The sequence below is a fragment of the Schistocerca nitens genome, chromosome 3, assembly GCF_023898315.1.
Source record: "Schistocerca nitens isolate TAMUIC-IGC-003100 chromosome 3, iqSchNite1.1, whole genome shotgun sequence".
NCBI classification, from domain to species: Eukaryota; Metazoa; Arthropoda; class Insecta; order Orthoptera; family Acrididae; genus Schistocerca; species Schistocerca nitens.
Window position 1 is genome coordinate 183486371 of NC_064616.1, and position 72089 is coordinate 183558459.

Consider the following 72089-nt stretch of genomic DNA (forward strand, 5'->3'; position numbering starts at 1 on the left):
CACTCAGTGTGGTGCAATCAAAGCTATGGGCATACGACTACCATGAGGTACCACTATTAGATCATGTACAACCATTGCTCACTTTCAGTCAGGTACCTTGAATTTTGCCATATTTGGTTGCGGCCGATCTCTTTGTCAAGAATATTTTTGGCTTTGATATGTATTGTGACTTTGGATTTTCATTACATAGTGAAGTGCACTCCTATGTCTCATGTGTACCCTATTCTGCCATTGATACACTTCATATGCAAACTGTGCCACTGATTGAACCTAGTTTGGTGAAAACGATGGGCTTTCAGGTTCATATTAATAGCCAATCAAAGATTTTGTAAAGCTCCCCCAATTACATTGGTCATCAAGGATAATGTCCCCCGTTTCTCACAGTCAGTGGGCTTCACCAGTAGTGGTTGTTAGGAAGCATGGGGGTTCTCTCCAGTTGTGTAGAGATTTTAAGCAAAGCATTAACGCTCAAGCAGACATTGATTCTTATCCCTTGCTTTCTCTGGCTGATCTTTTTATGACTGACATATATTTTCAGTTGCTTCTTGATGAAGACTCAAGGAAGATTTCAGTTTTGAACACACCATTCAGACTGCAAAGAGATAATAGGTTGTTTTATGGAGTGGCTAATGCACCTGCCATATTTTCTAGGAAAATTGAATTACTATGCACAATTTATTCCCAATGCAGCCTCCTCAGGCATACCTTTAAATCATCTTTGTAAAACTGGAGCTCCGTTTCAATAGTCTGAAGAGTTAGATTGGGCTTTTCAGAAGTTAAAACTTGTTCTCTGATCAGCACTCTGCTTGTGACTTACCAGTCCCTCAGTCAGCAACAGATGCATCCCTACGCAGCATCAGGAATGCTCTCTCTCATATGTTGGAGGAGGGTATGGAGAACCCTGTTGTATTATTGTGAAAAATGCTTACCGCAGTTTGAGAACATTATTCATAGAGAAGATGTTGGCCATCATTTATGATGTCCATAAATTTTGCATTTTGTTTATGTGGTCACAAATTTAATTTTATTTCTGACCACTAACTACTCTTGTCACTTTTTTGATTTTAGAAAAAAATTCTGTAGGGTACAGCACAATCCTCTGTTTGCCAAATTTTCAGTACTCCATTCGTGACCCCCCCCCCCCCCCTTCCCCCTACTTATCATTCTAATCTTTAATGCAGATGTACTTTCTTACTTGCCAGCAGGTACAGATCCTGAATTCGAGTTCTGGGAGACAGTTTGTTTTCAGTTAGACAGCGAACTGGAACAATCACTAGGTGAATTCCATTTAAATTTCTGAGAAACGTCCAATCAATTTTGCTACCAAGCTCTCATATGCAGGTCTTTTACTGTTTTTTTTTTCTTTCTTTCCTTTTTTTAGGCAAGAGCTTCAGGTTCCTCAAGGTGTGGTGCTCCTTATGGAAGATGATGAATAGTGCCTGATGGTGGTAACACCATCCATGCCATATCAAGTGTGGTGTCACCGCCAGACACCACACTTGCTAGGTGGTAGCCTTTAAATCGGCCGCGGTCCGTTAGTATACGTCAGACCCGCGTATCACCACTATCAGTGATTGCAGACTGAGTGCCGCCACATGGCAGATCTAGTCTAGAGAGACTCCCTAGCACTCGCCCCAGTCGTACAGCCGACTTTGCTAGCGATGGTTCACTGCCTACATACGCTCTAATTTGCAGACACAATAGTTTAGCATAGCCTTCAGCTACATCATTTGCTACGACCTAGCAAGGCGCCATATTCAGTAATTAGAATGAATTCTGAACAGACAATATTGTGAATCATGTACCGTCAAGAGCGATGTTCATCATTAATGGATTAATGTTAAGTATCAAACTAATTACGTCCGCTTTCTGAATTCTAATTCCTTGTCATGTTCCAGACCTCACGTCAGTATAGTCTTTCCTCCTCACACCAGCCTGCATGAGCTAAAACGCCTGCATTTCAGCCTCAAATAGTAACACGGTGTTGACTCTTCTGCCAACACAACATAAAGTGCTCCACCAACTGCATCAATATCACTGAAGGGTGTCTAGAACAGTGTCTGGCACACTGCTACATCTATTGACATTTAATGGATGATGATGTTGTGTGGGTGGTTTGACAGTGTGGCATTTTGTGGGCACACCAGCTGGCCCCCTACCACAAGGGTCCTCTCTCTGGTCAATCTGACACAGTCATGAAACCAAGTTCACACCAACTTCATTCGACCTTTATTGAGGTTCTGTGGTTTATCATCATAGACACCTTTTCTTACTTTTTGTATGTCATCTGTCTCTGGTGGACAACAGCAGCAGCCATTGTGGGAGCCTTGGAGCAGATCTTCACAATACAGGGTGCACCTCGCACACTGACGACCAACAACAGTCCCAAAATCGTAGCATCAGATTCCCAAAGTGTATGCACTCACAACAGAATTAAACATTTTACCAAACCCACTTTCCATTCAGCTTCTAATGGGCTGGAGTAATGGTCTGCACACACTAAATCTTTAGGGCAGGGGCTACCAAGATTTTGGCTCACGGGCCGTGCTTCACATTTCCCCCACCACCACACCATGCTGCCTGAATGTGAGGACAACGAAGAGGGGAAAACTTTACATTTCTTATGCTATATGTACTTGTACATATATGCTAGATCTCTTTTTGATATAGTAACTGCATTGCAATTTGTCTTAAACTGCAGTGCACATTAAATCACTTATACTATAGTAACAGTTTTCTATCAGAAAATTTTTGAGATTTTTGAAAAATTTATCTCATTTACTATTTCTCTCAAGTTTGAAGGGCATTTTTCTGGGAATTTTGGTGTTGTGTATGATAGCTTTAATTTGTATTTCATGGTATCACATATTGGCTCATGGAAGAGTTTCTATTTCCTTATGTCATAGTTGTGTTGTGCCTTGTCATCTTGAGTATTAGCAGCACACTGAATTCTGCTGGGAGTTTTCTGCTGTGCATTCATTTATGCAAAAGTTGATATTTTCATTGCAAAGGTTTTTAGTTTGAAATTTAGACAAACTGAGTAATATTTCTAGGTTTCCCCACTGATGTAAATCAATGCTCACAAGCAGCTGCATATCATTATTGCTTTGTGTCTTTGTTTTAGTAATGCTGTTATGCAAATTTGTTTCAGTAACTCTTTGTATAACACTATTTACTTCCAAGTCGGCTTTTATTTCTTGATTTTCTGTGTCTTTATCCTTGAACAGTAGAGTTGTGTCAGCTACATAGGTAGCTATATTTCCATAATTAATAATGCTGGGGATGTGATTTGTGTATTAAATTAAAAGCAAAGGGGCAAAAGTGGATCCCTAAGGGACAAAGAATATAGAATTCTCGCTTCAGATCTTATTTTCTCTTCTGTCATCTTTGCGATTTCTGTGTGTTGTCTCCTGTTGATCAGGAATGATAGGATACAATCTAATATGTTCCCTCTTATACCATATAACATTATCACTAAAGTTACTGGCTTGCTACAGATACAAATATTGGTTGTCTCCCTGAAATACCCACACAATACGAAATTAGCAATTATTAAATTTCAGAGGGTCCACATGAATAGTTCTTACTCACAGCAAGAAGATCATGAACTTCATCTTGACTCACTCATTTTGTTTTAAATTCTGTAAGTCAGTGGATAAATGGCTTGAAACTGAATGCAGCTAATTTTTTGCATATGTCAGCTATATTTCCCATTTTATGTGAAACTGTTTATGTTTTGTCTTACATTCAGTTTGAGGAGTTTACTAATGTAATATTTGATGCCAATTCCTATAAAGTTTGAGGAGTTTACTAATGTAATATTTGATGCCAATTCCTATAACTGTGTTTATCTTTTTCCATATTAGGCTACTAGTGCAATAAATAAATAGTACATAATTTCTTTTATTCTTTGAGAGTCGTTACTGTAATACATCAACATGGATAACTCTCAGTCAAGTGTTATTTATCTTCACTGCTACAGATGACAATAGATAGGCTCACTGATTCTAAATTACTTAAAATGAGTTAATTATACACCAGTTTTCATTAAACATGCACTTCATAGTAGTTTTAAACTTTCTAGCTAATTAAATCTTTGGGGCAGACTGGGACTCAAATCTAGATGCTTTGCCTTTTGCCAGAAACTGCTCTATTGACTGAGCTACCCAGGCATGACTCATGATCTTCCCTCACAGATTTACTTTTGTCAATGTCTGTAATTAATTTAATTAAGCTCTCAGAGTTAATAATACTGCATTTGAATACTTTTGTACCCTTAAATGTGTACATAGCAGAAAAAAAGATTTTACATTATTGCTTATATTTGTACATATTTCCTTGTACTTGCAAAATAGACTACATCATAGTAATACATTTCCTCCATAAATACATGTAGTTCACAACAGAAAAGGCAAGAAACAGGCATCAACCTAGTAATTACTATCTACAACATTTTATACCTCGTGAACACTGTACGATGATATGCAGATTAGCTACTAGCACAATACATTTTGGATCCTACAGATGAATTATTATATTTAAAAAAAGTCACCATTTGTATGCACAATATGCAATTCACTACTACATTACAAATTGATGCCAATACAATATGTCTGTAGCTCTGTGTATCTATCATGTGACTATTCTTAAAGTTACAATTATATATACTATGTCATGTTGGACACTACAGTGATTACAGCCATTATACTACTTTATCCAGTCTAATAACATACCAACAATTTAAATTTACTTATAAACAAAGTGCTATAACCATATAATATTGTAAGTTGACTGCAGGCGCATATACATTATCACAGGAAATTAACATTGTGGTAACAGATCATAGCAGCAGTCAGATCCATTACATCACTGGTGACACCAGACTCCCAGTCATTGGTTGTATTATTTTTGTCTCCTCGGTGAGTGAATCTCAGGGAATGCCATGAAGCTCCCATATATCTTCCCATTGGCAGTTTTATTTTTGCATAATTTTAATGCCATCAGATACTTATTCTACTGACTTGTTAAGTATACTTCATTCATGTATTTCTCAGACTATTCCTCTCATATATGTGAATGACTTTCTTCCTGTATATCTCATCTGCAGATATACTGTCCACTAATATATTACATTATGTTGCATGTGTCCAGGATATGGGTGTGTGTGCGAGTGTATACCTGTCCTTTTTTCCCCCTAAGGTAAGTCTTTCCACTCCCGGGATTGGAATGACTCCTTACCCTCTCCCTTAAAACCCACATCCTTTCGTCTTTCCCTCTCCTTCCCCTCTTTCCTGATGAGGCAACAGTTTGTTGCGAAAGCTTGAATTTTGTGTGTATGTTTGTGTGTCTATCTCTGCCATGTGTGTTTTATAGTACTCTTAATTTACTGCTTGCTGAAAGTTAGTTGACTATCTAACTAACTTTGTTAAGGTTTCCCTTTTCTTAATCAATAATATGCAGCTTCTTATGAATTATCAAGTTCAATGAGCAAACCCTTCGTGTTACTAGTAGTGCCAGCAGTGGGGAGATCCGAATACCTCTGAGAATAATCTCTCATGTTACTTTTCTATCGCAACCCATTTGAAAAGGTCAGATGTGCGGGCTCATACATTTTTGCCAATACCACTACTGAAGCAAGGAAACTATTATGATAAATTTTTAGGTTAAGCACCAATATGTTCATTGAACAACAACATAATTGACTGGTTTATTTGTTCAATGTTAGGTGAAATACAATTTTTCCTTCCAACAAATCCCAAGGTAACTAGCTTAAGACCAACTTTGCACAGACGAGCCTTGTATTCTGATGCCTGGGTTACACTAAACGTCCTTTTAGCATTATGTAAATTGATCGCTTTGGTAACAATAAAAGGTTTTGTGCTTTTATACCACTGTGCTACCACCAAACAACTGTTAAGTCTTTGGTATGAAATAATTCTCCAAGGGGAAGCATTCTCATTTTCTAGTTTACAACAGTGGTTTCATAATGATGTTAAAAAGATGAGCTCCACATACGTGCATACATACATATACACACCTGTGGACAAACCTTCCTTAATACTTTGGTAATAAACTTCTTTCAAAATGACACTCACCATGCAATTATTGCAATAGTCTTTGAAACAATAATAGAAATCCTCACACACTATGTCTCCCATAACAAAAAGAACATACGAAACAACCATAGCTTGTCAAAAGTACTAGAAATATCTGGCATATTTCCTACTATAAACGGTGGTCAGAAACAGTCTGAAAAGCTTGTAAGTGTGTTGCAGGGAAGATTGTGCTGAGAAATAACTTAAGAAAAAAATTGTTGTGTGAGCAAATTCAAGGGACCTACCAGATGCAATTAGTGTCAGTTCTCATATTGTAGATAATAGAGCATGGAACTGTTCAGCCTTTGGCTTGGGTTCGATCCTTATTACTGTCCCATGTCCAATTTTTGTATTGCTTTCTTATTTGATTTTAGGAAACTGGACAAAGATCACATTTGGCGACACTGCCTCTGGCGGGGAGCTCAAATTGGCACATGCAACAGCCAGATTGGCTAACTTCAATGCAAATTAACTCAGAAATGGCACAACATATTGAATTTTTTTCTTTACAGCTATCTCTCAGTGCAACCTACACTGCAACACCCTTACGAGGTTTTCAGATTGTTTGTAACCACTTTTTATATTAATATTTGATATAAGTTTTAATACGTCTGCTTGGTTTATTGCTTCCTCTGTCGACACACATAATCAAAATCCTAACTGCCACTGGTTAATTACATGTATTTCATTACATGAGATTCTGCCATATTAAATTTCTCTTCTCTTTCACCCATCACACTGAATACAAATATAGGGTGAGAGGACTTTGGGTCCACTAAATCATTATCTGTTATTTTTCTACGAACAACATGTACTCACCTTCAGACCTGAGTTAGACATACATTATAAAATTCAGTCTTTACAGGAGCTATTTTATGCATTAGCTTTTGAATTCTGTCTAGCCCAGAGGCTTTACCTGTGTATCATATCAATCATACATTCTATAAAGGAAGGTAATACTTTTAGATTGTTTCCATAGATTTATATCTTGTATTTGTCTTTTCACTATGGACATCCCATCATAGTCACATCTCTCACAACTGTCTTTACAAACATTTTGATCATGCTTTGCTTTTGTTTCTGAGTAAAGCTATGACTACAAGTGAATTTGATGTAGTTCTCCCTGCCTCCTCACAATCTTTAACACACAGTTGTTAAAACATAACACAAATGAGTTGGAACGCAAGATTCTTCCTCGCAACCTGATGTTTGCTACTGTCTACACAAGTAATTAGTCTTATTATAGTAAGGCAAATTTCAGGATGTATACATCTAGTTGTACCACACTTTTCTTCTCCTGTCACTCCCTTCTGAATGAGCAACTAGTCAGTCAGTTTTGTTGCAGTCCTGAGTGTGAGTGTTCCAGTGTCTGTGTGTGTGTTTGCATTACAAAGAAAGATATCTAAGTATATCGAGTTCTCAGCTGCATGTTTTTAAGCACCTTGTGTTGGTCTGCTACATGTAATTTGTTGCATTTTCTCATTTTTGTTTACAGAATCAGTGACTTGTTTACAGTTGCAACTGCTGAACAAAACATTTTCCAACCTTTCTTAACATTCCTTTCACTTTCCTCTCAGGAACTCAAGAAAACAATAGACAAATACATACAAGAGAATGTTGTGGTCTAAATACCAGTGAAAGGCATACGTGCAAGACAGGGAGATCTGACTATTGAAAGGCCACACAATTGTTATTTCATTGCTGAAAGTGGACTAGCATGTAGACTATAGTTGTGTTTTGGAGAAAGGATATATGGAGGAGAAAGTATCCTAATGTCTTGTTTTGTACCCAACTGAAATAATCTCATTGCTTTCAGATACTTCATGAAAATAAAATTCAGTGGTAAGCAAGAAATGATATGAAATTCTCATGACAGAGAGTGAACATATTTTATGCACAACAACTTGCAATTTGATGGTAAATTCTCATGGTTGATATGCTATGGGTGTAACCTTAACACTGAGGCAGCAAGTAGAGCTGGTTTTCAAAACACCTGAACCAGCCTATTACCCTCAAGGTGCTTAGGATCTATTTTGTGACCTGTACATCCTTTTGAACCATACAATGTGCATTGACAGTTACACTAATTTACAATAAGGATTTGAGCACATGTAGGATTTGGGCAGATGTGATCTGTTTTCCCCTCAGACTAGGGCACTATAGGGTATTACATGTCTGGAAACTTTTGGTATTTAATTGCTTTAGGTGTGGCATTCATACCATTTCATCAGAAGTGGTGTGAAAGACAAAAACAGCTGTTATCTGCATAAAATGTTCTTGTTTGCATATTAGTCTGGCTAGTACATCACATGTAAAAGCAGCTTTAGTGACAAGGCGACATAATCACTCATTAGTAATGATCTGAAACATTCGCAATTTGCAGTAAATGCCAATTCTTCCTCAAAAATGTGAAAACATGAAATGTCCTAATAAAAGCTTTTTCATGAGAATTTTATCCAAATTAACTATTTTATTATAGTTTAATAATATGCACAATAACGTGTTTGCAAATTAAGAATTACATGAACAAAATGATGAATCGGTTCAGTCAGTGCTCTGGTGCAGCATCTATATTGTGGGTGGGTGGTTGAATGGTCTCTATACGTCCTGTAATACGAGGCGTGGCTAGAAAAAAAAAAAAAAAACGGACTAGTACTGGTGAAACAATAAAACGAATGCAATAAGGCTGAAAGTCGCGTGGCCTGTCACGTGACTCTCGCTCTGCCTACTGCTCGAGTTTCATCTGCCTCCTGCACTCAGTCTGCCCGTGGCGTCTGTTTTAAGTAGTTGACGTTTTGTCTGTGCGTCGGAAAATGTTGAGTGTACAGAAAGAACAGCGTGTTAACATCAAATTTTGTTTCAAACTAGGAAAATCTGCAAGTGAAACGTTTGTAATGTTACAACAAGTGTACGGCGATATTGTTTATCGCGAACACAATTGTTTGAGTGGTTTAAACGATTTAAAGATGGCCGCGAAGACACCAGTGATGACACTCGCACTGGCAGACCATTGTCAGCAAAAACTGATGCAAACATTGAAAAAAAATCGGTAAACTTGTTCGACAAGATCGCCGTTTAACAATCAGGGCAGTGTCTGAGTTAACAGGAGTTGACAAGGAAAGTGTCGAACAAGTTTACCGGTTTTTTCAATGTTTGCATCAGTTTTTGCTGACAATGGTCTGCCAGTGCGAGTGTCATCACTGGTGTCTTCGCGGCCATCTTTAAATCGTTTAAACCACTCAAACACTTGTGTTCGCGATAAACAATCATCGCCGTGCACTTGTTGTAACATTACAAACGTTTCACTTGCAGATTTTCCTAGTTTGAAACAAAATTTGATGTTAACACTCTGTTCTTTCTGTACACTCAACATTTTCCGACGCACAGACATAACATCAACTACTTAAAACAGACGCCACGGGCAGACTGAGTGCAGGAGGCAGATGAAACTCGAGCAGTAGGCGGAGCGAGAGTCACGTGACAGGCCACGCGACTTTCAGCCTTATTGCATTCGTTTTATTGTTTCACCAGTACTAGTCCAGTTTTTTCTAGCCACACCTCGTACACCACAGGGCTCGGCCAGAGGACCTTTCACCTGAGAACAAAGAAACATGTACGTTTGTCTGCTAACGAAAGTTTGAAAATTGGTATAATCTTTATGTTTACACGAGACACAACTTCCAGACCGCAAAAATCGAATTTCAGAAATCATTTTTCGCTGTTATATTATTTCCATATTAAGGACTGAAGTGGTTTTGCTACACTGCATTTGGAAATCAGCTGTTTCAGTTTCTGATTTAATCAGTACAATGACTTATACTCTTTAATTAATATTAGAGGTAAACAACTGATACTTTCCTTCACTGAAAGAATTCTCCATCAACATTAGCCAAAACTTTTTAACTACAAGTTGTAACCTGATAACCTAAGAAAGTTTAAAAATAATTGTATGTTTACCTGGGAGAGAAAATCTATTGCAGAAGTTTAAATGCAGCAACTGGAGCCGCACTCCCAGAATGGATACTGGAGTGTTTACATGGCCAACTAGAAGCAGGATTGGGAAATCAGGTTTACGAAATAATTTTGGGAGCCCCATTTAAACATAGTGAATGTGGAACTGTAATACACCAGGTTTAGGTGGCGGATGTTTTGAACTGTGGTTGCATCAAATATTCTTAGAGGCTGAGTCTGAACTACCTCATTAATGACAAAGTCTGCCTATGCAAGCAGCTGTGTGGTAGCTGTTACCAAATGCTTTGTGTTGCTCATTGTTTTCCTTTCTTATTATGAAACGAATGAAAAAAGACTAATCTTTGTGATCGATTACGACCCCTCACAACACCAGAAGGGGTCGGCAATCACTACGACAATCCCCTTTGATGTTCATAATCCCAGTTTGTTTGCAATCATGGCCATCTGGCAGTTTATAGTTCTCGCACTCTGCACTATTCGGACCAAGCAACAGAGCCTGTCTAAGTATTTTGACCAAGCCGAAAGTCTTCTAATGTGCAAACAGAATTCTTTCTGTTCTAATTCTATGCTCAGTGCCTTATCAGCTCCATCTGTAGCGTTGTCAAATATGGGTCAAATGGCTATGAATGGCCACAAAAAGTTCTGCCTATTTTGCAGTTACTTGTGTGGGAAGAGAAAAATATTGCCAAGAAATATCTTAAATCAGAACCATTCTGTTCACCGGCAGGTAAATGCTGTTGATTGTCAGCATACACAATCATTTTTTGGAATCGCAAACAGAGCCCAAATGAGAAAACAAGTAAAGGACATTTTGGAAATAAGGTGATGTGTTTGAAAAGCAAACATTCCAAACACTTTTTTAGTTAGTCTCAACACACTAAGCCTATATCTCCAGGCACATACTGTGACAAACTCTGGATGTGTATGGTTAATCATTAAAATATATTACCTGCAAATTTTGCCAAGAATAGATGCTACATTGTCAGGTCCCTACTCATTAGCAATTGAATTGGGAACACACATGTATACCAAGCAACAGAGACAGACCTTTCAAACTATTACACATGTCTAATAGACGTCTATATGTCTGAATATTTGCTAGACTTTGGAAAATTTTATACACTATGACATGGTACTACATCCTGACACTTAAACTGACAGAAATGGGAACATTAATTTTTCTTGGCTATGCTTTCAGAAACTGCTAATATCCAATGATTCAGTGTTGCTTCATGAAATTAGTTATCAGTTTTGCAATCTCAAAAATATCATTCACATTTTCCAGATAAACAGTTTCTCATATTAAAATTAGTACAATAAAACACCAAGACATAAGTTTTTCAGTTTTTCCATATATTTTATTTGTGCATTATAAAAACAATCTTTCTGTACAAATATTTATGATTGTATACAAACAATATAGGTAATGAGGCTGCAGTAAAACTACACAACAGAAGAAAAAATTGAAAATACAGTGTGACTACTTGAGCAATTTCAATAGCCAGTCACATATAATACTGATGTTACAATAAATGTGTAGTTAACTATTGCAGATATCTGTTGGTAAACACTTTCCATTTGTCTTAGTGACAATTAAGTGACTAACACACAAAGAGATACTAAAAATTATACAAACAGGAAACAATTCATTTGAAAGGACTCACAGCTTCATCTTAACGATTTCATAAACCAGTTCCATTTAAGGCTGATATACAAATTAAATGCATTAACAGCTAATGTGCCCTCAAGTTTTTCCATCTATTTGTAATTATAAATGAGGAGATATTTTTTAGAAACAAATATATTGTTATATATGCACAATTACATAGACTTGTTATCAAAAGTTCATTACAGGCGGCATATCACAACTTATGTATTTGTCTTCTCTCATGAACAGCAATAAACTAAACTTAGAAATTTTTATATCATGTGCATCTCTATCTCATACATGATACCACATCCTACACGATACCAGATACTAAATATTGCTGCCTTGTAACCAGTTGCGGTTACATCTGGGACCAAGCCACTAAAAACTAATGTTTGTGAATGTTTTAGTTTTTCATAGCCACTTTTATCTAAGAAAATGTTCTGGATGGTTGCACCATGCCATTCTGATAACATACTAGCTACTAACACTGATTTACATGCCAAAACACCTACCTGCACGTCTGGCTCAGCAATGATAAATATCTGTGATATGCCCATATAAAATGGAGGATTTTCTGCAGTTTCTCATTGTCCAGGATGGTTTAGGAAGAGTTAAATTTGTGGGCTGTTTTGGGAAATTATACCGGGGGGGGGGGGGGGGGGTTTAGCAAGACAATGAACCGATTATCTTGTTGACAACTCTCTTCTGATTTTGTCATAAAAGGCTGAAGAAACCATATAAATTTCATGACTTTATAACAGTTTTCACCCAAAGATCAGCTTTATTATTAAAAACTGCTAAGCACCTGTAATCCCTAGATGTGTGTGTATTTAGGAAACACAATGGGTGCATGGAAAAACAAAAATGAGGAGAAAAGGAGGAAACAAGAGGTGTACAACAGGTGGGGATGGGGGTTGAGGAGAAAGTGTCAATGTTAAGTTGAGCTTCGGTTCTCTAACTGCTGTTGGTACACTTGGTGTCAACTATCTTATGTTTGTGATTGCTGCCAACTTACATGATCTAACAGCTGCAGCATTACAGCAGGGCGGTGAACTCTTGTTTCGTGTAAACTGAAAAATAAATAGCATAATGACCTTCTTTGAGTATGAACAACACTGTAACATGCTTTCACATAACCTTGTTACTTCAGTGTGTAATTTATACCATAGCTGATTATCTGCATGCTTAAAGTTGCATCATTTTATAGTAGACAGACAACATTCCCCCTCTTATGTCCCTCCTTAGCATGGTGACAAACTTCTCCTTCCCAATTACCCCGCACTGCACACTCCACTGCGGCTGTAGCTTAACTTGGCACAGACAATATTTATCAACTTCTGTCATTATCTACAGAGTGGAACTATTGTGTCTGCGATCACTTAAATTTGAAATAAAAGAAACATGGCTTAAACAACATTGTAATTATTAAAAACTGGAAAAGCTTTTAGTACTTTAGATTTTACAGTGTCTCAAGAGTTTCATTTGTAGTATGTAACAATGATATACCTAATAAATAAGTCTGGCCTATTTCCAGTGACGTAACAACACCCAGTGGCTGTCTCTTAGGGTCACTGACCAATTATGTTTGCACATGTATGTGTTTATATGAGAGCTAAAGATGAATGGAGCATTGAAAGTTTTGCAATGTATTTTAACACTGATGGCAAGAAGGGAGTTGCAGTACTTGGCGAGGCAGATTGTGTCGTTCGCCCAGGTCACCTGAAGTTATGTTTCACATTTAGGTTTTTTTATTTATACTTTGGTGCATGTTGCATGGCACAATGGCCTGGTGCAGGTCTTTCAATTCAACACAAATTCAGTAACTTGGGGTTCTGGGAACCAACAGCACCTGGTTTTTCCCGAACTGTGACCGATCCAAATACTAGCTCAATTTCCGTCATCGGGCAGGAACCGGTGTTATCAACGTGATGAGGGCATTGGCTTGGATTGAGTGATTTGTTGTTAAATAATGCTAACCTTGCACAATAGTAAATGTAGCTTTTGTATCATCCATTTAATATTAAACCCTTGACTGCTGTAGATATGGACTCTGCTTTCCGAAACAAGCGCAGCTTTGTTGTTGCTATACTGCTCACCTAATGTTGCTACCAGTATTGAGAGACAGTGTTCAGGCTGCTATGAAATAGTTATTATCCAATTTTAAGACAACTATTCCGTGAAAAATTTGATTTCTGCATATCTTACAGTCTGATATCTTTGCTTGATAATGGACTGAATTTCTTTCATTATTTGTCATAGTTACTGTGCTGCAACATATTACGTAAAGCACTGCACAAAATGTTGAAGAGTTTGTGGAGGTAAAAATGCACTGTGTAGGTTTGCATATGGTTGATTTTAGATCATACATTGCTGGGTAGGAAAAGTACCAAAATTTTATTTAATACTGAGAGCGGAATGATAGTCCATTTTTATACCTGGCAGACAGTTGTGCACGACACTGTTGATTCCATTTATGCACACCAGGAATCATGCGGTCGAAACAATCATCATATCTCAAATAGTTCACGATATCAAAATGATTTTTTTTTTTTGCACGTGACAGCATGCAGAGAGGAACAAATGTTGTTTAACAAACATTATAAACTTTTTTTATTCACCAAGATATAGAAGTAACTCTTCCACTGCAGTGAAAGTGTTAAAGCTAGGGGCTACCATTTAAATAATCCATAAATAGTTTGGTTCTAGTTTTTTTTAGATTGCTTTATAACAGAGTTAAAGTTGACAGAACATAAGAAAGTGCTGTCTGGATTTTCTTCACTACTCCAGATTTCAATTGGCGAAATATTCTTGAATAGCCAACAAAAAGAAGAGTTCAACACCTTAATTGAATTCTACATTGAAGATATGGAATGTAGAGTAGATGATATTCTTCCTGAATTATATTTATGGAGAAGGAAATCTGTGAAAGTTCACAGACCTCCATCTGCCGCGGAAGCATGGTAACTATGCAACAAAGACACGTACTCAAATAACAACAACCCTTTGAAGAGACCTTAACTTTTCCTGGCGAATTTAATGTTCAAATAACTTATGGGTTTGCTGCCAGGTGACGTCATTGACCACTGCTGATATTTCGACAGCAGCACAACCTGCCATTCTCAAGATCGCAGTTGTGCCTTGAGAATGGCAGGGTGTGCTCATGTCGAAATATTGGTGCTGGTCAACGAAATCACCCGGCAGCAAACCCTAAGTTATTTGAACCTTCTGAAAATTTTGATCACATGCCTTTTTATTTCGATTTATCACTTAAGATTTTAGGTGATTAATAAAAATGTTTCCTGAATGTTGTTGCACACCTCTCAACCCATCCCTATCACTCCTAACTTCCACCATAAAATCAAAATTTTCAATAGATGCAATCTATGTTCCAATTCTAAATGCTGAAACTGTTTATTACACTTCAGGTACTGATATTTTGGATATTGATCTGAATGAACATCTTGTACTTGAACAGAACCGAAACCCTAGGGTTGACACAAGAATGCCTTTTAGGCTGCAAACTTGCACTAAGGAATGCCCTGAAGCCCTGAAACTAAACATCAGGCCAGTCTAGAATAATGACAGGCTGGGAAAATTGGAGCACATTCAGGCACCAGTACAGGAGGGAATCTTGTAATCAAATACTATAAAACCCTCAGTCTCCTCACACTCATTTTTATGACAAGACTATTCTGTCTGCATCATTGATACTGATGGAAGGTCAACTCTACTAGTTACACGATGGCCTGGTGTCTACAGCCACCGTCAGCTCAGAATCCACTGCTACGAATCCACAGTCATCCGACTGTGGACAAAACTTCAACTCTACGTACTGCATCCCTGTCAGTCACCACAGTGATTGGTGGTGACTGACTGAAGATGAGGACTGGCCCAATCTTCCATAGATGAAGAACTAATCTGCTTGTCTACGAGCTGTTCAGCTTGGGAGCAGGGTGCCTATGCCAGCACTCCGGGGCAGTACAAGTACCACCTTGCTAGCCATATGCTGTGACCGCCTCTCAGGCTGTCTTTCATGTTGCTGTTTTATCTTTCACCTACACACCATCTCAACGAAAGGGGCATGCACATTTCTTTGGCAGAGCCCAACTGTAGGTTCACTCAAGAAGAGCACTGAGGCTCCAGATGTCCACAGCCATTCCAGGCTGCAGAGACGTGATGGCTCCTGTGCTGACGCTACAGTACTGACCCCAAAAAGTGCAAGGGACCTCCAACGGATGCTGCACCTCCATGCAAAGCTGGCTCAGCACAGCCGCTGCTAGGCTTCACTGGGAAGAAGACTGAGTGATTGTACACTCTTGGAAATAAATAACTGTTAATCGAGTGATGCCTCAGTAGTGCCTCAGCTCACCACATGATCCCACCACTGTACCTCCACTCTATTGTTCTACACTCTAGTACGAGGCGGCACCTTATACATCATCAAACATTTATCTATATAGAAGAATGTATCAGCAAGTGAACATAAAATTTCCTAAGAGAAGAAACGGGCACATTAGAAAAACCCAGACAATTTCATTTCAGATTAAAACAGTGATTTAAATGAAAGGTTTAACACAATGAATATTTTTCCAAAGCAAGATTTAATAACCAGGCCCTATCAGCACGAAAAATGAATGTAAAATTCCAATACAACCAACATCTATGTACAAGTAAGATATAAAAGTAAAAGTATAATAGCAAAACTGCGGTCGGTTACCTTGAAAGTGTACAATACACTGACCTGCTTGAACAGTGTAATCCTGAGCACACTTATTTTAGACAGATAGATGATTACAATTCAACCAAATATACATGACACACTAATGTTCAATAAACTGGCACAGCAGGTAATGTGGGCATCGACTGTGCAGTTGTTTCCTTACACCTATTCAGACAATAGTGGCAGACATACTTTCTCACCTAAAATACTCAATATGCACCAGTTTAAATACAAGAATGCAAAATCATCTATCCATCTTACGAACAGATATCGTACACTACATTATTTACCCTCCCAAACTGACTGATGTAAAATTATTTCAAAATTGCAGCAGATCCAAATTCAGTAACTGCTAAACAAACATACATAAATGAAATATGAGACAAACAGAAATGATCTACATCTGACAAACTAAGCAGATAAGAAAAGTAATGATAATTAGTTTTAGTTTTCTTAACAAGTTAACATTTCAAAACATAATGTCCTTCAGGGTACATATAATGGAAGTGAGGCATGTGAAACAATGTTTAGTTTGTAATAATATTCAATACCCAGAAAAATCTTTGACAGAACTGAATGTGTGTAACTTCATGGAAGTATTCACTGTTTTACAAGTTAAGAAGTGTGACATTGTTTCCAAGTACTTATACCCTGATGTATACACATTTTAAGAATTATAAATGTAACTTTCTCTTCATAAGGCGATATCACATAACATTTAAATTTGAATTATCTATTTCAACAGCATAAATTATTTTGGTACTAAGAAACCTGAGTATAGTTCTTTAGGCAATTATCCAGGTGGCCATTAGACTAGTTATGACATTGCACATTGTGTGATCTATTTCAAATATGTAACGAATTCAAGTTCTCTTTTATCAATCTTATTCAGCATTAAAATACATATCAAATTACCATTTACAGTTCAGTTTGCTCTTGAAAGGGCCAATATATGAGAGATCAGCTTCAGTATAGCAGCAACTGAATGCTTGCGAGGTAGAAAATACATAGCATTTCTGCAAAGGTAAATTTACTAAAGATAGTCCTTTCTGCCGTGAACCAGTAAAAATACTTAAGTGGCTAATCTGCAGGGAAATTCTCTACTTGGAAGACTGATCTTGCCAATTCATTACAATAGTACACTTATCACACTTGACAACATAGTACTTTTTACATGAATTTCATGCTGATTCTGTGCCAGTGTGGAGAGTTCAGAGCAAAAAACTGAAGAGTGTGGTTTAAAACCTTGTTGGTGAAGAGATAAAGTTGGAGCATGAACTTTGGTTGTACCAGACTGGGAAAGGAAGACTGCCATATCTTTTTCAAAAAAACTATCCTGGTATTCACAATTAGTCAATTTAGGGAGAAAATATAAAGACCAAATCTGGAGGGGAATATAGGGTTTTGAACTCTGCTGCTCGCAAATGTTAGTCCGGTTTTCAACTCTGCTGCTCCAAAATGTTAGTCCAGTGCCTCAAACAGTGCACCATATCACTCCACATGAGCTTACAATCAAGCTGCAAAATCAGTCAGATACTGAATTGAATTTTTCTATTAGTCATTATTTTGATATTAGATGACATGGTGTATATTTTTGTCTGCTAAGTTGTGCTCTAGCTGCAATCAAGTATTATCTACTAACTACTTACAGGTGTTGAGAACTTCCCACTTTCCTGTTCTTATTGTAATTATATATTTCTATACAGATATATGTATAGTGTTAGTATAAACTGTAGATTGCAAATCACCTAAGCTCTCAGGGGACACGAAATTTTTTTGAGCAAATGGAACTCTGTGTCTAACAGATTTGAAGAACGACAACAATAACACTGAAAATGCACAGCAGCTACTATGAAATACTATCCATAGGATAGGTTTCGATTTTCTTAGGCCGATTTGTGTACTTTATCTGAGCAGCAATCATGTTTCACTTGAACAGTTTGCCTCTCACAATATCTGTTAATGCAACCAAATGCATAATTTAGGGTAATGAATATGTATTTGCAGCCAACACAAAGTAACTGCAGTTGTAATAAAATGTTCAACTTACGAACACACTAGATGGCTGAATCTATTGAATAAGAAAGTATATAAAATTGTAATGTGAATACTTCTGGAGGTGCAAAATATGTAAGTATGGATGGTCCCATCAAATAACTATCATATGTGGATATGCTGAAACTTATACCCCTGAGGTAAAAATATGATGGGTTAATGGTTCTATTCCTCAGTTTAAATGAAAATAGCTTTACACAGCTCATGAGTCAGAAAATACTCTCTGATATATACACCAAGAACATTTATTTTTACAGCTTCTTTCATATAATTTCTCAATTACTCCTCGCTGAAAACTCATTCCCCCAGAGTGCTGTCAGATACCTCACTGTGCTACAACATTGATCTTCTGCAATACAATTAACATTAGCTGAACAACAAAAGCATGCATTCAAGCCTATGTGAAAAAGTCACGACAACATCAACTGTACATTTTAAAAATTGGAAGACAATTATTCTATGTTATGACATGGATGATTCATCAGTAACAATTTCTTCAGCATCATGTATATAGGATACTAGTGTTACTGTTCAATCATCTACTTCGTTGGACAGCGAAACCTGCACTACAGGTACATATATGAAAACGATGACCACAATTTTTTAGGTTAAGAATACATTCAGATTTCACAGTTGGTACAATGCAAGCAGTCCAGCAACACGTGAAGTTTAGCAAATTTATGATAAATTAACTTGTAATTGATACAGTATTTACATTTTCATCACGTTGATATTTTTAACACACAATCGATCATTAAGTATAAATGAAATACTTGTCTACTAACTTAACTGTGAAATAGCAGAACAAAATTAAAAACAAAAAAAAGTGAGCAATAAAATAAATTTGGACAGGTTACACAGGCCTACAAATAAAAAAAAAATTTATATATAAAAGTTGCTTATTCTCAAGGCTTTTACTGAGCTGAATTCTAGTACAATACGAAAAAAGGCATCTCACCCATCATTTGGTTTTTACACTTAACACTCATTACTAGAACAAGCATTTTATCAATTTTAATGATATATTTAGTTCATATACCATTTCAATTAGAAATAACTGGAAGTTGAAATTTCAGTGGTAGTTGTTACACATGCTAATATATACTGTAACTACTACAAAAAGCTCTTTGGCTCTTCATTCATTTTTTCCGTGAGAACCTCATGGACCCAAAAAATCTTATTTCTACCTCTATACCTTAATTTTGTGTTTAATGAAACAGTTTGTGAAAGCCATACCCAAAGATTGGAAGGCACCTCTTCATCTATCCAAAGCTAAATTGGAAGAATGTGTGTTTGTTGGACCAGATATTCAAAAAAAGATGTTGGAGTATCATTCAAGGAGATTTTTACTAAAAGCTTAAACAACAAACAGGATCCACACTATCTTTCAGTTGTATCCAACTTGCTGGAAAAGTTTAAAAAGTTAAGCTGTTTGACAAGCATCAAGATTCTCTTTTTCAACAGTCATCTATTAATCTGTGTGGTATCCGTGAGCAACAAAGGAAGCGCTTTCATTAAAATTTCGAAGTTACAGAATGATGGCATCAGAGACTCAGCAACACCAGTAATGCAGGAGACTACTGATGATCACTTCACAGAGCTGTACAATGGCCAATTCACCAGAGAAAATGCTGTATCAGATGCTTTAAGGAGAAGAGAGGAAAGTAAATATAATCCAATGGACACAAAATTTGTATCTAATAACGATGTGAAAATAACATTTCCCCACTTAGGCTGTATTTATTTAGACTTCAGTCTTGGTTCATATTTAAAAATTAAGTTACTTCTCATTCCAGTTATATATGTCTTACTAATGTTCTAGTTTATAATGAAATCATATAGTGATAAACAGGAAGTGATTGGAAAAAAGATAAATAAATAAATAAATAAATGCACTAAGGATAGGGATTAAGTGTCCAACACCCACAAAAAGTAATGAAAGTATTTTTGTTGGCCTGCATTATTGTTACATTGCTCCTCTGCATAATTCTGGTTTAAAATCTGCAAAGAAATGCTGTTTTACAGCACATTCATTAAAGCCTGAAACTTCTTAAAACTTCATAAACAAAAGGAAAAATATATCTTGTTCAAAAACTTGAACATGTAGGTGTTCCTCGATAGTCTTTTTCCCTTTGTATAAGAGTCTGCACTTGAAAATTAATTGCATAAATAAATAAATAAATAAATAAACTTATTTACATTATTATGTAAATCTGAATCACAGTTCATAGCTGTAATAAAATGCATAATAGAATTATGTACCAAAGTCTTCATCATTTGATGATAACAAGACACCTAGAGCTTCATTACATGTGAAGTGAGAACAGGGATATATATAAAAATCACATCTGCAGCACCACAAAGCTGATTCTATGCTGAAGCTCTTTATACTTACAAGTATGACTAGTACAGACAACTTATCAGAAATGAACAGTACATTTAAATAAAATTAGTTGTGACAATCTTATTAAGTAGTTTACAGTACGAGAGCAACACCAGTTTCTTGTGTGCATAAGATGAATGCAACAATCCCAGTTACAGCACCATGCAAAGCAACATCTAAATTACATGTACATACACACAAAACTACTGGTTGTCACATTCTTAACTGCAATGTGTATATAAACATACAAATGAAATACCACAGAGAACTACAGTGGCAATGTATCTGAGGACTTTTTAAAGATGTTTTTTTCTTTATTGGATACTATTTTTGTTATTCAGTTCCTTCAACAGATGCTCCTCTTGGCAGTTTCAGTGTTAAGCTCCTGGCTGAAACAAATAGTGCACTTCTCCCCTTATTAGTATGAACAACTGCCTCAGAAACAGAGATTTACCTCTGAAAGACAACCAAATATGAGGTGGATAGTAAATGAATGCTGTATAAATGTTTTTCAACAAAACCTGTCTCTTGAAACCCACAGGTAAAATGCTGGAAGTCACATATGCACAGTCACATTTAATTATATTCAAATTGCAGATGTAATATATTTTAAACAAAATCCATGATCATCAAACAAATGTCAATCATCAAACACTCATAAGATTGATAAAATGTACATGAATACATCAGTATCAAGGTGTCCATTTATGATAAGTACACGTGACTTACTTGATATTTGTCAACTGATAATGCATATGTTTCTTTCCTAGGAAAAACCTAAGTCCTCCACGAGACACACTTTTTTTTTTTTCAAACTTTGTTTAAAGTCACTCACATGGCATCACTTTTTGACATAAGAAAGTTATTCTCCGTACACTTCTGAATGATCTGCCGACACAGGGCCATAGTGCCAGCCACTATATGCTTGTTTATGTCCATCTGTATGGACATGAACATGGATATCAGTTGGGTGATGAGGATACCAAGGAGGTCCCTGACTCTTAAATTTATGGAAGAAGTTTCCAAATCCAAGCAGGAGTAGAATGACACCAATTGTGAGGCCCTTAAGTGCCAGAATTATGAGGCCACCAAGCATTGTTGTCATAACTCCCATCTTGTACATCATGGGCAGTAGAGCCATCATAATCCTACGTCGTGCTCCGAACGTCCGACTTCCTACAACAACAACAACAAGAAACAAAAACTTATGAAAATACAAGAAGTGAAATGAACTACTTAACTTTTTGCTTACTGCTATACTGATTTTTGCCCCTCCAGTACACAAAAGATACAGAAATACCATTGTCTACTCAATAACTCAACATGTAAACTACATATTTTTCAGCTGGCATCTTTTTTCCAAATTCTGTAAACAATGTTATTCAAGAGATTTTAACAATAAAAGACAACTTAACTGGTGAACATCAAATGGCTTCCAGTGAAGTCAGTTCTTTCTACAGGAACATCCAGCAAATCTGCACAGGTACTACAGACACTATACAAGGTAAATGTAAAAATGCAGGAGAAAATGGAATTTATCACACAAACAGTAACAGACATAAATTTTAAACTTAAATTCCCATGCAAAATATGTTAATCTTCTGATCTGACACTGAAATCTGAGGATGGGGCATTTTCATTCATCCAACTTAGAGGAAATTATCAACACCTGCAGAAGAAAAAGAAAAGGAAACTGGGAAGGGACTTATTTTATATTTGATGATCGCCGTTTTTATTATTTTAAGTTGACCTGTTTCAGGCAGTGTTGGAAATCCTCAGATCATTTCCCGTAGTTATGGAGTACCTAATCTTACTCTACAACTGTGAGAAATGATCTCAAGATAGGCATGGGCGGCACTGCCCAAAACCAGTCAGTTTGAAATAATAAAAACAGTGACAAACATGTGGAAAATACGTCTATCTTATATAAAAAAAGAATTTGGGTAACTGCCTATCCAGTTTTGACAGAAAAAACTAGACAACTACATGAAAATAAAATATATTTATGATGTTTAGCCTTCACAGAAGTTTTTGCAGTTTTTCTTGAAATGCCATGCAAAGAATAGATTCCCTCTTGAAACACCATGCAAAGAATAGATTAACTCTCAATCACAAACGTAAGTAATTCTTTATCTCCTGTGTATATAAAATCAATAATGGACCCCTCTCGGTATGAACATGACAGACAGTATGTGATAGATCTGTTTTTGGTGCAGATCTCAATTATACGTGTTTCTACCGACATCATAGCCTCCAAGTTTATGTTTTTATTTTTATTCTTCTAAGCATAGACTACAACCTTGAACTCAATACTAAGATACAACATCACACTAATCAAAGCAAAGGCACTGTATATGCACCTACAAACTTCATTACTGGAAGTAGATCAAGGAAAAAAAAAAAGTACTGTGAAACTGTCAGCAGATAGGCAACGTAATGTAGCTCAGTTCAGCACATTTTGCTCTTGGAAGTACTCACAAACCGTGTTAACATACAGAATAAAATATTACAGACTGATTATTTAAGTGTTGTAATTGTTTTAACAGTTTAACATATAGTCAGGGCCTTCACGAATCTATTTATAGAAAAATGAATACTTTTTGTTTGTCCTGTATGCTTTCCTTTACCATTCATCCAATGTGATGAAACTGTTGTTACTTGTTGGGCACACACCACGAAGTTTTCTTAACTAGCACATCTCACTGAAGTGCCAAAGAAACTGGTACAGACATGCGTATTACAAAAACAGAGATATGTAAACAGGCAGAATAAGGCATTGCGGTCAGCAATGCCTATATAAGACAACAAGCGTCTGGCTATCACGATTTAATCAAGTTTGAACATGATGTTATAGTTGACACACAAGCGATGGGACACAGCAAATCTGAGTTAGCAATGAAATGGGGATTTTCCCATACAACCATTTCACTAGTGTACCATGAATGTTGGGAATCCTATAAAACATGAGATCTCTGACATCACAGTGGCCAGAAAAAGATCCTGCTACAACGGGATGAATGATGGCTGAAGAGAATTGTTCAACATAACAGAAGTGCAACCTTTCCGCTAACTGCTGTAGATTTCAATGCTGGGCCATTAAAAAGTGTCAGCGTGTGAACCATTTAACGAAAAATCATCGATATGCGCTTTCGGAGCCAAAGGCCCACTAATGTACCCTCGATAACTGCACAACGCAAAGCTTTATGCCTCGGTTGGGCCCCTCAACACCGACCTTGGTCTGCTGATGACTGGAAGCATTTTTGCCTGGTCAGATGAGTCTCATTCCAAATTTTATCGAGCAGATGGACCTGTACAGGTATGGAGGCAATCTCATGAATCCATGGACCTTGCATGTCAGCAGGGGCCTGTTCAAGTTAGTGGAGGCTCTGTAATGGCATGGGGCGTGTGCAGTTGGAGTGATATGGGACTCTTGATAAGTCTAGGTATGAATCTGACAGGTGACACGTACGTAAGCATCCTGTCTGATCACCTGAATTCATTCATGTCCATAATGCATTCTGATGGACTTGGGCAATTCCAGCAGGGCAATGCGACACCCCATACATCCAGAATTGCTACAGAGTGGCTCCAAGAACACTCTTCCAAGTTTAAACACTTCCGCGGTTCACCAAACTCCCCACACATGAATATTATTGAGCATACTTGGGATGCCTTGCAACATGTTATTCAGAGGAGATCTCCACTCCCTTGTACTCTAACGGATTTATGGACAGCTCTGCAGGATTCATGGTGTCAGTTTCCCCCAGCACTACTTCAGACATTAGTCAAGTCCATGCCACGTCGTGATTTGGCACTTCTGCATGTTCACGAGGGCTCTACATGAGTAGGAAGGTGTACTCATTTCTTTGGCTCTTCAGTATATTTTGTAACAGGAGGAGCACGAGTCGTTTCAACAAATAAGTGTTTTTCATATAAGGGTATGTCCATTTATTACATGAGCTGAAAACAGCAACAGTGGTGTCCGACAAAAATCTAATTTAAAACGGAGGAAGGGGGGGGGGGGGGGGGGCAAGGAAAATCTCACATCAACTTTTCAATTCAAAGAATATACATTATAATAATAGATATCATTATGTTTCATAAAGTTAATCCTGAACATAGGCAATATTATAAGTGGTCACTGATCTTTATGGGCTCTCTGAACTGAATGTTTTGCACGTGTGGCATGCCTGGGATTTCCTGATCTGAAATTAATGCGGCACAAGTATCGGATGTTATTGTCTTCACCACGTCTTGTATCAAAACTTTTACAGTGCCTATCTTAAGCGGTATGGCGATGAGTTAAAACAACCATGCCAGCAAGAAGTTAAACGTTTGTGGAAGGAAGCCAAGCTGAATTCACCGACAAGAATTCCTATAAATCAAGAGATTGAAAAGCTACGTAATCATACGGTTCAAAGAAAGGTACAGAGAATGTTGCCTTTCATCTGCAAAGTAAGTAAAGGTGCAATGACATTTAATAAAGTATATCTTATACCAATAATAGGTGAATTTTTTTTTAGGGATCCGTCAAAATGGTTACTACTATTATCACGGAAGCTTTTCGTTCAGTTGTCTCAGCCAGTCCGTCTTAATACTACTCAAGATTTGGCATGTTTAAAGAAAAATGTTTTTAATCAAGTGTGAAAAACACCATTCAATACAGTTTCTAAATAAAACACATGTTTATTAAAGTGCTTTAATCAATGTTTAAAACAAATAAAAAATTTTATTTTTACCCGACCATGGCAAAGCCGACAGAAGGTGTATAATATGAATTTAGGAGTCTACGTACGTACAAGGTGAAAAAAAAAAGGGGAATAATTTTTAAAAGCTATAAATTTCGAAATCTTTTACAAAACAACCTTATCCCTTCAAGATACTCTCCGTTACAAGTAATATATTTGTCCCACGGGTGCTTCCACTGTTCGAATCCTTTCTTGCTGTCATCTTTAGAAATGGCTGACAGCTGCTATCTCGTTTTTTTGACTTCTTCGGTGATCTCAAATCGGTGTCCTTTCATGCCCCTTTTCATACGTGGAAAGTAGAATAAGTCGCACAGAGCCAGGCCAAGGGAGTAAGGTGCGTGGGACGGAGGAACCATGGCAATTTTTAGCTAAAACCGTCCTGTCTAACAGGGATGGCAAAAAATATGTCTTTTCTGACGAACGCTGTCGCGCAAACTTTTTAAAACTCCCAAATAAAAGGTTTGACTGACGGTCTGACCTGGGAAACGACATCCTTGGCATCAAAAATGCAAATCTGAATTTTTTTTATGTTTGATCTGACTTTATAACTTTTTTTGGGTGGGTTGACGGTGACGTCTTCCATTGGCTAGACTGTTGCTTTGTTTCTGGGTCGTAACCATGGCACCATGACTCATCACCAGTAATGACATTTGACAGAAGATTTGGATCAGTTTCAAACTGTTGTCTCAAAGCACGGCATGTTTCAACTCTACGTTCCTTTTGATTGTCAGTAAAAACCCGAGGAACTAACTTTGCTGCAACGCTTTTCAGTCCCAAATATTCCGTTAAAATTCGCTGAGCTGAGCTACAAGATAACCTACTAATCGCTGAAACTTTATCTACCGTCTTGTCGACGGTCTGTGAGCACAAGCTCTCGAATTTTTCAATATTTTCGTCGATTCGGGCAGTTGATGGACGACCAGGACGAGGTTTGCCATCAAAAGACATTTCGCCATTTTTAAATCGAGCAAACCACTCTTACACTTTGAGTTTTTTCCCATGGCGTCATCTTGGTCAGCTGTTTTCGACATTAAAACAGTTTAGCAGCATTTTTACCGAGCAGAAAACAAAATTTCACAGTTGCACATTGTTCACTTAAACCTGCCATGGTAAAAAACTAAATAAGAACAAAACAGCGTTAGCAACAACAATCACTACTGATGAACAGGGCAAGTCAGGTCGACAACGCAGGCGGCACTGAACTGGCAATAAGTTGCGCTATACAGTACATCCCCAGCGGCAAAAATGCGTACTACCACGAAAGTGTTATTTCGGTTTTGTTTTTCGGGGGGGGGGGGGTACCCTCCCGTATGTATGTGAGTGGCTACGTATCGTCGCACTACATTTAAATATGGCGGGGATTTCTTAAAATAAATTCCACATCTCTAAAAAAAAATTTACGGGGCGATCGATCAAAAAGTTTCCGTTCGAAGGCAGTACAAGTTCAGAATCGGTATGCCAATTAGGCTAAAACGCCGTAAGCATTGAGGGAATCATCCTACCGACGCACCAGGTTGATGATACGCGTTTGTTAAAACACCGTACCTTGCTGGGTGAAGAAAACTGCAACTTATCGCTGCAGATTTTTGTCCGACAGAAACTGTCGACCCTTCAAGACCTTTGTTAAGGGACCTAAGGCGAGATAATTGCATTGGGGAAAGATCAGGCCTATAGCGTGTGTGCTCTAATGTCTCCCACTTGAGTTGCTCTAACTTCTGCGTTACGTTTGCTATACGATGACGTGCATTTTATGAAGCAGCAGTCCCTTGGTGCACCATTCCACAAGGGTGGTTTTCGACACGCTGTCCGTACACATTCTTCGTTCTCCGATGGATGTCATGTTTGTCGTTCGGCAGCCAAGAACAGAACAACATCAGAATGGTTCTGTTTGGACGCATTTCGTAATACAGTCGCCGTAGTCCACGTTCCCGCATGAATTGTGTACACGCATTGGAATCTCGCTGTTACAGTAAAACCCTCAAATGGAAACTTTTTGATCGCCCCTGATAAAATGAAGATAAATATTTGGTATCAAATAAAAGATCTAATAATGAACACACTCCAAATATGTACATGATCTATGTAAATACGTTTAATTCTTATAAAGACAATCGTAACTACTAATTAGTGTCAGTCCCACAATCACTCGAAAACTACTGAACCTACCGAGGGTTTTTTTTTTTTTTTTTTTTTTTTTATAAATCTTCTTCGTAAAAGTCCAGCGAACAATTTAGACTATTTGATGACGATGCGACCAAGGGAAATCATTTAAATACGAATACAAACTAAAAACACTTTGCCGCCGGTGCACATTCTTGCAATACGTTGTGTAAATCCTAAGAGCTAGATCACTGTATCTTGTTGCAAATTACAGATCTCAGAAAGATCTACAAGAACGTAAGCGAGAGCTTAGCTTTATCTTACATGATTTAGCCACAAGCACAGTTCTTTTGTTTTGTAGTCGCTGTGCCAGGTGATTTAGATGGCAGTTAATGGTGATTGTGGATCAACCACAAAAGACAAAAACATGTGCTCTAAGAGACTTATGTACACCGTCTTGAGATCTACAGTCTGGTGCCGGCCGAAGTGGCCATGCGGTTCTAGGCACTGCAGTCTGGAAACGCGAGACCGCTACGGTCGCAGGTTCGAATCCTGCCTCGGGTATGGATGTGTGTGATGTCTTTAGGTTAGTTAGGTTTAACTAGTTCTAAGTTCTAGGGGACTAATGACCTCAGCAGTTGAGTCCCATAGTGCTCAAAACCATTTTTGAATCTACAGTCTGGTGCTACAGAATTCGATGCAGCACACATAGTTTTGGCGGTGTATTGCAAAACAGCGCACGTTGCACCCGAAATTGTCACGCTAATTCAAACTGAAGCGTCGAAACAGCCTTCGTATTTCAGAAATTATTTAATATATCAAGACGAGACTTTCGCCAAATGATAGTAATACAATATTATTACAAAAACGGAAAATACAAGTTCCCGAGACATGTATATTGTGGGTTTTATTTTTTTTAACTCTTATTTTCGTTTAATACACAATATTTAAAACATTAAAATTTTTACACTTTGAACGTACTTTCTTATATTGTAAGCATTAACAACACTATTTTTTCTGTACAGCTTAAGTTTTTTTTATTTATACATTTTCCATTATATTTTAATTATACAAGAAGTAGGACTCTTAAAGGTCGTTCTATGAAAAAGGCCCATCTGTAGTACCACCCATTTCCGCCATTTTTATTGCTCATGAAAACCACACACTGTATGTTGTACCACCATACAGCAAGACATTCAGAGGTGGTGGTCCAATTTGCTGTACACACCAGTACCTCTAATACCCAGTAGTACACCCTGTTGCATAGATGTATGCCTGTATTCGTCGTGGCACACTATCCACAGGTTCATCAAGGCACTGTTGGTCCAGAATGTCCCACTTCTCAACGGCGATTCGTCGTAGATCCCTCAGAGTGGTTGTTGCGCCACGTCGTCCATAAACAGCCCTTTTCAATCTATCCGAGGCATGTTCGATACGGTTCATGTCTAGTCGAGTGATGTCGTTATCCTGAAGGAAGTCGTTTACAGAATGTGCACGATGGGAGCACGAACTGTCGTCCACGAAGACGAATGCCTCGTCAATATGCTGCCGATATGGTTGTACTATCGGTCGGAGGATGGCATTCACGTATCGGACAGACGTTACGGCGCCTTCCGTGACCACCAGCAACGTACGTCGGCCCCACATAATGCCACCCCAAAACAGCAGGGAACCTCCACCTTGCTGCACTCGCTGGACAGTGTGTCTAAGGCATTCAGCCTGACCGGGTTGCCTCCAAATACATCTCCGACGATTGTCTGGTTGAATGCATAAGCAACACTTATCGGTGAAGAGAACGTGTTGCCAATTCTGAGCGGTCCATTCGGCATGTTGTTCGGCCCATCTGTACCGCGCTGCAAGGTGTCGTGGTTGCAAAGATGGATCTCGCTATGGACGTCGGGAGTGAAGTTGCGCATCATGCAGCCTACTGCGCACAGTTTGAGTCGTAACACGACGTCCTGTGGCTGCACGAAAAGCATTATTCAACACGGTGGCGTTGCTGTCAGGGTTCCTCCGAGCCATAATCCGTAGGTAGCGGTCATCCACTGCGGTAGTAGCCCTTGGGTGGCCTGAGCGAGGCATGTCATCGACAGTTCCTGTCTCTCTGTATCTCCTCCATGTCCGAAGAACATCGCTTTTGTTCACTCGGAGACACCTGGCCACTTCCCTTGTCGAGAGCCCTTCCTGGCACAAAGTAACAATGCGGACGAGATCGAACCGCGGTATTGATTGTCTGGGCATGGTTGAACTACGGACAACAAGAGCCATCCTGGTGGACGACGAACTGATCGGCTGTCGGACCCCCTCCGTCGAATAGGCGCTGCTCATGCATGGTTGTTTATATCGTTGGGCGGGTTTAGTGTCATCTCTGAACAGTCTAAGGGCCTGTGACTGTGATACAATATCCACAGTCAACGTCTATATTCAGTTCTGGGAACCGGGGTGAAGCAAAACTCTTTTTGATGTGTCTATATTTGCAAACAAAACGAACTAAACAAGTAAGAACCAATTTACGATTTTTATTATTGTCATTAGCTGAGTACCCGACGTTGCGCGGATATCTGTTTATTCCAGTCTTCTATTAGACCATATCTTCCTCTCCCCTCACTTTGTCCATTTCCTCCCACACACTGTCCATCTCCTTCTCTGCCCTTTCAGTCTATTTTCCCCTCCCCTCTCACTGACATCTCCTCCTTATCCCTCTCTATCTCTGTCTGACTGTTCCTACATCCTACTCTCATCACTTTATCACCCCTACCCCAATAGAAGATTGCCGATTCTTACCTCCATAGTACTTCTTTCCATGTAGTAAGTAATCGATCCAAGGATTTTAGGAGCTGCTTTTTACCTGCGATTTTGCCCGCGTACGCACATGTCACATATATTTTACACATATTTAACATATTTCACACGATTTGTACACACAGTACATCGTCTCTTGCAAATTTCGCCTTGCAGTTTCGTTTTCAAGCAGATCAGTGTTTATGACGTCATTTCTCCTGAACTGTGTGTCGCACAATGATATAATTTTGTCAGTACATTCACTCTGCGAAAATGTGTTGCGCATAGTATTGGTATAGCGAAAATGTAGTGAGCGGTAAACTTTTTTTCTTTTCATCATTTTGTGGGGATTTTCAGCGAGAAAAAGTTTCGTAAAGGAAGGGATGGTATGTGTGTGTGTGTGTGTGTGTGTGTGTGTGTGTGTGTGTGTGTGTGTGTGTGTGTGTGGGCGCGCGCGTGTGCGCGTGCTGCGCGACATTGGGTTGAAATTGGTGAAGTGGTTTAAGAGATGTGGAACATAATACACTTTTTGTAATATATGTGGATGCATGTATCACAGGAGAAAGGTTCTTCATCACGCAGTACAAATGAAAATCAGGCTAGGACCTCTGGGTTAGCATTTATTAAAGAAAAGCCTTTTAACCTTTGCATCAGCGAATCTTATGCACATGGGTAATTACAGTGAAGAGGGTTCTGCATTTAAGTCGACATTGTTTCTTTATATCATTCTGCATTAACGTTTAACTCAGGTTGACTGGTTGGGGGACCCATGTACAATTTTCTCACCACAAATAAATCGGTGTCTTAATTTTACATTTTTAAACTTTCAGGTCCTAACAAACATAAAACGCAACCTATTCAAATTAGCGGTGATGAAAATGAAACCGACTCGTCATGAATAGCGCCAAAACACCATACTCTGGCGAAAGACGCGCTCATGGAGACAATTTCTCATATTCGTACAAAACTTGATCTTGCACGGCGTCGCACAAATTTTTTAACATTGCTGACGGCATCGAACATAAAATTATGGTTAATCGATCAGTGTGAAAAAACTTTTAAATACAAATAAATGCAGACAGTTTAAAGAAAGAAAAAAGAACCAGGAATCTCATAAAACTAAATTGCAAGACGTTTGCTCTCAGAGTCTGGGTGCAATTAAATCACTGACAGTACGGTCTGCCCCTGGGCACTCGCGCTTTGGGGAACACAATCAGATCATCTTAAGACTATCGTAGACAGCTATTTTCGGTGCTCCTACAGAAGAGCGCCGTCGGTAAGAAGTTATTCGCACATGCCATACCCTATCTGCTCTGTAAGCGAAGCTCACATAACTCAGTCAATAAATCTAGAAGTAATATATACATTCACTTGCTCCCCAGGAAAAGAAACACCTCCGAGGCGAAGAGGAACGTTGTGTAAGTTCTCGCAAAGCTCAGCCGCCCTCAAGCCAATCATATTTTACACCCAAAAACGCATTTTTTGTGTGTTCAATAAGGTCTCTGGAGTCAGTAACTGCAGTTCTCGGTCCACATAAAGTTATTTACACTACTGGCCATTTAAACTGCTACACCACGAAGCTGACGTGCTACAGACGTAAAATTTAACCGACAGGAACAAGATGCTGTAATATGCAAATGATTAGCTTTTCAGAGCATTCACACAAGGTTTGCGCCGGTGGCGACACCTACAACGTGCTGACATGAGGAAAGTTTCCAACCCATTTCTCAGACACAAACAGCAGTTGACCGGCATTGCCTGGTGAAACGTTGTTGTGATGCCTCGTGTAAGGAGGAGAAATTCGTACCATTACGTTTCCGACTTTGATAAAGGCCGGATTGTAGCCTATCGCGATTGCGGTTTATCGTATCGTGACATTGCTGCTCGCGTTGGTCGAGATCCAATGACTGTTAGCAGAATTGGAATCAGTGGGTTCAGGAGTGTAATACGGAACGCCGTGCTGGATCCCAACGGCCTCGTATCAATAGCAGTCGAGATGACAGGCATCTTATCCGCATGGCTGTAATGGATCGTGCAGCCACGTCTCGATCCCTGAGTCAACAGACAACAACCACCTGCACGAACAGTTCGACAACGTTTGCAGCAGCATGGACTATCAGCTCAGAGACCATGGCTGCGGTTACCCTTGACGCTGCATCACACATAGGAGCGCCTGCGATGGTGTACTCAACAACGAACCAGGGCGCACGAATGGCAAAACATTTTTTCGGATGAATCCAGGTTCTGTTTACAGCATCATGATGGTCGCATCCGTGTTCGGCGCCATCGCGGTAAACGCACATTGGAAGCGTGTATACGTCATCGCCATACTGGCGTGATGGTATGGGGTGCCATTGGTTACACGTCTCGGTCACCTCTTGTTCGCATTGACGGCACTTTGAACAGTGGACGTTACATTTCAGATGTGTTACGACCCGTGGCTCTACCCTTCACTCGATCCCTGCGAAACCCTACATTTCAGCAGGATAACGCACGATCGCATGTTGCAGGTCCTGTACGGGCCTTTCTGGGTACAGAAAATGTTCGACTGCTGCCCTGGCCAGCACATTCTCCAGATCTATCACCAACTGAAAACGTCTGGTCAATGGTGGCCGAGCAACTGGCTCGTCACAACACGCCAGTCACTACTCTTGATCAACTGTGGTATCGTGTTGAAGCTGCATGGCAGCTGCACCTGTGCACGCCATCCAAGCTCTGTTTGACGCAATGCTCAGGCGTATCAAGGCCGTTATTACGGCCAGAGGTGGTTGTTCTGGGTACTGATTTCTCAGGATCTATGCACCCAAATTGCGTGAAAATGTAATCACGTGTCAGTTCTAGTATAATATATTTGTCCAATGAATACCCGTTTATCATCTGCATTTCTTCTTGTTGTAGCAATTTTAATGACCACTAGTGTATTTTTTTCAGTATGGTAAAGCGGTTGTTCCTACTGGACTCCGCGCGGCTCCCCCCGTCGGAGGTTCGAGTCCTCCCTCGGGCATGGGTGTGTGTGTTGTCCTTAGCGTAAGTTAGTTACAGTTTGATTAAGTAATGGGTAAGCCTAGGGACCGAACCCTCAGTAGTTTGGTCCCCATAAGACCTTACCACAAATTTCCAAAATTTCCCACTGGACTAACAGCATCAAACAAACATGCATCATTGCTTAAGCACTTGGAATACCAAGTTTATCCGCCGCATCAAGACTTCGTGATTGCTTTTCAACACAAATTAATTCCAAGAGTGGTCGCTAGCTGTGAAATTAAACCTAATCAGATGGGACACCCTGCCGCTGTTACAGTGGGCCGACGTGCATAGCTATACGCAGAGCCAAGCACCCTTCGTTCATGGTGACTTGTTACGCTGATGATTTCAATAGGTTTTCGTCTTGAGAGGCCTTTAAAGCATCTATGAAGGGCAGTCAAGGCCAAGTAAGACCTATTCTCATTATGTCATGCTATTCTGGGCCGTATGAAAATCCTTGCTACCATAAAGTGATCGCACACGCTCTAAACCACTTCAGAGAGAACGGCTTTGACACCATATTCTTAGTGACCAATACCCGGGGAGAAATGCTTTTAACAAAGTAGAAACGCTCCTTTGAGCCGAGAACTAACAGGCCAGATTCTTCCTCACGACTCTTATGGATCGGATGTAAATGACAGCGGCAAAACTGTGACTCCCACGTTAGAACTGGAACTTTCAGAGAACACGGGAGATTCTGATCGAAATATTGAGCTTGGTATTAATCGAAGGGCAAAAAGTCGCTGCCGAATACATAAAGCTGCAGGAAAGCCTATCTATAGTTTCCGACTTGTCCGATGAACACTGGTATGAAGGCCACGTCAGAAAAAGTATTTGTTGCCGGTATTATAAACTGAAGCGCCAAAGAAAATGGTATAGGCATGCGTATTCATATACAGAGATACGTAAACAGGCAGAACACGGCGCTGCGGTCGGCAACGCCTTTATAAGACAAGTGCCTGGTGCAGTTGATAGATCGGTTACTGCTGCTACAATGGCACGTTGTCAAGATTTAAGTGAATTTGAACATGAGTGGTGTTATAGTCGGCACACGAGCGATGTGACATAGCATCTCCGAGGTAGCTCGGAAGTGGGGATTTTTCCCGTAAAACCATTTTACGAGTGTACCGTGAATATTAGGAATCCGGTAAAAGATCAAATCTCTGGCATCGCTGCGGCCGGAAAAATATCCCGAAAGAGCGGAACCAAGGGACGACTGAAGAGAATCATTCAACGTGACAAAAGTGCAACGCTTCCACAAACTACTGCAGATTTCAATGCTGGGCCATCAACAAGTGTCAGCGTGCTAACCATTCAATGAAACATCATTGATATGGGTTTTGCGGGACCGAAGACCCACTCGTGTACCCTTGATGACGGCACGACACAAAGCTTTTCGCCTCGCCTGGGCCAGTCAACATCGACATTAGACTGCTGAGGACTGGAAACATGTTACCTGGTTGGACGAGTCTCGTTTCAAATAGTATCGAGCGGATGGAAGTGTAGGTATATGGAGACAACCTGCATGTCAGCAGGGGACTGTTCAAGCTGGTGCAGGCTCTTTAATGGTGTGGGGCGTGTGCAGTTGGAGTGAGATGGGACCCCTGATACGTCTAGATAAGACTCCGACAGGTGACACGTACGTCTGATCACCCGCATCCATTCATGTCCATTGTGCATTCTGACGGCGACACCCCACACGCCCAGATTTCCTATATAGTGGCTCGAGGAACACTCTTCTGAGTTTAAACACATCTGCTGACCACCAAACTCCCCAGACATGAACATTATTGAGCATATCTGGGATGCCTTGCAATGTGCTGTTCAGAACAGATCTCCACCCCCTCGTACTCTTACGTATTTATGGACAGCCCTGCAGGACTTATTGCGTCAGTTTCAATCAGTACTATTCCAAACTTTAGTAGAGTCCATGCCACGCCGTGTTGCGGCACATCTGCGTGCTCGCGGGGGCCCTACGTGATATTATGCAGATATGCCAGTTTCTTTGGCTCTTCAGTGTACTTTGATTCGTGTGTGAAGCTGCAGAAACATAGGCTGGCGCTGCATGCAACCCAGCGAGCACTTGTGGTCAGGGTTCGATCAACACATCTGGTCACCAGTCAGGCTGAGGAGCCGCTGTGCGCAGTGGACGATAGGGTACAGTCGCTGCACGAGACGGATGTAAATACGCCTAATGACTGTATTCCTGTACTACCAAAATGCATGAAGTCATATGTCCAATCATTACAAAGAGGAATGAATTAATCTCCATGGAGTGAGTGAATTGGGGAAGGTGGTTTCGAAGCCTATTTTGTGTTTGTTTATTTGCAAAAACCACGATGTGTTAACGGTCAGTTAGCAGCTTTCAAAGCAATTAATCTAATCAAACTCTTTATAGTGCACCTTAATGAGTTATCATTTTCACCTCTAATTCACGGGGGGAGGGGGGGGGGTGGTTGTGCATAGAAGACAGGCTTTAGGTATGGTGTTAAGCAAAAACTTGAACAGATCAAATTTAATTATTTATATTAAACATTCAAGGGGAAACCTCACGCGAGTGGGAGGGGAAGGTTCCCCACTACGTCTCATCAAGGGGGCAGAGGGAATCAATAAACTCGCGTAATTAAAGGACGTCCTCTACCTTAGCGGAAGTGCGTTTTGTATGCGCACATTAGACATAATTAAATTAAATCAAATAAAAGCAGCGATCTTTCACTTTGTCATTACATACCAAGTGGTGTCGATTGTGAAACTCCAACAGCCGACCGTCATTAAATACTACGTGGGGCGTTCAATACGTAATGCAAAAGATTTTCCTTCTGAAAGCAGGTTGCTTTTATTCAGGATCCCAATATACCATATTATTCCCCACTCTTCCGGCTGCAAAACACAATTTTTCAGCGTAATCTCCGTTCAGTGCGACGGACTTACGCCGCCACCTTATTGGTCTATGTCGGAGCCAACGTCTTGCTCCATCAATAACCTCCCAGTCATCCACGTACTGCTTCCCGCAGAGTGCATCCCTCATTGAGCCCAAACACATGTTAGTCGCAAGATGCGAGATCAGGACTGTAGGGTGGACGAGAAAGCAGAGGCCAATGAAGTTTTGTGAGATCCTCGCGGGTGCACACACTTGTGTGAGGCCTTGCGTTGTCACGTAGAAGTTCGTTTGCATTTTTTGGCGAGGAACACGCTGAAGTCGTTTCTTCAATTTACTTAGGGTAGCACAATATAATTCCGAGTTCATCGTTGCACCAAGAGGGAGAACATCAAACAGAGTAACCCCTTCAGAGGCTCAGGAGACCATCGCCATGTTTTTTACTGGGTGCCGATGCGGCGTTGAATTTTTTCTTCGGAGGAGAGGTGGTGTTGCGTCACTCCACGAATTACAATTTTGTTTCCGGTTCGAACATGATGAACCCATATTTCATCGCCTGTGACGATATTCGACAAAAAATTGTCACGGTCAGCGTTGTAACGTGCAAGTAGTTCTGCACAGATGGTCGTCCGTTGCTCTTTATAGTCTTCTGTTAGGCGGCGAGGAACCCAGCGGGCCCACACCTTAGAGTACCCCGACTGGTGGACGAGTGTGTCAGCACTGCCAGCACAGACGTCCAAGTTGTGCAGCGAGGTGTTTGTTTTTTGCAGGAGTCACAGCTGTGTGCGGCCGCACGGCATGCGGGAGATAGGACTGGTTTGTGCGACCCTGTTGCAATGACGACATGCGCCTCGCCCAACGACTCCCCATTCTTTTGTTCATTGCCAGGTCGCCGAAGACAATCTGCAAGTGCCTATGAACGGCTGCGATAGTCTAGGGAGGGGTAGGGGAAACGGGGCTGGGATAAGGAAAAGGTAGGAAAGACGAAATGAAGTAACAGAGGCAGAAGTTTAAGATAGTGACTCTGGGTGAAGTCTCTCATACTTTTGGCGAGCCTCAGCATAAGACAGGCGATCTAGGGATTTTGTATTCTTCAGTCTTCTTTTCTCTCTTGTAAGCCGGGCAATCTGGCGAGCGAGAGGAGTGGCGGTCAGTACAATTGGCACACAGTGGTGGGACACAGGGGCTTCCCTCATGGAGTGGGTGTCCACAGCCACCACACAGAGGGTTCGCCATACAACGGGAAGACATATGCCCAAAACGCAAGCACCAAAGGCACTGTATAGGTGGAGGGATGTACGGCTTCACGTCACATCTGTAGCACATAACCTTAACTTTCTCTGGGAGGGTACCCCTCTCGAAAGACAGAATGAAGGCGCCAGTATCGGTATGGTTGTCCTTGCGACCCTTCTGCACACACCGAACAAAATGAATCCCACGCCTCTCCAGATTATCCCGGAGTCCCTCATCAGTTTGCAGGACGAGATCGCTATCAAAAATCACTCCCTGTACCATATTCAAAGACTGGTGAGGAGTAATAGACCCCAGGAGATTTCCAAGACGATCACAGATACGAGGAGCTGCGGACTGGGTGTAAGAAGAAGCTTTGATCAAAAGGGAGCCCGACTGCATCTTACTAAAAGACTCCACTTCACGAAACATGTACGCGATATTTTCCACGAAAAACAATGGCTTTGTGGCGGTGAATGTGTCCCCATCTGTCCTAGTACAGACGAGGTAATGGGGAAAGATTTTCATCCCAAGACGGTAAGCCCGGCCCTCCTCCCATGGTGTAGCCAGGGAAGGGAAGGTTGTCGGGTCATACGAAGCAGCATTCAAAGATCCTTCACCATTCGAAGAGACGGCCATTTGAGAATGGCCAGACTTTTGCAGCTTGATATCCTTCATGTGCCAAGCATCCGCCCTGATACCACCCACTCCGGCCAGGGGCTCTCCCCATGGGTGCCTCCCAGCCACAGCAATGGTCGTCTGGCACGGCAGCCATTGCTGGGAGTTCTGGTGCTCCAAGAAGATAAGCAACCACTCCTTGGCATACATGGGGAGGGACAGCTCAGGTATCATGGTGTGATGCCTGTGTTGTCAGAGGGCTCAGCCATATGGGTACATAACAGCTCCACCACACGGACTGGCTACACGTGCTGGTGACCAAGCATCGTGGAAGGAAGAGCATAAGGAAAGGGGGAGAGGAAGCTTTCCGTCCTTTCGCGTCTGCGACGTTCGTCACGACTGTCTCAATGCAGGATCGCGCTCTGCTTGTAAAGCTGTATTACAAGAATGATTACTGTGCACACATCGCTCTGCGGAAGTTACGGGTGCTGAACGGTTTGAAAAAGGTGATGGTCCGATGACTGCTGTGGGTCTGGAGAAAATGATTCGGGAGCATGTGCACGTGTTGCTTCCTGTTGACTTGCCAGCAAGACAGACCTTTGCTTTAGAATTTCTTGCTCGCATGGAAGTGGGCAGTGATTGGTCGTAGAAGATTTTATGGACAGACGAAGCACACTTCCATCTGACAGGGTATGTCAATACACAGAATTGTCGAATAAAGGCGACGGAAAATCCACACGTAAATCAACCAGTACCACTTCATCCTGAAAATGTCACTGTGTGATGCGGTTTACAGCATCATTTATCATAGTGCCACATTTTTTCGAAGAGGCAGGTACAGGTACTGGTAAGCGCTATGAATGTCTTTTGCGCAACCACGTCATTCCAGTTCTCCAACCGCGGGGGTGTGTGGATGGGATCCTTTTTATGCAAGATGGCACACCTCCGCACATTGCAAATCCAGGTAAGCAGCTGCGGAAGCGCCATTTCGGAAATGCTAGAATTATCAGCCACTATTTCTCTACAGCCTGGCCGTCCCGATCACCTGAGCTTAATCCGCCTGACTTGTGGCTGTGAGGCTATCTGAAAGATGTTGTGTTCAGTGTTTCGATTGGAAACTTAGCTGCAACGAAGGCACGCATTGCGCAACACATTCTGAACGTGACGCTCGAAACACTTGGATCAGTTGCGGAACATGCTGTTTCTCGATTTCAACTGGTTGCAGAAAATTGTGGACAGCATACTGAATATGTTTTGCGCCAGTCACACGGAAATTAATAATCCGGTTTGATTTAGATCGATGCTTTTTATGCGGTTTTTGGCCTCAGGACAATTAAAAACCGATTTTTCCCATCCGATGAGATATGACCTTGCAGTGATGGATGGGCTAATGTAATTAACAGTATCACACCTGTACGCCAGGGGACTGATGACCTCAGAAGTTAAGTCCCATAGTACTCAGAGCCATTTGAACCTGTACGCCCTTGCATACTGAGTAGTATAGTTTGTTTAATATCAAACATACGCCTTAGGCATTGTTGTATGACTCTTGTCATTTGTAGTCAACCACTATTAAATTACGATGCTTACAGCGCCATCTATTGCTACTTTTTGTAACTATTTATTTTTTCTTCTGCCATACGTTTTCCCCCTTCTCCGATAATATTCCGTTGCAATTTGACGCCATTCTGACCAGTGGTGTTACTTCTACAGCTGTTTGAAAGTTTAACTTTAATTATAATCATTGTGTATTTTATCTGCCTTAAATCAGAGCCATTGCGGAGTTAGTAGTATGAAAAAAAGTTGCCTTACTATCCTGTCTACTGACCTACCTGTGGCTCAGTTTCCCAACAACTGCTTTGCTTCAGCATACTCCTGTGCCTCCAACTTAGTGTCACTGGCAAAAATTTTTCCAACTTGGCCACTACCTACTGAACTGTGGGAATGCAGTTATTTGGACCCCCTCCCCCCCCCCCCCCTCTTTAATTACTTGTGGCTTCTAGTTATCTACATCACCAGGTACAACAGTTACAGCTGTTTACCAAGTTCCCTCTCACACAAGCCTTCCAAACTAAATATTATGAATAACAAAATATGGTTCAAATGGTTCTGAGCACTATGCGATTTAACTTCTGAGGTCATCAGTCACCTAGAACTTAGAACTAATTAAACCTAACTAACCTAAGGACATCACACACATCCATGCCCGAGGCAGGATTCGAACCTGCGACTGTAGTGGTCGCTCGGTTCCAGACTGTAGTGCCTAGAACTGCACGGCCACTCCGACCGGCTATGAATAACACCCTGCACTACTGCTCATATGCCTTTCGTGACAGTAAGGGTTCATCCACCTTCCCACAGCACCATTTCACCCAGATTCTAATGAAGTTGACTGTATGGCGTGCAACTTGAAAACTAGTATGCAGATTTTACACTCTCATACCACTTTTTCTGATGAGGCCATCAGCATCTTTTTAATTCTTACAAAGCCACACCTTATGGGAACGTGATCTGGTTGAACAGTCACATGACTGCCAGTCCCACATGCTACAGCACTTGTTGCCTACCTCGTTTATGACTCACCACAAAGCACTAGGTGCTCTGGTCTGACTCCACCATCATGGCTGGAATGTGGATGGTTGCCAGCTAATGCCCAGGCAGCCCAAGGACACTACTGTATGTTCTTTCTGATGGACGTCAAAACTACAACTACCTATAAAACCAGTTCCAGCTAGTGGTTTAGAATCAGATGCTCCCTGTTTTTGTAAGATTTCATTGGTACATTACAGCCCTAGACATTTTGCACATAAAACATGTATTAGTGTAGCTAGCATATAATCTTCAGCAGTAATCATATTTGCTAAATCCGAACTGGCATTTGCCACAAATATGGAACAATTGTGCACAACAGAATTATAATATACAGAACCTATGCTTGAATAAATGCTATGTACTGTTTAAGGGGGGTAGGGCATCAAACGGGCTGACTTTGAGCAGGAGAGGCACCAAAGGACATTTTAATTTCCACTGTCTATACTTTTACAAGTAAATTCATAAAACTTCGTCAGCATTACCAGGAAGGATTCAGAATTCACACTCGCAGCAGTGGAAGTACAAAAATATACCAACAAAATTTTGTTTACATGTGAAATTTCATCATTTTTTCCACTTACTATTGGCTACATTTGTTGCTATAGGTACATTTTTCTTCATAAGTAAGAGAGACTGTTCAGTGAATTTTGCACAGCACACAAACCATACTTACAGGTGTCTGAAATTCTAGAGTCTATTTAATTTATGAAAAAATGAATGAGCTGTTGCGTTTTAAACTTTATGTTCAGAAAAAAAAAATCAAGTTTTGTAGTTAATTATCTCAATTTTTACCACAATTTTTAATAGATTTGGAAAATTCTAGAGTTTCATATGCCTTTAAGTATGGTTTGTATGCTGTGCAAAATTCATCAAAGAATCTCTCTTACTTGTGAAGAAAAATGTACCTATAGCAACAAATGCAGCCAACAGTATGTGAAAAAATGATGAAATTTCATATAAAAAAATTAATTTTGTTATGTTTTTGCACTTCCACTGATATGAGTGTGAATCTTGAATCCTTCCTGGTCATGCTGACGAAGTTTTATGAATTTATTTGTAAAGCTATAGACAGAAGAAAATAGAATGTCCTGTGGTGCCTCTCCTGCTCCAAGTCGGCCCATTTGACGTCCTACCCCCCTTAAATACACAAATAAATGCTTTATTTGTTTTTATATTATGATAAGTTATTTACGTTTCATCTCCACTATTATTACAAGTTTCACTGCATTTCCATATCCCTCTCTTCCAGTTCTAGTCAGAGATGCAGACATGGCTTTAAATTTAATATGTAAATAGACATGACTGATTCCCAATGTATAATAGAAAGCAGCACATTGGGAACAAATATAAGAAAAAAACATAGTATGACAGTGTGAGTGTTATGAAAGTAACAGAATAACAGTTTTAGTTACAAACACAGTACTGAACACTGGACTGATGCTTACAAATTATTTGGAGATGTTATTTCAACAGTGGTACATGAAAATGTGGATAAAATCCATGTATCATTTTTTCCTCCCATGAATCATGGACAGGGGGAGTGGCTTGCATGCTGCAACAATACAGATGGTTTTACTGAGGTACAGTCTCAATGAATGTGTTCCTGTGGAGACCATATACACGTATAATGCATGGTTCCTAAAGACGGGCCACAGCTTTTTCAGTAATTATAAGCTACATATACAAATTGAGAACAAATTTTGTTGAGCAATTGAATATCCCTATCACTGACCAATTATTTGTGCTACTGAGACAGTTGCAAAGCCAGATATTGTTCATTTTATGAACTGATCCAACTTTTACAAAGCCCAACACAAAAAACTTTGCTCAAAATTAGAAGAATTTTTACACCTCTATCTTGTCTCAGACAATTGCAATCAGCTTCACTAATTTAGTGAAAGAAGACATCCAGCTTGATGCTATACAATTATATACATTCCAAGGACTGATAAAGGCTCAAATGACCCCCCCCCCCCTTTTTTTTTTTAAGAGTGTCTGTAGCAACATCACTTTCCAGAAGGAAAAAAAAATACATAATGGGTGAAAAACTCTCATCTGCTGTTTAATCTTCCACAAGAGAGAAGCTGGCCGCGGTGGTCTCGCAGTTCTAGGCGCGCAGTCCGGAACCGCGCGACTGCTATGGTCGCAGGTTCGAATCCTGCCTCGGGCATGGATGTGTGTGATGTCCTTAGGTTAGTTAGGTTTAACTAGTTCTAAGTTCTAGGGGGACTGATGACCTAAGATGTTAAGTCCCATAGTGCTCAGAGCCATTTGAGCCACAAGAGAGAAGTGGTGACTAACTGTGATACAGCTAGAAATAAAATCTAACAGCTGTAAGCAGAGCTGCACAGAAGACAGCTCACTAGTTGAAGTTTAACAGAAAATTAGTAAAAGTTCAGATAATAGAAAATTCCAGAAATACACAAAAGCAAATGACTGTCTTGCACTCCATTTAGCATGACTGGATTTGTAACAACTGCATTTTAAATGAAGAGCTACAAAGCACTGGTCTTAAGTGAACTGCAAGTACAGCAGCCAAAAATTTTAAAGCCTGTAATCAAAAGTGAATCCTGCACCTAACCCAACTCTAAAACTGGGGACCTATTCTTACTAAAATCTCGAAATTCCCCTGTCAGACACAAATAGCTTTTGACTAGTGTCAGTTCTATACACACTAGTAAAAATAATGGGCCTTAAGCATGCCCTCCAAGTATACTGGTTTGGCTCTCCTAAAAAGTTTCATATTGTATAAGCCCACAGCCCCTATAAACTACTCACTGTCGACTAGTGGTTAAAATTTCACTAGAAAGTGCTATTAACCATCTTCAACAGATTTGTCAGTCAAGCAAGCAACTGCCACATGATAGTGCACTGCTCATATTCCCATTATGGTTTATGGAAACCATTTGAAAGCATGTTATGTGTTTTGAGCACCATTAGATTAACAAATTTAACATACAACATCATAAAGTCAAATTGTACACTTTGACACCATACACAGTGCAGTAGTACACTAACTGCTTTGCCTATGACTGATGAAAACGCAATGGTTGGCCACATGCACCTTTCAGTATAGTGACTGCCATTAGTGGACAATGACTATGTTTAAACAGGTGCAATATGGATTCTGCTCATAGAGATGTCTGGTCAGGTGTCTGAAATCCAGCCGAGTTTTCCCATGGGTGGATTTGTAAGACATCAGCACACAAGTGTGATATGTACTGATCTAACAGCAGAATAAGATGTCGGCAATAAGGGCAAAAAAAAAAAAAAAAAAAAAAAAAAAAAAAAAAGAAAATACTATGCTTACTGGTAACACACTAATGTACAACACTCCTGGTTTTGTGTTTCACCACCAAAAAAATACACAACGTCCATGTGGAGAAATTCTGATCATTCTCAGTGGATTGAAACTGCTTGGAATGAGACAAACTGCAGTAGAAGAAGAACAAGAAGAAGAAGAAGAAGAAGAAGAAGGAGGAGGAGGAGGAGGAGGAGAATGATACCGGAGCTCTGTTCTTTGGCTGGAAATGGAAATGAAGTCCCATGCTTCTTGACAGAGCGTAGGTGAATGATGTGGGAGACCCGCATTGCCGTACTAGTCAAGGTCCTAATGGAGGTGGTTTGCCATTGCCTTACTCCGAATGTAAATGGGATGAATGATAATGATGAAGATGACTCAAAAACACCCAATCATCTCTGGGCAGGTGAAAATCTCTGACACCGCTGGGAATCGAACCCGGGACCCCATGCTCGGGAAGCGAGAACGCTACCGCAAGACCGTGAGCTCCAGATATTCTATGCTCATAAATTAACACTATAAATTGTAACATACACAACACTGTCCGTAGGATGATGCATGAACTGTGTGTCAAATGATACAGTTGTTGTTGGGCAGACAAACATCTTTGTTATCAGTAGCCTTACAATTACCACAAAAGATTAATAGAGCAAAAATACAAAAAATGCAGGCATTATAAAATGCTAAGCAGGTTCATATTTGCTATCTTGAACTCTTCCTCACATCAGCACAGAGTCACACTTAAATGTACAAAAGTGAAAACTGATACTAGATGGACTATTAAAACATATTACAGTGGCTGTGTTATTCTGAATTACAATGCAAAATTCCCTTGGACATGCAATACATGTACAAAGGAACCTTGCATCATAATTCAGAATAACACAGGCACTGCAATATCGCATTTATTCACCAACAACAGGCAAGTGACTGAAGTAAAATGTCTCACCTGAAAGGGAATATACGTAATGGATGCACGAGTATAGGTTGTAGATGCATGGTTTATGACATGTGGAGTCTGACCATCAGTCATGCACAGATAGCCAAATGGCAAGGAAACCGCTCATAATACGTGTAAAATTCGTGTTCAAGTCCCGGTCTGGCACAAATTTTTATTGACGTCATTCCATTCTACAGCATATGGTGGTCCATATTCACAATTGCAAATACATTTAATGCATTAAAATATTGGTACCAGACCATAAAAGCTACAGAGAAGCAAGTCAAGAACAGATGGTTGGCATAATTAATGACTGGATGAGCCAGCTATCCCTGACACACACACACACACACACACACACACACACACACACACACACACACAGAGAGAGAGAGAGAGAGAGAGAGAGAGAGAGAGAGAGAGAGAGAGAGAGAGAGAGAGAGAGAAGGAAACCATGTGTCAGGAGGCTGTGTCTTATTCAAGAATGTTGTAAGCAAGGAATCGTACTGTGAAAGCTCATGAAAAACTTATTGAAACAGCATAACTTTGAGCCCTATAGTTAATTTGATTTATCTTTTGTTTGCGATTTTGTCCTTACACATAGCTGCAATGTATTATGCTGTGTTATAATATCCTGGAAACAATAACATAAAACTGACCATTAACATCTAATGTAATTCCCACTTTCAACAAATGAGTTCCTGTATCTGTTTTCCATTGTTGCTCTGTCACATTTGGTACTTCAGTCAATTGAAATCCTAACTGCTATATCCCAAAACTAAAAAAATGTACTCTTTCTTAATTTAATTTTCTCACTTATGATGTTTTTACTGTGTAGTTTCTAAATCTTTTATTGCTTTGTTCAGGTGTCACTGTATTCAGTATTAATTTCCAAGAACATAAAAATCAAACCTGCACAGCACTTTTACAATCGGACACAGACACTTCCCTTCCTACTACTTTTTTCACTTTGCTATTATAATTGCACAATATTTTAGATCAGGAGAATTGCAACGTAGCAAATGGACACAAGATTCTGTACATAAATTTCATAATGTAGAGAGGCATCACTCAAACAGTGAACAGAATTGTTGAAATAATATTAATGCTAATGTGCTCCTTCACTGTGCCTGTAAAATTTTATCAGTACAAATGTTGCATTATGCCTACAGTATTCTGTCTAATTTAGAATGGCACAAAATTTTGTTTTTTGTCTCTCTGTGAAAAACAGTATATGGCAATTTATGTTTCACACAACCTGTTTCTGAACAGATTGCATCTGAAGCATTTATAAACCAGCCAACAAGAAAGTTGGTGATGACCAGAGCAAAACATAAGAAACTTGACTACAGTGTGATAGCAACTCTTAAACCCTGCCCCGAAATCTTGCTGGCGGTGACACACTGGTCTGTAATGCAGCCCAAGGTCTTGCCTTGGAAGGAAAAAAATCTGATTGTTGGTTGGTGAAGCCAACAAATGTGAATCTGAAATGAAGATTGTAGTAACAAAGTTATCTGTAGCATAGCCATGGGCCTACATAAACACCACATTTGACTCACTTTTCATTATAAAAACTAAAACTGCAAGGCAAATTCAGAAAATCTGTATGAAGTAATACATTGCAACAACTAATTTGGTGTGTATCAACACATACATCACACATGAACTATGAAAAATACAATGGGAGGAGGGTGGGATGGGTGGGCACTACAAACAGTAACTCTTACCAGGATTGGCTTGACCTTTACAACTAAGGCTGCCATAACATATGCACTTTGGCCTCTAATACATATTCAGATGTACAAGGAAGCTTTAAAACTACAAACAAGATTTTTCCCCTCAAATTACACACAATGAAGCACAGTAATATAACATTTTGCTTAAAAAGCAGAAATTAATTAACTATATCATTATGAAAAATTATTTGCTTTAGATTATAGTTGCAATTCTTTATTTTGCCTACAGGCTATATGGCAGACCTGCTTAGGAAGGGAGCATGATGACTGCAAGCCAGAGGATGGCCTGTACTTAGTAGCTAATGAAACCTGTAGCCAATAAGCGCAGGGGGGGGGGGGGGGGGGACTGACTACCAACTAAACCAAATAATTTCTTCCGAGTTTGTTGTTAGTCGCTGATCCAACCAACACTATGTAGGAATATAAATATCATTATTTTTTAACTACCAGAGTAAAAGGCTGCACTGTTAATTATTTATGATGGTTCACTGATTAACCACACCATGGATTTAAACAATATCCCCTCCTCCTTGAGTAGGCCTATACACTACTATCCAAATTAGAATGTCACCTTCTCAAAGGTAGGGAGCAGAAAGTAGTATTAGATGGCAGAGACAATTTTTGTAATGGTCTGGTTTCATCAGAATGGAAAAGCATCAAATGTGGAGTGCCACAAGGATTCATTCTTCGTCCTTTATTGGACTTGGTATTTTTAAATGACCTGCAGCAATATACAAAGCTATAGCCAGATTTTACAACGCAAACATTTTGATTGATGGTTGCATGTGTGACAAACTCACTGATTTAGTAAATGGTTTAGTGTCAATGGACTTTTGTTAAAATATAATAAAAACTAACTGCAACTGCTAGAACTCAAGAAGAGATAACAGTTAAGTGTGCCACACAGACAATAGAATGAGTTGAAACAATGAAGTTCCCAAGTGTTACAACAGACTGCACAGTAAACTGGTCTCATCATATAATAAAGCTTCCCAAGAAACTCAGGTCATCAACTTTTGCCATGCGTATTATCTCAGAGTGGAAACTTTAACATTGTGAAGGCTGCATACTATGGATACTTCCATTCTCTAATGACATATGAAATTATCTTTCGTTAAAACTAGTTGTGAGGAAAGAAAATATTTTTGGACCAGAAACATGTTATAAGGATAATGAGTTGTGTACACTGTAGATCTAGTGGTAGAAACCTTTTCTGGAAACGAAAAATTCTTACTACTACTTCTCAATACATATTTTCATTTACGTGTTTCGTCAGTAAAAATTCTGAGTTGTATAAAAGTAGTAGTACCTATAATGGATACAATACAAGGTGAATGCACGATTTACACAATGACTGTAAAAATCTGACAAGGGTGTGCTGCACATTGGCCCAAGAATTTTGAATGCTCTCCCACTAGATAATAAACATATGCTTGATAACTGGTCCAAGTTTAGGGAGCCACTAAGGCAATTTCTTTTGGAAAGGTCATTTTACAGTTTGGATGTGATACTTAAGACACAATGAAAAGACTCTTGTTTAATATAAAATATACGTATGATTTAAGATTGAATTGTCGACCTTGCTGTTGGTAGGGAGGCTTGCATGCCTCAATGATACAGAAAGCCGTACGGTAGATACAACCACAACGGATGGGTACCTGTTGAGAGGCCACACAAATGTGTGCTTCCTGAAGAACAGCAGCAGCCTTTTCAGCAGTTGTGGGGCAACAGTCTGGTTGAACTGGAGTTTCAACATAAAACAAAATGGCCTTTCTTTGGTGGTACTGCGAATGGCTGAAAGCAATGGGAAACTACTGCCATAATTCTTCTCAAGGGCATCTAGCTCTACTGTATGGTTAAATACTGACAGTATCCTCTTGGGTGAAATATTTCAGGGGTAGAATAGTCCCCCATTTGGATCTCTGGATGGTGACTACTCTGGAGGACATTATCATCAGGAGAAACAAAACTGGCATTCTACAGATCGGAGTGTGGAGCTTTAGATCCCTTCAACAGGCAGGTAGGTAGGTAAGAAGATTTAAAAAGGAAAATGGACAGGTTAAAGTTAGATATAGTGGGAATTAGTGAAGTTCAGTGGTAGGAGGAAGAGGACTTCTGTTCACATAAATATAGAGTTATAAATACAAAATCAAATACCAGTAATGCGTAGTAGATTTAACAACGAACAACAAAGAAGGAATGCAGGTAAGCCACTATGAACACCACAGTGAATGCATTACTGTAACCACGATAGACACGGAATCCACACCCACCGCAACAGTCCAAGTTTATATGCCATCTAGCTCCAAAGATGAAGATATTGAAGAAGTGTATGATGAGATAAAGGAAATTATTCATACAGTTAACGGAGATGAAAATTTAATAATGATGGGGCACTGGAATTCAATAGTAGGGAAAGGAAGAGAATATGGATGGGGTGGAAAGGAATGAAAGAGGAAGCCACCTGGTAGAGCTAACAGTTGGTTTAAGAATCATGAAAGAAGGTTGTACACATGGAAGAAACCTTGAGACAAACTGATTTATATAATGGTGTGACAGGGATTTCATAAACAGATTTTAACTTTAAGACATTTGCAGCGGCAGATGTTGATTCAGACCACAGTTTATTGGTTATTAACTCTAGATTAAAACTAAAGAAATTGCATAATGGCAGGAAATTAAGGATGGGACCTGGATAAGTTTAAAGGGCCAGAGGTTTTACAGAGTTTGAGAGGGAGCGTTAGGCAATGACTGTCAAGAACAGAGGAAAGGAATACAGTAGAACAGGAACAGGTAGCTTCAAGAGATGAACCAGAGAAGGCAGCAGAGGATCAAATTGGTAAAAAGACATGGCCTAGTAGAAATACTTAGCTAACACAGGAGATTTTTAATTCATTGGTGAAAGAAGAAAACATAAAAATGTAGTAAATGAAGCACGTGAAAGGGAATACAAACGTCTAAAAAATGAGATTGACACTAAGTGCAAAATGGCTAAGCAGGAATGGCTAGAGGACAATTAAGTATAAGAAGCATGTTTCACTTGGTGAAAGATAGGTACTGCCTACAGCAAAATTAAAGAGGCCTTTGGAGAAAAGAAGCAGTGGTATGAATATCAAGGCTTGGAAAATCAGTCCTAAGCAATGATGGGAATCCTGAAAAGTGGAAGGAGTCCTTACAAGGGAGATGTACTTAAGGGCAACATTATAGAAATGAAAGAGGACATACATGAAGAGATATGATACTGTGAGAATAATTTGACAAGGCACCGAAAGACGTACGTCGAAACAAGACCCAAGGATTTGACGACATTCCGTCAGAAATACTGATAGCCTTGGGAGAACCTGCCACGATAAAGCTCTTCCATATGGTGTGCAAGGTTTATGACACACGTGAAATACCACTGGACTTCAAAAAGAATAAAAGAATTCCAATTCCAAAGCAGGTGCTGACATTTGTGAATATTACCAAACTATCAGTTTAATACATCACAGCTGTAAAATACTAAGAATCATTTACAGAAGAAGGAGCAGAAGAAGAATGGAAGAATTTTGACAATGGTGACTGGAATACTCTCTTTGAAATCCTGATGGTAGCATGGGTAAATAACTGGGAGGAAGACGCTATTTACAACTTGTGCAGAAATTAGATGGCAATTATAAGAGTTGAGGGGCATGAAAGAGAAGCAGTGGTTGAGAAGGAAGGGAGTGACACGGTGTTATAGCCTATCCCCGACATTATTCAATCTGAATATTGAGCAAGCAGTAAATGAAACCCAAGAAAAATTTGGAGTAGGAATTAAAGTTGTGGGAGAAGAAATAAAAACTTTCAGTTCTGCCAATGATGTTGCAATTCTGTCAGAGACAGCAAAGGACTCAGAAGAGCAGTTGAACAGAATGGTCAGTGTCTTGAAAGGAGGATATAAGATTATCTCCAACAAAAGCAAAACAAGAATAATGGAATAAAGCCTAATTAAATCAGGTGTTGCTGAAGGAATTCGATTAGAAAACGAGATACACAGTAGTAGATGATTTTTGCTATTTTGGCAGCAAAATAACTGATGATGGACAAAGTAGAGAGGATATAAAACGCAGACTTTCAGTAACAGGAAAAGCATTTCTCAAGAACAGAAATTTGTTAACACTGAACATAGACTTCAGTGCCCGGAAGTCTTTTCTGAAAGCATTTGAATGGAATGTAGCCATATACGGAAGTAAAACATGGATGATAAACAGTTTAGACAAGAGCAGAACAGAAACTTTTGAAATGTGGTGCTACAGAAGAAATCTGGAGATTGGATGGGTAGATCATGTAACCCATGAGGAGATACTGAATAGAACTAGGGAGCAAAGGAATTTGTGGCACACCCTGCCTAGATGAAATGATCAGTCGATAGCACAAATTCTGAGACATCAAGAGCTCACCAATTTAGTATTAAGAGAGAAATGTGAGGTAAAAATCAGAGGGAGACCAAGAGATGAATACAGTAAGCAGATTCAAAAGGATGTATGTTGCAGTAGTTATTCAGATATGAAGAGGTTTGCACAGAGTAGAGTAGCATGGAGAGATGCATCAAATCAGTCTTCAGACTGAAGATAACAACAACAACAGCAGCAAAAATAAAATCCAACAGTTAAGTAGATACTTAATTTTTTATTTTTAACTTTCCATGTTGAACTTATGAATGATGTAATTGTTACCTGGTATTGCTATTGTCTCTTTTTTTTCCAACTTTTCTACCTATGTACTGATTTGTTCAGAAATATTGCACAAATTGTCACATTTACAAAAAACTGACAATCCCTTGAGAACTTATCACAGAGAGATGTGTAGACAATGAGGAAATATGAGGGTCTAAAAAGTGAACTATGGAATATATTTCTGTTGGTTGTACACAAAACACGTTTACTGGGTAAGTATCCTGCATAAATTGCTGGCATAATCCATATCACTTCATGCAGGGGGGGGGGGGGGGGTTACCTTCATAGTCACAGATGTTATTCAATTTAGCATATGTTAAAATTCATGAGTAAGTAAGAAACATCCCCCCCCCCCTTCAAAAAAAATTCTTGCCCTGAGATACAGGTCTCCAAAGATGACACTGCGAACAACATTCTGAAGATGCGAATTTTGGGAAAAATTTTAAAATGCTGTATCCCTGTAACAGTTCTAGATATTTTGTTAGTGTTTTCTTTATTTAAAAGATAATTGCTTTATTACAATGGTATCCTCTGTTTGGACATATCTGTCAAAATTCTTTTACTGTCACCTTTCGAATTTTTCTTACAAATTATAGAAAAAAAATTGTTTTTCAAAAATGCCAATCCAGAAAAGTTAGATTTTTTCCCTGGTGATTAGTACCATGTAGTAATATACTCTGTAAAGGAGAGCTTCCACTCATAAGTTGGACAGGTTTTATTTTTTTAAAAATCATATTTTTTAACTTTCAAGGGTAATGTATGTCTTCACTGAAGTAGTTTCTTAATAATTTCTTTGTTACAATGTTGCAGTTATTTCTTTTTACTTTCATTGTTACAGATATTTCTTACACTTTGTTGTAGTTTCTTGTCAGTTTCTTTGTCATGGTTGTTCATTGCAGGTTTCTGTATTGTAGTTGTTCAGTGTTATTTTTTTACTGAAGAGGCTTCTAAGAAATCTGAGACCATCCAGTGAGTTTTGTGTTTTTGTGAGGAATTTGCCACTTCTGACTGGGGCCACAGGAGAGTGAAGTGTGCTGACTATTTGCATATCCATAAAAGAGTGATACCAAACAAAAAAAAAAGCAGGCTTTGTTCAGGTTGGGAATAAGTGTTCTAATTTGAAGACTCTGTTTCAATGTCAAGATTTTTCCAGCGATGACCTTTTGTGTTCTGAATGTTTTGACAGAACAACAACAATGATAGTATCTGAATAAGGTGAAGCCTCCCATGGTGCAGATGATGCAGCTTTTGCAACAATAGAGGAAGAATTAAATACCCTGAATCAGTCAACTATAGAGGTAGGTGTTAGTCCTGTTAAGAAACCGTGGTCAGTGAGATCGAGTCATAAGTTCTATGCCTCAAGAAAGTGCAGAGAAATTACTAAACCTATGGATGAATACACTACAGCAAAACTGACCACACTTTTCAAAGTAGAAATTCCATCTTCAGGAGAAAATTGACCAAACCACTCTTGCACCTCTTGTCAGGAATTTTTCACAAATATTAATTCAGCTGTTGAATATTGTGCAGTGAAAAGGTGCAAGTTTTAACTTTTATTCCAAAGACATTTTCAAAGAAAACAATTTTGAACCATGTTCCATCAATATCAAAGTACATGGTAGACAAATCAAGAAATGAGAGGTCTGTAAAAGGAGTCTCTGGAAGACCAGATCAATATTATGGCCATCGTGTAGAAGCGGCTCAAGTTCAAATAGTGCAGTCACTTTATGTCTAAGATAAATGGGACTGTTCCCGCCCGAGTACCAACAAAAAAAGACACTACACGTGTAACAGTTGAAGGTCAAAAAGTTGTGAAAGTGAAGAGGTACATGACTTGCAGTATCAAAGAAACTTTTGCAATTTATGGGAGCAACTATACAACTTCACGTATTCGAAGATTAAAATTTTATGCCTTACAACCTAAGTGTGTAGTTCCACACCCACCTAGAGATGTTTGTTTATGTGTGTACTGCACTAATTTTGAACACTGTGTGATAACTTTTAAAGAACTTACTGGAGCATTTATGTGACATAACACCTTGGTCGGGTGTGTGAAGTCATTAGTGGTCTGTGACGTAATAAAGAGACTTGTTTATTTCAAGAATGTGGTGACTACCCTGGAAAGGGAGGACTGTCTTTACAGACACTTGGCCTGGTACAGATAGCAGATAACTCTGCAGAAATTACACATGTGACATGGGAGGAAAGTAAGCTCATTATGAAAATTATTGCCTTTGACAGTTTCACTGATAAACTTGGTAAATGGTCAGTGAAAGCAGTAACACACTAGCACCTGAAGAAATTGCAACAAAAACACATTGCAGAAGTGAAAGGGTGTGTACACACTGAAGAACTATGTTTACTGCTTCTCTGGGATTTTGCTGAGAACTGGTCTGAAATTTTCCCACAAGAAGTACAAAGGTATCATTGGAGTAATGACCAGGTTTCAATTTTTACAGGAGTGACAGATTTTCAAAACGAGACCACAATTGTTGCAGTTGTAAGTGATGGCACAGGACATGACTCAGCACATGCTTTGCAAGCAATACACAAAATTCTTCAACTGCAAACAGGGGCAGAGAAAACCATTATTTCTGATGGTGTTCCTAGTCACTTTAAAAATCGTTACCAGCTGTTGGAATTGAGTAAGTCGCTTGTGCCAACTGACTGGGTATACAGTGCTATTGGTCACGAGAAGGGGCTTTGTGTTGCTGTAGGAGGCCTGCTGAAGCACCATGCTAACAAAACAATCTTTCCAGACCAAAGATAGCTGTGATTCAGAATGCTGAGGATTTTTACAAGAGTCGTGAAATCTCACACATCCACAGCCCTCATTCTTTCGTCCAAAGAGAAAATAGAAGAATTCTGTGAGCAGAAAAAAGAAGAATGGTCAAAACAAACTACTCCTGTGAAAGGAATTCAGAAGACACATTTATGGACTCTGAAGTGATGGGCAAACTCATATTGCACGCACTTTAAAGAACAAGAAAGAAGAAATTTCGTTCGTTCGGCGAACACCTCAGAAACAGCAGGATAATATTCAGATTCACAACCTGAGAATGGGGATGTTTGTGGTGTGTGTGTATGACTGACTGGTGGATTGCAGAGATTAGAGACACCAGTTATGAGTTAATCGAACCTGTAGTGAAATATTATGCTACCACATGGACCAGCTGATGGATATAGGTTTCCAGCTGAAGGATTGCAACACCACCATCAGTGCTCATTTCTTTTCACGATGTTTTGAAGATTGTAAAGTGCTAGAGTTCCTATTGTTTCAACAGGAAGACATCACTCTATATCAAAGGAAGACAATGAAGCAATGGAACACATTTTTAGTTCATTGACTGGCTGATTTCAGTACAAAACAGAGCGCACAGAAGTTTTATAAATTGAAACCTTTAAGTCTTTGGACCTTTTACATACATTTTGGAACCATTTAAAATGCTTGAAAAACGCATATCTTAGTCATCTTTCAAAACTAAAATTATGTTAAATAAGGGTAGGTTTTGATCTTTATTAGCCTGTTATGTGATAATGTGGTAATAAAACAGGTTTTATGTATTGCAAAAATTTCAATTGTTTATGAAACCACCTCAACCTAAAAGTGGAAGCTCTACTTTTCAGGGAATGTAGAACTATAAGATACCAATCAACAGAGGGTGAGGGGAGAATTATGGATTTGCATTTTCGAAAAAAATTTTTTTTTCATAAATTATAAAAAAAGTTCACAATGGTATAGTAAGGGAACTATGACAGGTAAGTCCAATGGAGGATTTCTTTGTAATTATAAAGCTATTATCTTTCAAATGAAAGAAGCCAACAAAATACCTATAACTGTTCTAGAGATACAGCATTTTAAATTTTTTTTCAACATTCGCACCTTCAAAATGATATGCATGGCGTCATCTTTGGAGGGCTGTATCTCTGAGCAGATTGTTTGTTTTTTTCTTTTTTTTGGGAAAAAAATACATATTCCTTACTTAGTCCTTCATTTTAACATATGCGAGATTTAATAACACTCAAGCCTATTGAAGTTAAGATTTTTTTCCTAGCTTGCCTGAACTGATATGGACTATGCCTGATTTAAATTATTGTGTTTCCAGACAGGAACAACTCATTTAAAGAAACTGAGCTGAAAGAACTCCCACACTGTAGAGCTTCTTCAGGAATACTGACAGTAATAAAAAAAATAGTATAAAAGTAAAATGTGTTACAGTATGTGCCAAACATATGCGACCTTTTGTTTCTATTTCTGGTGAAGGTTTCAAAGAACTAGGCCAAGAATGACTAGCTGCATAATATGGAGAAGTAAGCATTTCAGATGACATGCTACATCCTTCTACTGTAAACAGACTTGTCAAATAACAGGCCAGTGCAATATGAAACAGTCATAGGTATAAGTAAATACTTTAAAAGAAATTCTGATGGATTAGATAGCATGTCTCACAAAATAATTGACTATAGTTCCAAATACCTAGCAAAGCCTGTCAAATTCCTTATACATTAAATACTGCAGGAAGGAATATTTCCAAATTGCTTAAAGAAATGTAAAGTAATCCGTACATTAAACGGGGGAGATAAAGGGCATCATTGTAACTAAAGATATATCATGAACACTTCTGAACTGTCTACATTTGTAGAAATGACCATAAAGGATAGGACAGTAAATTTCATAGAGGAACATAATACAACAAATAGGGCACAGCATTGTTTCAGAAAAGGTCAATCTACAAAGACAGCAGCTGCAGACTTCACAGTATATGTAGTCATGACACTGGAAAAACAGGAACAAGTTTGCAGTCTATTACTAAACAGATCAAAGGCTTTTGATTGTGTGTGTGTCACAGAGTCCCGTTAGAAAAATTAAACCTGTATGGTATAAGAGGCAGAGCAAACAGTATTTTAGAGACATTTATTAAAAATAGGCAAAAATGTGTAGAAATAAAATATAAAGTGAGCAACAGGCAGCTAATTTGTTTTCAACATTCAAAAAGGTAAAACATGATACACTGTAAGGTTTGGTATTGGGACCACCACTATTTATTCCACATGTAAATGGCATGCTAGAAGCTGTAAATGAAACAGTGATCACATATGCTGATGACACACCTCTACTAGTCACCAGTAAATCTGGAAAGGCTCTTAATGAGGGCATATTTAAAGATGGATAGAGCATACAAATATTTTGAGGGATGAAGCCTTTTTCAAATGGAAGTGAAACAACTTTCATTAGAATACAAGCAAATAAGGAAGTCAAAATAGATCTTGATATCAAGCTTGGGGAGTCAAGTATTCCAGGAGTTTCTAGGATTGATGATGGGGAGTTTCCTTACATGGGAAACACTTATAGATAAAATATGCTCAAAAATTAGCACAAATATATTTCTCAAACTGTTGATCATGACACTTTACTAAAACTGTACTGGGGTCTAATTTATCTGCCACTAAAACTGTATTGTGGTCTAATTTATCTGCACATATCTTACTGCACTTCCGTGTGGGGCAGTGCAGCTAATGTACACACAGGGAGAGTACTTAAACTGCAAAAGAAAGTGATTAGATACATTGCAAAGAATTACAAATACTGACACTGCTATTATGTTCTTAAAAATAAACCGCACAGCTATGATGAACAAAAATATACATAATTATAGCACTCTATGTAAAGAAAACTACTGCATGTACATAGACACACTTAAGCTGCGTGACAAAAAAACTAAAATAGATGGATGTAAACTTTATAACAAACTTCCAAACAGTATGAAGAACGTGAAAACACCGTCTGCTTTCAAACAAAAACTAAGATGTCATCTGCTCTCAGCCTGTTAATACAGTGTAAATGAGTTCTTAGATGCAATTATACAGAATTCTTAAACAGGAGATTCTTTTTTATTTATTTATTTATTTATTCTTTGCCCATGGACTCCAGCTGAAAATCCAGCTGGGAGTATTGGGTGTGTCATACAATAGGCTATTAACATCAAACTTGATTTCATTATATATAAATTAATCATTTGTTTCAACATAAACAGTCCATAATCATATAAAGGTATTACATGTTTCACATTATATGTACACACAAATCCAAACAACATACATGATAATTTTTACAGGTACATTTCAGTAATGATATAACATATTAAACACCATCTTAGTATTCACTCAAACTGTATATACATTTCTCTGTGAGATAGAGTTTCAAATGATTTTTAAAACATTTTAGGTCTGTTTCTTTTTTAATGTGTAAAGACAGTGTACTGGACACTGTATCTATGCATAATTGTACATATAGGGCTAATTTCTTAAATCTGTCTGGTATTACTATGCTTAGGGATGTATGTAATATTGGTTACATGGTGCAAACTCTAGATCTCTCTTCCAAATGCCTGGGGATCTTCGTTTTTTTTTTTATGTTCCTACGAAATACTTTTTAATACATCCAAGTATGCCTTGATGTATTCAGTATCATTAGCAAAAGTGATCGAAGGAAGGAAGGATGTATTATTATTATTATTATTATTATTATTATTATTTATGTATGTATGTATGTATGGATGGATGACTAAATAAGTAAATATAAATAAAACCTCTATAATAAAAAACAGGACAAAGACGACCATAAAATATATTCACTTTGTCCAATCACGTTTATCAACAAAAATAAGGCAGCTCTCTACCACCATATGGAAACTTTACAATTTATTAACCATTTTTGCAAAACATTTGGCAGTGAAATTACAGAAAGGTCACTGTGACCAGTGACAACACACGGCGCATAGAATACTAAAAAAAGTAGCAGACGTTTATAGAAATAATCCTACACGAAGAAAACCAAAATAAGACGTGACTTTGTGTCAACACCTTTTGGACTAAAAAGGCTATCGATCACGTCCTGATTTCCAGAAAAATAAAGCTCTTTGTGTGGCAATAAAACTTACCTTGTTTGCTTTCTTGAAGTTCCACTGCAGCGTCCCAAGCACCATCATGTTCCAGGTTTCGGAAAACCCTAAGACTCACTCCAGGTAGTACGTTCCACGTTAAAAAATGTGTTCTAAAAAGTTTTAGTGTACTGTTTATAAGGGCCGCCGTCAGCTGTCCATAGCCTTTACCTGCACTTGCTATTAACTTTTTCTGTTCGTCGTAAACAGACATAATTTCATTCTCCATTTTGTTTCTGTGTACCGGTATACGATTTAAGGAAATGCTTTCTGTCAAATGAAAATTATTTGTCTTCATTATATCGCTTATGTTATTTAACATTCTATATGTAAAGCAAACCCAGTAGTCCTCACACTCTTCCAGCAAGTTACCCACATTGGGTGAAATTCCATTGCTTCTATTAAGTTTCAATATTGAATTTTGTTCGCGCGTAACAATACCCTCATCAGTGATCATATTGTCCGATTTATAGCAACATACTAAACAACACAATTTTAGAAATATCAAAACACGAAAAATCCTGTCACGCACCGGCATTCTGTTAATTTACAGCAATAACTCACGAGAGACAAACTTTCGATTATGTCTGTTACAATTTCATTCCGAGATACACCACCACTACACACCAGACTGACATCCAGTGCGCCTCCTACTCACAACACATACGCTTTTAAGTGTTTGACAATTATTCGATTTCGCTTGACTACTAAAGTCGCATGCAAGACTAATTCATTGTTACTTACGGGATAGTCATATAATAGTCGTCCTTATGTGTATATAACCAAGTAATCTTTATTAAACACTGTATGCAAATACAGTAGCATCAAATAGCATACAAAATGAATAATTTTGAGTCTGGTTGTATCACTGAAGGAACGGAGTATCTGTGACTTTAGATGCTTTGCGGCGCAGAAGGCCACCCGGGGAATTTAAAGTAGTTACGGGTCAATGCAACACAACACACAGCGTTCTTTTAGTTGATATTGCCGCAGTGTGTACTTATAACTTTCGACATTATATATTTTTTTAATTTACTTGGCTGTTAACAATGTCTGATTTGTTTTATGTACTTCTACTATCTTTCCGGATATTTCTCCCTTACGTTTCCACTTGCGTTCTGAAAGCCAACGTACTATCTATAATGAAGGGTACATATTTTACTAGTAGTTTATTTGTGGGATGATGCTCGGGAAAAGCGTTGTTATTCAGAAGCAAGACACTACTACCCATAAATTTCAGAGTTGGCTTACACGTTTAAATTTTAGACACACAGGCGGCTAGTTACAGTTAAGAATGCTATCATTTAAACTGCTGGCCCCGGGCAAAGACTTCCGAAACTCCGACATTTCGGTCAAATGGGGTTATTATACCGGAAACATGCAGTCTGTCGACGACAAGGTTTTTCTTTTTAATACAAAATGAAAGAAACTAAATACGCCCCAGTCTTAATTCAGATAATTTACCCAAGAATTTATTAAAATCTATTTATTTCCAATCAACCTAATATCTCCATATAAAAAGGTCCGAGTTTACCACAGGCAATTGTATAAAAACCTCCAACAGGACCCCAGATGTCCTCAAAACTAGGACAAATCCAGTGAAATCCGGACGTATGGAAACCTTAGTTACAGTAGTAACCAAATTATGCAACACGGGTTCAAATGGTTCACATGGCTCTGAGCACTATGGGACTTAACATCTGAGGTCATCAGTCCCCTAGAACTTAGAACTACTTAAACCTAACTAACCTAAGTACATCACACACATCCATGCCCGAGGCAGGATTCGAACCTGCGACCATAGCGGTCGCGCGGTTCCAGACTGAAGCGCCTAGAACCGCTTGCCACCAGCGGCCGGCTGCAACACGGAAAGAAGACATCTAAAATTATCTTAATATGAAAATTAAAAAGCTAATAAATTGATCTTTTTGCGAGAACTAGTAGAAATAGATGGACGTATACAGCATATCTGCGGATGGTGTAAGTTGGCGCTCTCCAAGGTCAATTGTATTCTGAATTCATGGCAATAACCAAGGACTCGGTTAATGTAATTAGAAAGAAAATTTTATGCTCGTCTCGAGAAAGAAATTACGGAAGCGTGTGACTGGAAACCAGATGACGTGTTAAATGAACGAGTTTCTAGCACTGACCATTCCCTTTTCCATCTCAAGTCAACTGATTATCTCAGCGTGTATTTTGTCACTTCCCAGTTAAAATGAACAATTAAGGTAGGTAAGGATATGGCCGAGATAGAAAAAATAAGTGTCGTGTGGCACCACGGCCCGGTGCAAGTCTTTCAATTGGACGCCACTTCGGCAACTTACGTGTCCTTAAAACCACTAGCACCCAGTTTTCCTCGGTCGGTCACCCATCCAAATATTAGCTGAGCCAAATGCTGCTTAATGTCGATATTGCAGTTCCTGTGTTGTTCTGAAACACGATGCAGTGACCCTTCTAACGTGCATATATGTCCGAAGGAACATGCACTGAGGTGACTGCAGTCGCTAGGAAGTACATGAAATGGATTCACAATTGCGAATATGGACAACCATCAGCAGGATAAGGGAATTACGACAGTGAAAATATGTGCCGGGACTCGAACCAGGATCTCCCACTTATCGCGAGCGGTCGCTTTACCCTTAGGCTATCCGTGCACGACTCACGGCCAGACCCAAAAATATATACATTAACCCTCAACTTGCGAGGTGATTTTTCTGCAATGTATACCATGAGTTGGGGTCTCTGAGCCCTCCATGTTTAATCCGAGATTTAAGGCAAAAATCGTTTGAAATTTTTAATTTATGCTATATAACATTAATTTTTACAGTTATGTAAGTGTTGTTTAAATGCTTCTAGTTTATTTTATTGCACTAAACAAAGCCTGCAGCATTTTCTATTTATCACACAAAAGCACATAATTTTGTGTGGTTCTTTTAAATAGTACACATAAATAGCCTGTTAGAGTACTGAATTTTACGTTCTGAAAAATTATACAATCTCTGTAGTAAATAAATTTCCAAATAAAACTAAATTCCAGGATTTAAATTTGCGCATAGAAATTCCACCAGATAATTACAAAAAGAAAGTCTGTCAAATTCACATTCATTGTTGGGAACTACATTTTTATCATCACTCAGAACACATTCGAATTAAACAGACAATTTAAGTATTTCATTGAAGAAACAGACAGATCTCCATCACAGCTTTCCTGAAGTTCTTCCTCTGAATGATACTATTGTTCGATAACAGAACTGAGATCACTTGCTAATGTAAAATCGTCGCCTTTTCCGTTTATTTCCTGATCTATATCACTGACACCTTCCTCCATATACCGACTAACAGTTTCATCAAGCTCGGTAAAGTTAAAAGTGACACATTCGTGCCAACACATTGTGAGCTATACGGTACTGTACTGAAGAAAATAAGTACGTAGTTCACGAGGCGCGGTAAGGAGACTCCAACACGCATCAATAACACGTGTCAACAATAAACACAGAAGGCGATAACGCAAATGACAACAAACATCGTAGGCTTGGCAATTTAAGGAGGGTAGGGAGAGTATAGAAGCATTCCCCAACAACTGGCCTCGGAGAGCGAATTCGAAAATTTTTGCGCTCTCTGAGAGACCACACCTCGTGAGATAAGGGTTAAATGTACTCGCAGTTGCGAATATGGACGACCATCAGTTGTAGAATGGAATGACAACAGTGAAAATTTGTGCCGGACCGGAACTCGAACCCAGATTTCCTTCTGATCACGAGTGGCCGCCTTACCATTTGGCTATCCATGCACGTCTCACGGCTCTACCCAGAGTTCCAAATGTCGTCAACGATGCGTCTACAACATGCACACCTACATCCAATATGTATATTTCCGTATGGGGAGACATTTTAATTGAAAGTCGCTTGCCCGGTGTCGGAGGATAAATATGACATTGCAGTGCCTGTGTTGTTAAGAAGTACGCGGGTCACTCCAAAAGAAATGCACACTATTTTTTTTAAAAATCCATCTTTTATTCTACATGTTTGAAAGTTTTACAGTGTGTAGATACATCTTTTAGGAGCAATAGTTTCATTTCTCCACGTAATTTCCATCCCTCTCAACTGCCCTACGCCGTCTTGGAACCAGCGCCTGTATACCCGCACAGTAAAATTCTGGACCAACCTGTTGGAGCCACTGTTTGGCAGTGTGCACAAGGGAGTCATCATCTTCAAACCTTGTTCCACGAAGAGAGTCTTTCAGTTTCCCAAAGAGATGATAGTTACATGGAGCCAGGTCAGGACCGTAAGGTGGGTGTTTCAGTGTTGTCCATCCGATTTTTTGTGACCGCTTCCATGGTTTTCTGACTGACATGTGGCCGTGCATTGTCGTGCAACAGCAAAACATCCTGCTTTTGCCGATGTGGTCGAACACGACTCAGTCGAGCTTGAAGTTTCTTCAGTGTCGTCACATATGCATCAGAATTTATCGTGGTTCCACTTGGCATGATGTCCACAAGCAAGAGTCCTTGGGAATCGAAAAACACCATAGCCATAACTTTTCCAGCAGAAGGTGTGGTTTTGAATTTTTTTTCTTGGGTTAATTTGCATGATGCCACTCCATTGATTGCCTCTTCGTCTCTGATGAAAAATGATGGAGCCATGTTTCATCACCTGTCACAATTCTTCCAAGTGGCCGAGCAGTTCTAGGCGCTTCAGTCTGGAACCGCGCGACGCTACGGTCGCGGGTTCGAATCCTGCCTCGCGCAGGGATGTGTGTGATGTCCTTAGGTTAGTTAGGTTCAAGTAGTTCTACGTTCTAGGGGACTGATGACCTCAGATGTTAAGTCCTGTAGTGCTCAGAGCCATTTGAACCATTTGAATTGTTCCAAGAAATTCATCTCCACCATTCTCATACCGTTCCAAATGTTCGCTGCATACCGTTTTTCTTGTTTCTTTGTGAGCCACTATCAACATCCTGGGAACCCAACTGGCACAAACCTTTTTTAACGCCAACACTTCCAGTATTCTGCAAACACTTCCTTTCCCTATCCCAACGTAATGTGACTATTCGTTCACTGTGAGCAGTCACCAGTTCGTTAACTCTCTGCACATTGTCTGGAGTGTGTGCAGTACGAGGCCTGCCGCTGCGAGGACAATCTTCAATATTGCCGTGCCTGCTTTCATCACGTAACCTGCTTGCCCACCGACTAACTGTACTGCGATCGACAGCAGCATCTCCATACACCTTTTTCAACCTCTTGTGGATGTTTCCCAAGGTCTCGTTTTTACAGAACAGGAATTCTATGACAGCACGTTGCTTCTGACAAACGTCAAGTGTAGCAGCCATCTTGAAGACATGCTGTCATGGCTCCACTCACGGGAACAGGTTGAACTAAGTTTGAAAACAAGCGGGAAGGATGCATCTACACACTGCAAAACATTCACACATGCAGAATAAAAACTGTATTTTTACAAAAATAGTGTGCATTTCTTTTGGAGTGACCCTCGTATGATGAAACTTCCTTCGAACATGCATGCATGTTCAGTTAAAATGTCTCCCCTGTACGGGCATATACATAATGTATGTACAAGTACAGACTGTAGACTTGTGTTTGACGACTTATGCAATTTGGGTCCGGCCATGGGGCGTGGTCGGATCGCCTAATGGTGAGGCCATTACTCGCGATAAGCAGAAAATCCGGATTTGTCGTTGTCGTCATTCCGTTATACAGCTGATGGTTGTCCGCCATTCGCAAATTCGAATACATTTCACGTATTGTTTAACTTCGGTGGTCGGGTGGAAACCGGTGTTAACAACATGGCAAGGCCAACGGAAATGGCAAGTGTTACATCATGAAGCAGCAATATCCCTCGTGCTAATGATTTAATCAGTCTCTAAGTCCGAAAGACGGCAATAAGCTGCACACGTATGTCCTCTGGGTACGCTGTGCCGGCCGCGGTGGTCTAGTGGTTCTAGGCGCGGAGTCCAGAACCGCGGGACTGCTACGGTCGCAGGTTCGAATCCTGCCTCGGGCATGGATGTGTGTGCTGTCCTTAGGTTAGTTAGGTTTAAGTAGTTCTAAGTTCTAGGGGACTGATGACCATAGAAGTTAAGTCCCATAGTACTCAGAGCCATTTGAACCATTTGGTACGCTGTGTTCCGATCTCCAACTGAAAAGTTCCAGTAACCTTAGACTGGCCCAATAGCCATCACGTACCTGCACTATTCTTCATCCGTGAGGATGACTTTTTATGTACTTAAAACATGCTCTCGTATGTTAGAAACAATAATCAACGTGTCCTACAGCATGGAAATACTAGAGTATCTTTTTGGTAGGGCTCGATCAAGATATTCGTAGTGTAACACTTTCCATACCACCAACGCATTTATACTCCGTCGCATTACAGTACGTCACATGGAATGTGACCGATTTCATTAAGGCGGGTACACACTAGATCAACGAAGGCCAATCAATCGCTTCGTTGGCCGAAATCTGCTTAGTTTGTGCACGGGCGATAAATAGGAGCCAGTGCAGCTGCTGGTCTTGGCTAAGGTTGAGATTGCCGGCGGTAACATCAAAGCTCTGACAATGAGTTGGGCTCGGGAAACAGCTCTTAGTGTTGACTGCCGGTCGAATGTTTGTTGGTTCAGTACCGACTTGCTGTGTCTGTTGAACGGTTATGTATTAATTGTGTCTAAAAATATAGGAGTATTTAGTGAAATACGGAGACAGCATTACATTTGATTTATAGCATAAAGTAGTAATTTGTTTCAAAGCTACTTTATTTAAAAACTGTCTTGTCAGGTTAGCTTGATTGTGACTTTAATTGTGGCAACTATTTATTTACAGCTCGTACAAAATAGATACGTATTTCAAAGTTTTACTGACTTTCAAAGTAGTCACTAGCATTGTGTATAATGCGTGGCCAGCGATGTGGAAGTCGTAGGATACTCTCAGCAATGCCAGTTGTGTTGACAATTCGAGTGGCGCAGTCTATTGCCCGACGAATTTGTAGCAGTTCTGAAGCGAATGGCGTGAAGTGTTTCCTTCAGTTTAGAAATCGAGTTGAACTCAGGGGTGTGCAGTAGGTGGTATAGCACGTAGCAGCCCCATCAGTCAAACAAATCAGTAACAGCTTACACTGTACGTGCTTGAGCATTGTCCTGTAAAATGATGGTCAGGTCCTGCAGAAAGTGTCATCACTTCTGTCTCTAAGCTGGTCGTAGGTTGTGTTCCAAAAATGAACATCATAGAGACAGAAGTGATGACACTTTCTGCAGGACCTGACCATCATTTTGCAGGACAATGCTCAAGCACATACAGTGCAAGCTGTTACTGATTTGCTTGACTGATATGGCCGCTAAGTGCTATACCACCTACTGCACTCCCCTGACTTAAGTACTCGTAAGTTCAAGTCTATTTCTAAACTGAAGGAAACACTTCACGGCATTCGCTTCAGAACTGCCACAAAATCGTCGGGCAATAGACCGCGCTGCTCGAACTGTCAACACAACTGGCAATGCTGAGAGTATCCTCTGACTTCCACAACGCTGGCAACGGGTTATACACAATGCTGGTGACTACTTTGAAGGTCAGTAAAACTTTAAAACACGTATATATTTTGTACGAGCTGTAAATAAATAGTTGCCACTGTTAAAGTTCCAACCCTCGTAAAAATTCATCATTAAATGGCCTGTTTGATTTTGTGTTGAAATTCCATGGTGCATCGTTTTATACATGTCTTACCCCAAGACAAACCAAAATTTACAATCTGAAGTGACTGAAAAATATAATGAAAAACTGAGTATGTGCTTTAAACCTCGAGCTACAGTGTAACTTACGTGTGATGACCACCCGGGATAAGTACGCTACTGGTGTAATACAATTTTATGATACATGGAGGGTAGCAGTTTTTAAATATTCTTAATTCTGACATTACTAGAAGAGCTGCTATTTAAATTTGTGGTGGATACGTGCTAAACAAAATCCTCAGAGATTGGGAAGTCACTGTAGTCGTTCCCACAATTAGAAAAGGGGTTATTCGTGAATGCAACAACTACAGAAGTACTTCGCTACTCTCGGTAACTGGTATTTCCTACTCAGGAATCTCAGAAGTTAGACTGAGAAATAAGGTAGAAGACAAATATAAGATGAACTGCGTGGCGTTCATCCAAACAGGGATACCCAATATCACACCCTCATGCTTAGGATGGCTAATTAAAACATTTCGACATTCCACGTTGCCTCTTTAGACCTGAATCAGGTATTCAATGGGATCCTTAAAGCTAGATTGTGGAAGTCCATAGAGGAAATTGGAGTTAGCCAGGCTTTAAGATACGTCAGGAGCCTGTACGCGAATTGCAGGAATTACGTGAGAACAGTGAATCAGATATCTGTTGAGTTCATTAAGGGGCAACAAGTCCGGCTGCAGAAGATAGGGCTTGAGATAAACTTCGTAAACACAAAAATCATGGTATTAAACAAGCTGAAGGAAAGCCGCTAGAACACCTTTGTAAATTTCAGTGCTTTAGTTCTATTAGCAGTACAGAGGGGAAGATGGAAAAATAAATTAAGAAAATAGCGAGAAAAATAAATCGTTTCTTTTATTCAGTTAGACAGAACTTACTCAAGAAGGGAGTGATATCGAAAGAGACAAAGTTAGCTGCAGATTTCTGATGGAGAGTAAGCGAGCATGAAATCAGATTAAAGCAGCAGCAATGAGACACTTCTGGAAAACAGAAAGCGAGACTAGCAGTACGTAAACTTCAAGATATGATCGACTTCTTTAACATTGGTGTGTTGTGAACAAAACGTCGGCTGCACAGTAATGCTGTTTGTTTTTGTTAACACGAAAGAATTCGAGAACCTTATTGTTAAACTGCACTGAATTTTACTTTTTCGCAGTTCACAAATTTAGCTACGTATCTATGCTGTACAATATACAATAAGGTCAATGCAAGCCGAAGATAATATATCTTCACTTTTAATTACTAATACAATTGCTGGTGATTTGAAACCGTGTAGTGTCCAACAGAACGCAAATCCAAGCACTGCCGTGCTAACACCTGAGAAAGAGAGAGACGGAGATAATATGTTATGCACCGGTGTCCTTGCAAGTGAAGCGCTCTCACACGTCAAACTTATCTCATTAATAAATCGCTAGCGGTAATTTTAGGAGCCAAATTTGTCGCACACGGTGACTTTTCTTACATTTATTCATATTGCAACGTACACTAATCCACATCTTTAATCACTGGCCATTTGAATTTCAATGTGTAGTCTTTCATAAAATATGTGATGTAGTTTGGGCTTTTCATAACTATGTTTTGTTGTTTACTTATAACTATTTAATCTAAAACCTTTTTGAAATCGAACACGATAAATATTTTTATTTAAACTTACGTGCCAACGAGGAAGTCCATTACAGTACGAATGAAGTTTTCGAGGTGTCTCGTTATAGGACCCTATTCTTCATCGTGTCGCAGAAATGTCAGCCTGATAGCGCACTCACCATATCGTCACTACAATAATTATTGTGAGCAATTTGTTTCCGTTCATTTTGGCGGATATTCGACTCCCTCTTCCCTGGGCATCGTGTCCCGATATTCTTAACTTGAACATCAATGAATTTTTAACATTTTCCAGGCGCGTATCATTATCTACTCTACCGATACTCTTCTCATTCTTATAGTCTATAAATTAAAAGCAAAGTGTCATACCGATACTTTCCACTATTTATTTCTTCGCTTTCAGTGCAAGGGAAAATGCGCACTGCATGGAACTAAAACGCGACTGTAACTAGTCACGTGATTTAACTTATCTTCCCATACGGCCAGATCTAACGTTTGCTTTGTCGAGTAATACATTCTTATCGACTACTCAGGGAAAAAACTTAAAAACATAGCAGTACCAATACACTGAATTAATGATCTCGTGGAACAATAACAGCAGCCTGAAAACGATGAGCTCAGTTAATAAAAAACTGTAATTTGAATGCCAGTATGCAAGACATGAAGTAGGTTTGATTTGAAATTAATGACAAAGTACGAGGGTGGTTTGAAAAGTTCTTGGAATCACCACGAGAGGTCAGCGCTAGCGCGAGTTATTCACGTGATATTCATTGGACTGTTGCCTGTAAACACGTGCCAAGTCAGTGCTCTTGGAAGAGAGCTGTGGCGGTGACGTGATTATGTTGTTGTACCCGCGTAGTGATTTGCGAAGATGGAAAAAATCGAGATACGAGCAGTGATTAAGTACTTCGTAAAGAAAGGTATGAAAGCAAAGGACATTTATGCCGATTTCCAGAATACACTGGGGGACTCTGCTCCTTCGTATTCAAGTGGACAATGACGATGATGAGGCCCCATACTCCTTGACAGAGCGTAGAGGACGATGCGGGAGACCCGCACCGCCGTACTAGGCAAGGTCCTTGCGGAGATGGTTTGCCATTGCCTTCCTCCGACCGTAATGGGGATGAATGATGATGATGAGGACGACACAACACCCAGTCATCTCGAGGCAGGTGAAAATCCCTGACCCGCCGGGAATCGAACCCGACACCCCGTGGTCGGGAAGAGAGAACGCTACCGCGAGACCACGAGCTGCGGACCAAGTGGACAAATGAATTTAAATTTGGTCTGGAGAGCTTAGATGATGATCCGCGCAGTGGTCGGCCAAGATGTGTCACTACTCCAGAAATCATTGTAAAAGTGCACAAAATGGTCATGGAGGATCGCCGATTGGAAGTGTGTGACATTGCTCACGCTTGCCAGATGTCATCTGAAAGGATATATCACATTTTAACTGGAGAATTAGAAATGAAAAAATTATCTCCAAGATGGCTGCCGCGACTCTTGATGCGCGCCCGCACACATGTGCCGTCGCCATGGCAAGATTACTCCAATTAAGGTATGAATTGTTGCCGCACCCGCCTTATTCTCGTGATATGGCTCCATCAGACTTCCATCTATTCCCAAAACTGAAAATTTTTCATGGTGGACGAAGATTCGCTTCAAACGAAGAATTGATAGCCATAGTTGAGAACTATTTTGCAGGCCTGGAGGAAACTCATTTTCGAGATGGGATAAAGGCACTGGAACATTGTTGGACCAAGCGCATTAATCTACAAGGAGACTACACTGAAAAATAAAAAAAGTTTCAGTGATATAAGTACTTTTTTTCTATTTCATTCCGAGAACTTTTCAAACCACCCTCGTATATTCTTGAGTGAAACAACAGCCAATTTCTTATCCAGCACCAAATATGACAACAGGCGGATTTCATGCTTTATCCAAAGTTAAATCTTCATCAAAGTTGTTTAGATTGTCTATTAGTGTCAGTTTTACCGTTTGTTTAATCACAAAGTACCAGAACGATCTTGCCGCGGCCAATATTTGTTGGTTGTCACACTTGAAAGAGCAGCCGCGAGAAATAAAGTTCTGTGATAGCAAATTTATTCGGCTGAAGAAGGTGGGTGTGTTGTTACATAGATTGTTCTTCAACAGTGCGTGGTGTTTGTCCCCAACATCATGTACCACAAGAAATTTTATAATTTTATTTATAATTTTCCGAACACATCTTTGCTGGTCATTGGAGCTCAGCTCAAAGAAAGCCTCATCACTGAAGACTGTTCTATTCCAGTCAATGAAATTCCAGACCAAAGACGTGTCTGGAAACGCCCTAACAGCGATGGAATACCAGCCTGTCTGTCGCTCGCCATACAGTCCAACGACCAGGAGTGGTGATCGGGGGTGCCATTTCCTTTCATAGCGAGAGCTCTTTGGTTAGCATCTGTGGTCCCCTTACAGCACAGCGGTACGTCGACGATATTCTACGTCCCGTTTCGTCGTCCTTCGCGGCAAGGCATCCTGGGCTTACATTTCAGCAAGATAATGACGTTGAATGGGGCAGTTTTGTTATCGGACTTATTTTCTGAAGAAGTTTGGTTGGTGTCATTTTATCAGGTGGCGTACTAGATGTGGAAGGTTGTGGAGAGTTCTGGGAAGAATCAGCTAGAGTGAGCGAGGGGTTCATAGAACTAGAAGTTTGTTTTGCTGATGATGATGGTAATGATTCATTTGTGCGTGACACTGAGAAGAAATGTTTAGGTTAAAGAGCCAGATGAACGCGGCTTCAAACCCACTAAGTGCTACTCCTACAGACGCGGGATTACTCCAAGCTGCGTCGATTACTCGACACATTTGATATCGTGTGATTTTCCTTTGACTATTTTGTGCAACCCATGCTGGAGCTTCTTTCCGAAAATATCCTTTTAGCGGCCCGAAAAATGACAAGTCCAGAGGCTCCAAGGCATGAGTGCAGTGACTAGGTAGGGAGATAAGTAACACATCTTTATTAACAGCTGTCTGAAGCAAGTGCGGAGATGTGCTGTGGGAGGCGTGTCCGCCTAAAACGAGAAGGGCCTTCCACGATAGCCTGTGCCTCGGAAACGACCTGTAGAACAAATCTGTACTATTTAAAAACTATGTAGGAAAGTTAATCCAACAACATAAAGAGTTTTCTAAACGTCGTCAAGGAACAAGAGGGGCAGGATGTTTATATCGCCAATAACATACACTACTGGCCATTAAAATTGCTACACCACGAAGATGACGTGCTACAGACGCGAAATTTAACCGACAGGAAGAAGATGCTGTGATATGCAAATGAGTAGCTTTTCAGAGCATTCACACAACGTTGGCGCCGGTGGCGACACCTACAACGTGCTGACATGAGGAAAGTTTCCAACCGATTTCTCATACACAAACATCAGTTGACCGGCGTTGCCTGGTGAAACGTTGTTGTGATGCCTCGTGTAAGGAGGAGAAATGCGTACCATCACGTTTCCGACTTTGATAAAGGTCGGATTGTAGCCTATCGCGATTGCGGTTTATCGTATCGCGACATTGCTGTTCGCGTTGGTCGAGATCCAATGAATGTTAGCAGAATATGGAATCGGTGGATTCAGGAGTGTAATACGGAACGTCGTGCTGGATCCCAACGGCCTCGTATCAATAGCAGTATAGATGATAGGAATCTCATCCGCATGGCTGTAAAGGATAGTGCAGCCACGTCTCGATCCCTGAGTCAAGAGATGGGACATTCGCAAGACAACAACCATCTGCACGAACAGTTCGACGACGTTTGCAGCAGCATGGACTATCATCTCGGAGACCATGGTCGCGGTTACCCTTGACGCTGCATCACAGACAGGAACTCCTGCGATGGTGTACTCAACGACGAACCTGGGTGCACGAATGGCAAAACGTCATTTTTTCGGATGAATCCAGGATCTGTTTACAGCATCATGATGGTCGCATCCGTGTTTGGCGACATCGCGATGAACGCACATTGGAAGCGGGTATTCGTCTTCGCCATACTGGCGTATCACCCGGCGTGATGGTGTGGGGTGGCATTCGTTACACGTCTCAGTCACCTCTTGTTCGCATTCAAGGCGCTTTGAACAGTGGACGTTACATTTCAGATGTGTTACGACCTGTGACTCTACCCTTTATTGGATCCCTGAGAAACCCTACATTTCAGCAGGATAATGCACGACCGCACGTTCAGGTCCTGTACGGGCCTTTCTGGAAATGTTTGACTGCTGCCCTGGCCAGCATATTCTCCAGATCTGTCACCAATTGA

At 39.7% G+C, this 72089-nt stretch overlaps 1 protein-coding gene across 1 annotated transcript; it reads right to left on the bottom strand.

The window, feature by feature from the left end:
• Positions 1-20882: 20882 nt before the first annotated feature.
• LOC126249543 (uncharacterized) lies at positions 20883-59112 on the bottom strand. Its single transcript, XM_049951207.1, has 2 exons — positions 58463-59112; positions 20883-22052 (listed from the first exon to the last, which is right to left on the bottom strand). The coding sequence occupies exons 1-2, from the start codon at positions 58998-59000 to the stop codon at positions 21739-21741; spliced, it is 852 nt and encodes a 283-aa protein (XP_049807164.1). The 5' UTR covers positions 59001-59112; the 3' UTR covers positions 20883-21738.
• Positions 59113-72089: the final 12977 nt, after the last annotated feature.

Coding starts and splice junctions, on each gene's coding strand:
- LOC126249543 (XM_049951207.1), bottom strand. CDS start 59,000: ATGCCGGTGCGTGACAGGATTTTTCGTGTTTTGATATTTCTAAAATTG. Junction 22,053..58,462: donor ACTTCAAGAAAGCAAACAAG/GTAAGTTTTATT, acceptor TTGTTGTTGTAG/GAAGTCGGACGTTCGGAGCA.